Below are 71,749 nucleotides of genomic sequence, written 5' to 3'. Positions count from 1 at the left end.
CAAATGAACTCTAAGTTTTATCATGAGATACCAAAGAAAAAGGGGGGCCGAACATCCTTCTTAGGGCATAAGGTTTGGGGTGGGTTTCTATCATCTTGGCGTGTGCAAAGGAGGAGATCTATCTCCTCTCGGGTGAGAGACCTAGAATCGTTCTAGGATTTCTGGATGAGAAAAAAATCAAAGAGAAGAAAGTCTTCATCTAATTTTTCTCTACCATCCAGCATCCTCTTCTGATCTATCTTCGACATCAAAAAGATCCGAGGTGATCGAAAAAGGAGATCAAATCAGATCCACCATCAGAAGCCGATTATGCGAGCAGCACTCCCACGGAGGACTGATCAATCTAAAGACTTCATATGGACCATCCATAGAGATCGGATGCTTGTGTGGCTGCGAGCGATCAGAGAAGATTTTTAAATCCACATTCTCGATTGTGGAGTTCGACTCCCACACTCAGGTATTGGGTTCGAAATCCTCATTGTGGTAGATTAGATATATCACAGTGTGCTATTTTTGTTCACATGCTTATTATTTTAAATTTAGATTTTTGTGTATGTAAAAAAAATTCATGTCAAAAATCCGTTTGTAGGAGTTTTAAGATCAGATCTTATACATATATTTGTAGGTTAAATAGTTTGATTTAATATTCTTCCACTACAAAATTTTTGAAATGCATGCATGAAACTCCTGCACATCCCAATACAAACTATGAAGCCCGCCTCATAATTTTCTCTCTAGTGCCCATCTCATATGATTTTTGTTCTATACTTTGCTCATGTGATCTTTGAAAGTAGATAAAATGGCACACAAGACCATAAGCAAAAATGTTCTTGTTAATTCTTATCTTCCTATTCCTGCTCCAATACAGCAGTAATCATGAGGAGATAGACATATCATCTACATTCACACCCAAAAGGCATGAGGGAAAGGGGTGGCAAAATGATTGGGTGAGGTGGAGTTCAATGAAATATTATGTCTTGATATGGTCTTCTTTGCAACTATCACTATCTTTAAAGGGACTTATTTGTTGTGAACTAGTTTGGTCCAACAATTAACTAGTTCGATGAAATGAGAGAAATGGAGCTGGCCAAATATCGGAACACTTTGATTAAATACTAAGATTATGTAGTGTTTTGTTTGTAATTATCACTTGTATAGAGTTGGATTGCTTCTAGTGAGGATATTTTCAATTTAAGCCTCATCAGATGAGAAAATATAAATAAGAATCCAATATTAAGTTTGAACTGATCTCAGTAGAGCATGGATCTTCTATCGTGCGCTCGTGGTACTACAGAGTGTGGTGCACCCATGGATGCCATTTGTCACAGGATGGACAACTGTGCATTAACGTGCACTGTGCGATGTATGCCGTGTGCGTTATTTGATGACCATCCATCCTGCGATGGAAGGCATCCATGGATGCACCACATCCTGCGGTGTCGCGTGCATCAGAGGAGATCCATGCTCATGTGTTGTCCAACTAGACAACCTAAGAGAGGAGAATGAATTGGGATTTTTAAAAATTTAAATAACTATGTGCTGTTTTGAAAAATAATGAAGTGAGTGAGCAGAGATATTGCAATACAATGAGCTAAAATGAGATATAAAAAGAAAGCAATAAAGAAAGCAAGAAAATCACAAACACAACCAAATTTTATAGTGGTTCGGTGCACCCCGGGATCTATGTCTACTCTTCATGTTTTTCTTGAGAGTTTTCACTATAATCTTTTTAAGATTACAATCGAATAGTTTTGTCGGATTCACTATCTAAAATTTAGTTAGTTTTATACGGGTTCACTAACCAAAACCTAACTCTCAAGCCAATCCTTGGCTTATAATTCAATTTAAGGCTTAGATGAGTCTTCCCCTAGCTTCAATCCCCAATTTGAAGCTAGTTATAGCTGAAAGATTTTATGAAAATAGTAAATAATAAAAAGCTCCTTTAATGAGCTGATAAGAGATGATAAAGTTTGAGGAATCTCTTTTCAGGAAGCTTGTTCAGATGTAGGGCTGGTCTTCTTGCTGGAAAGGCACTGATGATTTGATGCTTCAGATGGTTGAGGAATGAATGCATACACTCAATGCTTTTGGTTTTTTCTCTTGGTTTCTTGCTTATCCTTTGATTCTCTTAAGTTCTCTATATTACACAATGAGTTTGGTGAGAATTTAATACTTTTTGTAAGGCTAAAAGGTCATTTCTAACCATTAGAATCCAAAAGATAGCCGCTGAAACCAAATCTGCACTAGTTCTAAAAAATCTACAGAATTAGCCATTGAGCTTCAAGTTGATTTGGATAGAATTCGAGCCGACTCGAATACCATTCAAATATGCTCGGCTAATTGTGAATCCACTCGAGTCAATTTTTCTAAAAACATGATATTCTATTTTTTTTTAAGAACATCGACTCAAATAATTAGAGTTGACTCGGGCTGTCTCCGAGTCTGCATGAATTCTGTGAGTCCACTTAAATTTTTAGTGCTAAAACTGGCTTTCTGTCCTTTTCCTATGGAGTTAACTTAGATGGAATTCGAGTCAACTCGAGTGCATGCCGACTTAAACTTCAGCATACCAGATTGTTCTTCTTTTTTCTGTTCTTCCAGTCGAGTCCACTCGAATGGCAGTCGAGTCCACTCGAATGGAATTCGAGTCGATTCAAATGTTTATCAGCTGAAATATTCTGAATAATTTTCAACATGAGTGATTTTTTGATTTCAACTTTTAAGAGCCTCTTTTATCTTGATTTTTATGATCTTTCAACAGCACATAGGATTCCAAAAACTTCTTGTTTAAGTTTCATTTAAGCAGTTAGAGCTATTTTTTTAATATTTTAGAATTCTCCAAAGATATTAACTTTATAAAATTATTAGTTCTATTATATATTCAGACATTTTGTTATCCATCAAAATCAATCTCTAGGGTCAACATCATGCAAATGAGAGTCTTCTCTCTTTTTTTTTCTTCTCATTTATGATCTTGCTTCCTCCTTTTTCTCTCCTATTTTTTTTGCTTACGTTGGATACTGGTCATTTGCAAAATTATTTCATCCAACTTCTCCATGGCAAATTTTCTCTCTTCCCCGTTTTTCTCTTATCTTCTGTTCTATTTAGGAGCTTGTCGCTTTTGAAAACAATTCTACCCAATTCTTCACTAATTCATTGCTTAATCTTTTATGAAAAAATCATGAACTCTTCTTATGACTTTGAGGCTAGAAGGACAACTAGACCCCAATCCCTTTTGTTTGAAAAGTGGGTCATGCAAGTGTAAGATCCAATCTGCAGGTTGGATCTTGGGTGAGACCTCCCCAACCTTCCACAACCCTTCATGGCAGGAGCAGGGCTGGCAATACATCCGAGCAGCTTATCTTCAGCTCAAGAACGGGTTAAATATAAAAATCAAGTTGAGCTAACTTGGTTCTCTAAGTTGAAATTAATTTTAACCAAAACCTGAGATTAAAAAAATAAAAAAACAAAAAACTCCATCAAACCCAGGTCGGCAAAGTGAGCTATCGAGGTGGAAGAAGGGGGAGCAGTTTGAATTAATTAGGGGATCCGGAATCCCGTAATTAGCTCAAAGAATCATACAATACTGCAATTAGCTGAAACCCACTGGGCTTCTCACACGCAGCACTGCCAATGTTTATCCTAATCCTTCACCATCTTCTTACTAAGAAAAAATCTGTTTCTGTTTTGATGCTGAGGTAGTTTCCCTTGGTCTCCCAAGCCATGAAGTTTTAGTGTTATGCTGCAAAGGTTAGAGTTAGTAAATAAGGGAGTTTGATCACATTATAATTTAAAACATATTTTGTTGGTGATCTAGAATCGGAATGACCATATTCACGGATGTCTTTGGTTCATGATTGGAAGTAGGTTTGTAATGGAACTTGAATACTGGGGGACAGTGGGGATTGGCTTTTGAGAATTCGAGTATTCTTATTTTTCTTCTTTCAATCAAATAATTGAGATGGGAGTCACCTATTTGAATTTTTATTTTAAAATCTAATTCTATCCAACCTAGCATTCCTTTAGTTTTATTGTTTAAACGTCTGGTATTGCTATATATCCAATTTGGGTATGGATGAGATGCAATGCAAACACGGTGGGGCCGAACATGTGCATCATACATTCCACATGCTCATTGGAATGATTTACCACCAACCCGACAATAAAATATCTGCCGGCTGTCTTGTTCCCTTCCAGAGGCCACCATAAGCTGGGACTGCGTACTGCTTGGTCCTACAGTGTAAAAACAAGTTGCCTTGCACCATTTTAAAATTTCAGGTGGAAAGAGATAAGGTTCCAGTTAAAAAGAAAAAAAATTCCCAACATTTTGATGTTCTGCTCCATCCAAGTTGGACTCCATCTTGTAATTTCTGTTGCAGTCCTGCAGGTATTGATTTAGGACGGGTCATGCATTCTGGTCTTGATTAAGCTGAGTCGCATTTTCTTCATTTTCTTTTGATTAGTAACTCAAGGCAACTCTTCTTTTGTTATGCTATAATGACTTCAAATTTTGAAATCTTCAAATTTTTTTCTTGAGCCAATTTATTTTTTTTATAAATAAAAAAAATAATTAGTAAACACGATAAAGTATCTATCTATATGATAATCGTAAAATGATAAACAAATATTAAAAGTGACATTTCATATTGATACTTAAGATTATAAAATAATCTTTCAACACGCCACCTGTCAAGTTTGAAAGTCTCCACAATATTTATTTATTTATTTATTTATTTTATTTCCACACTATGTTAATTTTTCTTTCTTTCTTCGAACCCCTCCATAGTCGCCTCATTTCTTTCCTTAATTTCTTCTTTTTTTCTCTATTTTTCCATCTTCATGAGTCCTAATTGACAGAGAGGCTTCGAGCGATTGGACCGCTGTGCCACCTGAAAGACCAATGTCACCACTCTATGGATCCTCCTTGCCGACGAGTCCACCGAATGAAACCCCAATATGAAAGATGCGGATGGCTGGACGGCTCTATACTTCATGGTCGGATGATACTTTGAGCGATCGAAGCGGACGTGCCATCCGAAAGGCTGCCACCACCACCTTATGGACCCTTCTTACTGACAAGTCTACCAAATGGGACCCCGATGGTCAAACGGCACTACACTTTGTGGCTAGGCTGAGTTTGAAGGCGTGTATCCAGGTGTTGGCGGTGGTCGGAGCGGACATAGGGTTGGTGGATAGGGCACGATCACAGGCGCAGATGTGGCGGAGGTGGAACGTTGATTTTCCATCACACGGTCCCATTGATTTTCCATGTACGAATTATAAAGCGAATGAAAAAAATATATATATTTTTGAACCCGACAGAAGAGGACTCCCGATAGAGTCCATCTTCCACTTTGAATCCGAGCAGAATTGGGATTTTAGAGCTCGCCGGAGCCCTAGATCCCATCTATAAGAAGCCCTTTTCCTCCCTTAGATCTCCACCTAGGGTTCATTGAGAAACCACCATGAATTAGAGGATTCTTCTGGAGTTCTTCCATGGGTTGCTGTCAGGAAGAGCTCGCCAGAATTGCAACTTGAGGACTCGTCGGGCTAGGTAAGAGGTTCCAGCCTATTCTCCTCTCTCTTTTTTTGCTTTTCTAGATTTCTCTCGAATAGGACTGTTCCTATTTTTTTTGGTTTTCCCCAAACACCACCGGCAATAATCACCGTTTGGGCCATCACCGGGAGCCATGGCTTTGCCGCCGCTAGAAGCCGCCATGGGTGGCCGGCCTTGATCTTCCACGACCGTGCATGTGAGAGGAAGAAGAGGGGGAATAAACCCCCTGTTTTAGGAAGAGAAGAAGAGAAGGAGAGAGGCTTCTTCTCTTTCTTCTCTAGGTTATAATTAATTAATTATTTAATTAGTTAAACTTGAGAGAGATTAGAGGGGTTTCTTAGGTTCTAATTGGGTTTTGTTTTCAAGCATATGAGATTTTGTGCAAGTTGTGGCAGTGTGAGTTGGTCTCGAGAGGTTTTGAGAGCAGTAGATCCGTTGCAAGATTTCTTTAATTCGAAGTTAGCAGCTAAGTAAATGCTTTTTATTGTTTGAATTCCCTATGGTCACACCAAGATTTATTGCATTACCGATGTCTAACTCAATTGATGAGTTTTTATTCGTTAGGATTTTGAATGTTTCGCAAGATCTAAATTTTTTTTAGATGCTGGTCGATCTTTCTTTCTAGCTTTTTTTTTTTTTTTATTTTTTTTCCCATGGCAATGCTTGCAGCCTCTCATACTAAAAATCAAGGTACACTTTTAGATGTCAGTGAAATTTTCAAAAAATATTGCTTAGGTTTTATGTTTTCTTTGGTTTTTGTATTGAAATTTCTCTAATTCTTGAATTTTTTTTATGTCAAATTTGCTTCAATAATCTTTCTATTAGAAAAAACTTACACAAAAATTAGAAAGAGTAAAATCTCTAGATCTACATCCAATAGAGCCATGATAATCTGATTCTTGGCTTGATTTGTTTTAAATATATTTGAAACATACCCACATTTTTCTTTTCTAATATTCAAGGACTGAGATCTGTAGGAACCAGTGTATATAAATATAAAATCATGCATTGGTCGTTTTACTGTATGATTTTGATGAGTCTTTATTTTAGAAGTGTTTGGAACTATCAATCACAGGCAAGTAACTAGTTCTCAATAAATTCTTTAAAATCATAATTTTTTTTTAGAAAAAATATCTTTTACTGCATGCATTCAGTTCTAAAAATAAGTTATTAAATAAATATGTTACACGAACAATTTAGATAGTCTATGACATTGATTTGCTGATTAAACTTTGACATCTTTTGACCTGTGAATAATTAATCCTTGCCATTATTGTGTTGGAATCCGTGCCAATTGTCTAACTAATTTGTATTAGTTAGATTAAATGTCATACTGATTAGGAAGTAATCGTTATCAATTATATCACAAAAAAAAGATTGCTGTTGATGGTAGTTAACTTTGATATTTATTATTTTATTTCATATTTTAGTAATTATAAAAAATAGATTCAAATCTCTTCATGTGAGGGAGTGGTGTATAATATTTGGACTCGCTTCTTGAGTAGGAGTATATATTGCAAGATGCTAAGATTGGATTAGTTGGATATGGTAGGTTTAGTAGTCTATAATCAATATAGAAGAATGATTGATGCTTTAGAGAAATATGGGATTCTGATTGTATTTCATAGGTAATTTCTGCTGATGCTTTGAAGTCATCTTCCAATAAGTTCAGTTGAGTGGTCTCAATAGCCATGTTGTATATGCATATATATATATATATTTTTTTTTTTGAAATATATAAAGTTTACTACTTCAAAAGCTATCATGGATCAAAATCTGTTTCATTTTTTTCTTAATATCTTTTTTTTTTAATAGACTTACTAACTTTCTATTTTCTAATTTCTTTCTCCTTTTGTTTAAAGAAAAGAGTCCTAATTTCTTTCTCCTATTATTTCTAAGTTTTATGCTATGAATTTATATGTTAGAATTGTCAAGATGAAATTTAGGAAAGCAGAGCTTTTCTCTTTATGTCAAACAACTTATATTTTATTTTTCATACTTATAAAATGTATTCTACAAACTTACCTTATAGCATCGTTGATTTTTGAATTTATTAATATTAATAGCATAAAAAAATAATAATATTATTATTATTATCAATTAAACCCCTCCCCCCCCCCCCCCCACCCCCAATGCAGGGGTTGAGTGCTAGTGTTAGTGTAGATAAGGATAAGATATAATTGAAATTTAGTTGTCTCCAAGATTTTCAGTATTTTACTTCTTTCAATATGTTGTTGTGCCACTTCTTTGGCCTCTCAATCTCCCATTTCATCACCTGCTACTTGCTTGAAACAACTCATTGTGGACCGGTATTGCTTTGAATGCTTTTACTCATGCACCGTGGATTTCTTCAAATTCTTTTGACCCATGAACCATGGGCAGTTATTTTGACTTAATTTCTTTAGCTAAATTTTGTGATGCTCAATCTCGTTCAGTAAGAGGAATCGAATTTACTGGCTCGTACCCGCAGCATTTTGGACGTCTGTAAAACTAGTTACCACCATTCTTCTTCTATCTACTTCTTGCTCGATGAAAGTACCTAATGTTGTTTTTATTGCACCTGGCTTCTGATTAACCACACTGGATTGCAGTCATACAGGTTTCTTTTTCCTTTCTCTTCACCATTCAGATGTTTAGGAACGTGTTGCAAGCCAAGTCATGAATACAAGAACCAATCTGGGAGTTTATTACTAGACATCAACCTTTCTTCCCCATGTCATGGCAATGGGAATCTGGTCTCCTGGATGCAATAGAATCCAGGATTTTATTTTAACCATTATCGCAGCAAGAAATTATGACGTGCACCATTAAAGATAACATTTTATTTTAAAATTGCTAAACTATGACGGAATAAAAGATGTTTTGAATTCTATCTATGCCTTCCTTCCACCATTTGTAGCGAGGAATACCGCTAAGTTATTCTTATCCTGAACCAATCACCTGCCTTCTAATAATAACCCAACGGTTAGTCAGATTTCGACATATATGAAGGAAGTTCTTAAAACACAGCTTCATCGTCAGCAACCCCTTCTGATATAACTAATTTGAGAACCTGTAATTCACTCTGTTTGCACTCTTTTGTGTATTATATGGGACGAGAACTTGGCAACATCTCAATCGCTCAAAATATACTATAACTAATGTATTATAACTATATATATTAATAATAATAAACCCCTTGGGTTAGGCCTTCCCTGACTCATTTCCATCGGAAAAAAAAAAAAGACAGACACAAACTAGGACAGAAAGTGAACTCAACACAAACATTTTTTGCAGTGCTCAGAATATAAGCAAGAGATATCCAAAGTAAAACAGCTCCAAGTTTGGCATGGTATAAATTAAATCCGCTTGCACCTTTAACATCTTGTCACAAACACTTAGGTAGTATTTGACAGCAATTTTGATATTTCTGAAATAAAAATATCAATTCTCCAAAATACCTATTCACCGTCCCTATTTTAATTTTGTGTTTGATTGAAAATTTATGGGATTCACCGAAATTATATATTGTTATTCTCTAAACTAGAATAAGATGAAATTATTTCTCATTATTTTTTTGAAATAAGCTATTCCATGGTGAAACGTAGAATGGTTTAAATCAGATGAAAGAAAATAAGATGTAATTAATGTATTTTTGATCGGAATTATAAAACCCCTGAGTTCCGCTACCATTCTATAGTGTGTTTGGGGTACCTTACTCCCAGCAACCAAACGCTACCCTAATAGAACCTATCCCCATCTCTTTGCTACGCACGCGCCAATATCCGCTTCACCTGACAAACCTTAACCGGCCGGGAACGGGCGTTCCCCCGGTGCTTCCAATGTCACAACATCGCCTAGGCTGAAACCGTACATTTTCTCCAAAGTCCAGGCGTAAATTGCAAAGCCATCTCAGCCTCCCCCTTCCCCTCTTAGCTGCAAGCAGCCATTTCCTTTCCTTCACCTTCCCTCCAACCCCTCCATCTACCATACCAAGTTCAACACTTATCCCACGCACCTCATCATGCCCGGCCCTGATCTCAAGCGCATCCTTGCCAGGGCCACCTCTGATGATGATGTTGCACTCTCTGAGACATATGTTTGGGACCTTGCCAGCCTCTTCTCCTACTCCCCCTCCGCCTCCCAAGCTTTTGCTCTCAGCTTCACCCGCCGGTTCGGCCGGACCAAGTCCTGGCGCGTCGCCGTCAAATGCCTCCACCTCCTCCACCGCCTCCTCCGCACTCTCCCCTCCGACCACCCTTTCCACTCCCACCTCCTCAGGTCCCATGCAAATGCCATCATTTCCCTCAATCCATGCCATTTCCGCTGCACTTCGGACGAGTTGACCATCTTTGTCCGATCTTACGCTCTCTTCCTTGACGAGGCTTTATTCTGCCTCCAGGTGACTAAAGACCCTTCTCTACCTCCTCCCGAGACCTTTGCAAAGAAGGTGGAGGAGGTCGACCAGGCCGTGGAGCTCGTCTCTCAGCTCCAGGGCTTGTTAGACCGGGCGATGGACTGCCGGCCTTTAGCCACGGCCGGGCGTAGCTCCATCGTCCGGTCTGCCATGAAGCATATCATACGTGATAGCTTCATGTGGTACGCGACACTCTGGCCTAGGCTCATGCTTGTATTGGACAACCTCTTCCAAATGCCTCACCGGCTTTGCATCGCCGGGCTCGACATCTATACGAGCGCCGCCGAGCAAGCCGGCCGCCTCGAGGAGTACTACGATTGGTGCAAGAGGATGAGCCTGTGTGGGCCGTATGAGTACCCTTTGGTGGAGAAGATTCCTCAGATTCAGGTCCGGGCAATGGAATCTTTGGTCGAGAACATGTGGCAGCTGACGGATTCTTCATCGTCGTCATCCCCGGTGACCTTCTCGTCATCTCCGTCAACTCTAACGGTGTCGGAGAGCGGCAGTAGCAATTGTGTAGAAACTCTGAAGAACGCTGCGATTAACGTGGAGTGGGAGAAGTTTGAAGAGGAGGAGAAGCCATTAATTCAATTTGGACAGGAGTGTGCCGACTGGGAGGATCTATTAGAGGCTTCAGTGGATTGCTCTTGGACCTGGGCACCTCTGATCTTTGATGAACCAAAGGAGAGATCTCAAAATAATGGGGACAATGGACTTAGAAAGCATGAGGCGAACTTGCAGGAATACAATCCTTTCTTAGATCATGCGCACCCCCATGCAATGTAATTCCTTTACTACTTTTTATTTCTTTACTATCAAGTCTATAGTCCAATGGTGATATGAAAATGTGGTAGAGAGAGAGAGAGAGGGTGGTTATTTCTTTCCATCTCCATGAACCTTCTGCTGAACTTGCTCCATCTTATGAGAAATCGTTGTTATAGATTAAGACATTGGAGTCTCCACCAGAATAACAGGATCTGATGAGATGTGTCTGAAACAATTTTGGCTGTTGCAACACTGTTGACATTGTTTTGATATCTCTGATGTATTGCATTACACTCTGCATACAGAAATGCTTTAATAACTCAGATATGTGATTCAGAAAATTACTCAGCTGGTTTGTTGTATTATTATTTCTCCCTTTGAATAAACATTGTGAATTGTGCCACTTGAAAAATAAGCAAAGTAATTGGTGCAAGACAGCTGAGTGACATTTTTGATGATTTTACCGAGTATTGCTCTTATTCATATAGGGACATAAGATCGATAATTTTAATATAGAACAACCAATATGAGTATTATATGAACAAAGCTGTAATCTGATCTGTGCAGAGCTGCCATCCCCAGAACGGAAATCTCAAAGGTTGCCTTTTATTCTGGGATGAAAAAAAAAAAGCAGAACAGGGACGGATATGTAGCAGTTATTTTGAAATAATTATTACTCAAGTTGTTCCTCTTGTTATTAGGCCAAAGTTTCTTGTTCCTCTGATTTTTCACAATAAGGCCATTTGAGTCCTCTCAGAATAATTGATTCTGGAATAAGCAGGACCGGCCAGAATAATTTTATTCTATCCTCATTCCTACTTCTTTTAAACCCATTTGAAAGGCTTATTACAGGATTTATTCCTTATTTTTTCCTGAATTAAAATGTAGCCAGAATGTTTTAAAATGTAGGGGATGGTGGAACTGCCCCAAGATTTCATTAGAAAATAAAGAGAAGAAAAATGCTGCCTCCCCAGTGGATGGAGAAAAGCAAACAGAAGTTATAAAACACTAGGGAAGAGGGAGACGGATACAAAGACTTATTCCAAACATCTCATATTTTTTTTTAGCCGACTTCTTTTGATTAAAAAGAAATCTCAAATTTGATCATGAAATAGATCTTGATGCAATGAACATTCTGCATCTCACTCTTTTGATCTTTATTTCCACTACACAAAATGCCTATCATTTATCCAACGTATACGTGTGCACGCGCGTACATATTGAAACATTTAAAGTATTGAAATCATTATAATAAATGTGTGCACGTATAATATTTAAACCAAATATAGGCTCACCCACATCTATGCAATGCTTTTATAGGAATCTCGTGTGTCATGGATGTCATGATAACAATCACGTATGAAGCACATTGCTAGGTTTTTGGTATGATGATAGTGAACGAGGACCCATGACACTTTTTTTTTTTTTTTTTTTTGGGATGATGAGGACTCAGAGTATCTACTGCAGTCATTTTATACAACGCAAATCACTAACCTAAAATGACCATATCTATAGTTCTAATGTTCTATGCGTCCAGCAAACTACGGACGGTACAGAACTATATGCACTGTTCATGATGATTCATTTATGCATAGGATCAAAGTGTGATACAATTTTTTTTTTTTTTCATCGGCTCCATACGGAAATCAATCATTATGGATGATGCATGCGGTTCTGCAGGGCACGAAGGGTTTCGCTAGGGCTTATTGCCCCGTGGGTCAGGCCGGTCCAGTTTTTGGCCCGTTAGGCTAATCCGGGATTAATTAAAGGCTTGCTTATCCCACCGCCATTGTTAGTATCGGGCCGGCTGGGTCTCATCATCTCGTAGACAAATGGAACCAGCGGGAATTTAGCCCATTCCCGTTTCCCTTCTCCCAGCTTCTCACTCTCGTCTTGCGCCCCCTCGTCCCCATCCCTTCGCCCTCCGCTTCAAAACCCTAATCTCCATGAAACCCTACATCTCCGTATCTTCAACCTTCTGAAGCCCTCGGTCTCCCTCCCCTCATCGGCCCCTTCTCCCTCGCGCCTTCGATGTCGGTCCAATCCCCTGAATTCAAGTATATCACCGAGGAATGCCTCCAGGAATGGAAGGCCTCCAACGCCGCCTTCAAGATCCCTGATCCGGTCCCCATAACGCGGTTCCTCTACGAGCTTTGCTGGGCCATGGTGCGTTATTGTCTTCTAGGGTTTTGGGGTGCGTTCCCGTGTTTTCTTGATGGTAAGGGTGCGGTCTTGACGGCGTCTGGTCGCAGGTTCGTGGGGACTTGCCGTTCCAGAAGTGCAGGGTGGCGCTGGACTCGGTGGTGTTCGTGGAGGAGCAGCAGAGGGAGGATATGGCGACCATCCTCGCCGATATCATCGCCCACATGGGGCAAGATGTGAGTTTTAGTTCTTTATGTATCCTTAACACTGGAATTTTATTGGAATGGTTGATAGCTGTTGACTTGGATGCTTGCGTATATGTTTGAGAATTCTTTCAAAGTTTGCTTGATCTTGAAATCCTGGATACTTTTGGAAAGTGAATAATGTGGCTGTATTCTGGACTTGGACTCCTCATTTTCAAAATGAGGTCAATTAGATTGGAATTAAAGTAAATCTTTCATGAACCATGTGCATCCTGTTATATTGTTTATGGTCGAGCTTAATTAATTTTTCAGGTTGCATGAAACATTGTTAAATTATCAACAAGCTGGTTTGCTAATTGGTTCTGAATGCAAGACTAAACCTGAAATCTGAGTATCTTATCACAGTCAAGTTTGGGTTGGATGCATTCAACTGCGAGACCAATGTGAATGCCTGTTGGAATGTGTATGATCATTGAGAGTAGGACAATTCATTTTGTAGAAGTGGATTTGTAAAAAAAAACATGTTGAGCTCTGAGTATTGATAAATTTTTCTTGATTGTTATATATAGTAGGTTGCCTAACATATGTGACTACCTATATTGACACTTCTCAAAATCCTGTAGGGTAATCCTTATGGAGGAAGCTGTGTTAATGTGTTTTATTGTATGTTACTGAATGCTGTAGGTTCAATTACTGCTTTGCTTCATTTTAACATTTGTAAGTTCATATCAAAAAAGGGTCCTACTATGAAAGGCAGAATGCTAGTTGGTGCGTGGGGACACTCGCTTTACCCCATGTACTTTTATGGCCATAAAAACATGGAACAATCCTTTGAAGTATCCCTATGCCCAAAAAGAGTAAAAACAAAGGGTGGAGGAATGCATGCTTAGTTATACACTATCTTGTGATAATTTATAAACCAAGTATTTGCATAGATACATCTTTATGTAAATCTAGCCTTGGCCCACTGATAAACACTGTAGTCTAATCTAGTAGTCGGTTAGTCTTAGGAATCCTAAAGCAAATCTGCTCCATTACACCTATTAACCAACTAACCTCATTATCTTGGATGGAAAAGAGAGTCCCTCACTCTCTCTCTCACTCTATCTCCCCCCCCCTTCCTGCCTTCCCTTCTTATCCTCTCAAAAATAAATATCAGTTGTTGTTTAGCAAGTATCACATAATATATATACAAGTTACATAGTATCTTGTTGATTTGAAGGTTTATTAAATTTGGATCAATCAGTGTCCAAGACAGATCCTATTGTAGAGTGCAGCTTACATTTTTGTCCAATATATGACCAAAAAGCTGGATAGGCCTTGCTTTCATATTCTGACTTGTTTGTTTTTGTTGATAATTTGGCCAAGCTTTAACATTCTTGGTATGATTTTCTTCATAATTTCTTAGTGCTAGGGGCCTGGGCGTTTGGTTGCATTGCCCATTTAGTGCTCATTCCATATAATTTGTATTTTAGTCTAAGGGGGTGCTCATGTTAGGTTTTTTAGGCAATACTCTTAAATGGAAGGTAGATATTTCAGTGCAATTGGATTGTATACTTTGTAGTTGAATGTGAAAAAGGGTTATGGTTAGATTTGTTAGTGTAGCAAAAATTTAAATTTACCAGGATTGTGTTAGGATGTGATTTAGGTAACTCCTTACATACGGTTGGGGGAAGATCTAGAAGTTGGGATCATAAACTAATTTTGAATAGAAAAAATTGTGGTTATTTGACATCCATCTCTTCTTTCCTTTATTCTGCTTCTCTCATTTATGTGGTTCCTTTCTCTGCTTAAACTAAAATATCATAACCTTGTCCCTGGGGCTTCGTCATCTTAATTTTAGGGCTAATCCTTTATCAGTGATTAGTTGCATTGTTTTCATGGCTAAATGCTGGTTATCCACATGGGAGAAATAGAAGATAACAGTTTGGTGGTGCTTGGAACTTGGCTATACAAAAAAGACTAGTTTGCTCTAAGGCCGTGTTGAAACATATTTCATATTTCTGTTCAGTTATACTGATTGGTTCATGCCTTTAAGAAAAAAGTTGCTGCTAACCTGATTCTGCTGGCTGTTGAGAAGAGGTTGGTGTCTCTGCACTCTTCCAGATGACATGAAGATGATATGTGTGGCATCTGAAGGACCATAATTTGCAAATCTGGCTGATTATGAACCAACGCAGCAAGTGAAAAAAAATTAAACGCTCATTTGTTGAAAATTAGCCAGCTGATGGTTTGAATTGATAAAAGATTTGAGGATTGGTCCAACGTTCTTTCTAGAAGATTCAAATATTGTGGATTGATAGTTTGTTAGATGCATTGCCAATTGACACACCAATCCAACCACTCAGGAATAAATCATCAAGATCCATTATATCTGTTTTGATGGTTTACTGCGATAACTATAGCCAATGATCAAGGTCAAGAATATCCAATATTATGAACTATTTTGTTGGGGTGCTGTCATACTGTAGATCATCGAAGTCATGTGGGTTCAAGATCCAACAATCTGACTGTGAGGAGCCTTATTTGTTTTACCATCAAATTGTGGAAGTGCAAAAGTTCAATGTAGATCTTTTCTCTATGATCTAGCAATAAGGTTCACAAAAATTGAAGTGATGAAAAAACTGCATTTTAGTTTTTTTCAAAATAAGGGCTGAAAATTAGGGATTTTTTTAAAGAAATCTAAGTTTGTTTTAGAATTTCTTAAAATTCATGACTTCAATCTTAGTCAGGAAATACTTTTGACTAGAGAACTCTATATTTCAATTTATTTTTTGGTTTGCAGACATTATTGCATTTATTTCAGGGTCATGGATATAACTTGGATTTGGAAAGTTTTGAACATATTATTGTGTCTTGGCGTCAATTTTATGAGGCAAGGGAGTTAAGTGCTGTAATCTTAATGATGAATCCTGAATTTGAAAAAAAAAAAATCCCATGATTATTGCACTCATTTCTTCATCCCATTCTTAATTTTTGTCCTTTGTCTGGTGATTGTATGCTCCCCTCTTCCTTCATTTTGTTTGTTTTCTCCATCCTTTTTCTCTTTTCTGTCTCATCAATCCAAAATCCTATAACACAGTCCTTGGTCTTACATCCTCTTTTGTTTGGTATGTGGCTACAAATAAGATACCTAGAAAGCCTTTTTTGATATTGTTTTTATGCTATGCGACGCATAGAAAGAGATGATATGTCACTGTTACGCCTTTTGTTATCCGTGTGGTATATCCCCTTTTGTGATTATATATTTGTTATTTAGTGCAGATGAAGAGATGACTATGTGACTATAACATCTCAATTGCTATCGTTTTTCCCTTTCTTGGAAGCCAACCTTTTGAATCTTGTCTGAATGTTGCCTATGTGTGCTTTGAAATTTGACTTATATTTTAAGGATTATGATGTTCACTTATACTATTAGGTTTGTTAAGGATCCACTGAAATGTCTGCTTTTGGAAATCTGACTAAAGATGCTAAGATGATATATTGCTCAATTTTTTAGGATTGTCACGTTTGCTTATATTTTTTAGATTTATCGAGGATCCACTGAAATAATCGTTTTTTCGGGCTGGGTAGGGAAGTGCAGGGGGAGGACAGTGGGTAGAGATTTCATGTATATAGGAGAGTTTTCTTTTAACACCGAGAGTTGCGTTAGAGTGGGTCATCTGAAGGATTATGTCCATGGATTTCTTTCAGTGAACTTTTTTTTTTTGCGTAGCCAATGTCCAGCAAGCATCATGCTATTGATAACTGACTTGAAAACAGACCCATCTTGTGGTGTCAAGGCCTGTATTTGATGTTGAGTGCTGTCTTTATTTTTGAGATTGTAACTATTCAAAGGCACTTAATATATTGGTTTTTATTTTTCCAAATATATTTTTTTTCTGTTGTATGCTATTTCCAATCCTTTTTCTTTGCTACTTTTATTTACAATATAGGATGTTCTTCTCTTCTGGATAACAGAGCTTACATGATAAATAATGTTTGACAAAGCAGCTTAATTATCTCATTTTGCAGCCTACGATGCCTGGAGATTGTCGTGCTCGTCTTATCAAAATTGTAAGCAATTGACATCCAAATTGTTTGACCTCAGTTTGCATAATTTCATGTTAAATCTAGGATTTTATTGCTTAGACATGTACATCTGATTGATACTTTTGTCTTTATCCATGGTAACAACCTTGAGATATAAGAAACCCTGAATCATGTATTGACTTCTTTTCATGTTAATGGATTTTTGTCGAGTTTTGTCTGTTGATCATAAATCTGTTTAGGATCAAGTGGTAATTACTTTATTGTGCATTGGCATTATATATTGCCATTTATTTATCCCTAAGTATCGCGTTGAATGTTTTTTTTTTTAATCTTTGGTTGACTCACTAGGCTGTTTAAGTTATTTTGAGTAATGCTAGTAAGATATATTCTTTGGGAACTCTATTGTCTTATGGCTTTTGAATATGGTTTATTATAAGCATTGTAAAAAGCTGAAAGGCTGGGGCTATTCCGCACACATCTACCCTGTAAACCTGGAGCCTAGGCTCCTAGGCAGACTGAGCCACTGCTTGTGGAACAAGGAATTTGTGTATACAGTGGCTGAAGCAAGGCCCATGTTATTATGGCATGAATGTATTTTTTTCTTTCATAAAAGAAGTGTCACTAACTAGTTAGTCTAGTTGTCAAAATATTTTGGTGCATGTATAGGTATTTATTTTACCTATCACTCTTTGTATGGAAGTGTCTTTTGCTGGGTTTTAGGAGGTTGAAGTGTCATACAGTTAGGAAAATAGGAACCCCTTGCACCGATGCTGGGTGTTTAGATGGGGTTAGCTCCTTTCAATGCGCATGGAAACAAGCAACTTTTCTTGAGGAGATGACGTTCTTTTTTAACCATCACTATAACTACGTAGCCTTACTATTTGGGATTGGCCTTGTGGATTCTCATTCTCCAAGTATTCTAATTTAGGACCATCTCTTATGTTATTCCAAGATTCTTCATATCCTTCCTCACAACCTCCATCCATGTTACTTTAGGTCTTTCTCTCCTTTTCTTACCATCTTTAACACAAATCAAAGTATCTCATTGGAGCCTCAGTTTTTTGTTGTACGTGTCCATACTATCTGAATTGATTTTCCATTATTCTTAATTTGTGCAACCCCTACAGCACCTTTAATATATTGGTTTCTTATTTTATATATTTTTTTGGTTTTACCACACATGCATTTATTGCCCAATACGCCAAGTAATACAACATGATATGCCTTATTGTTACTCTATAAAATATTCCCTTAGGTCTCCAAGATATGCACCTATTGTAAAATATTCTAGATGCATCTCTCCACTTCATCCAATCACCTCTAATTCTGTTACATATATCTTCATTTCTCTCTCCATTATTTTGTATGATAAATCTCATGTGATGAAACCGGTCAATGAGGTATCTTTTGATCATCAATATTAATTGCCATCACATATTCATTCTCACTAAACTTACATGCCATGTACTCTATCTTTGTTCTACTAATGTTTTTAAACTCGTATCTTCTGAAGTTTTCCTTCACAAGTCTGGTTTAGTATTTAATCTAGTTCTCTTTTCATCAATCAACACTATATCGTTTGCACCATTGTAAATTTTCTTGAATATTAGCAGTAGGTTCATTGATAATTAGTGCAAAAAGATATAGGCCTAGTGCTAATCCTTCATGTAAGCCTATATTAACTATAAATACACTTCTTGTAAGTTGTATCATTGGGACTTTTTACACTTATCAATACCTTATTGTACTTCGTTTCAGTTATTTCAATATACTGTTTATGCACGTCTTTTCATTTTGAAGCCCACAAAACTACTTGTCTTGGTACTCTATCATAAATTTTTTCTAGAGACAATATGTAGACTTTTTTCTTTTTCTCTATATTTTTCTATCTATTGTCCAGGTAAAATGATAATCTCCATTACTGATCTTCAGGTACAAATGCAAATTGGTTATTTGAAACAGTTGCTATTATTGTTAATCCCTGCATAGTTAATCTGTAAGAATTAAGCACCATAGTGGTTTGAGGTTTCACATACTGTCACAAGTATTGTGCTGAGCTTGTACGTGAACTAAGTGTAGGTTGACACAGCACCTATTTTTAAAATACTTGATATTATAAAAAGGATATTAATATTTTATTTTTATTTTGGCACAGCATGTAATATTTATTAGCAGTGCATAACATGGCACACCTATCAGCACATAAGTGGAAACCATAATTCCAAAGAACTCTTAGAAAAGATTGTGCCTAAATTAATCTTTTCTATATTGTGCACAAATGCCAAAACTTATTAATGATGACCCAGTGCTACTTCCATTTATCATTGGGTTTGTAATTTGCTAACATCAAATTTATGGATCAACTTGCTGCTAATAACAATGTTGGCCAATAAGAAATGTCTACAACAATTGTAGACTCCCTTTATAAAATCTGAAATTTTGTCCTTTTTATAATGTCTTTGAATGCTTTTAACATTTTTCTCTGTCATTTGTTTTTTAAAGAATTGATGACATCTTTTTGTGCAGGCAAAATGGCTTGTCGAGTCATCATTTGTTCCATCTAGGATTCTGCAAGAGCGCTGCGAGGTGGGACCTGTTATTTGCTTAAATTAAGTTGTCATTTTTTTTTTCTTTTGCACTGATGCATTTCTTGTCCATGTCTAAAGTGGCACTTCTCTACTTTCTCATTTGTAGGAAGAATTTCTGTGGGATTCTGAATTGATTAAAATAAAGGCTCAAGATTTGAAGGCCAAAGAGGTGTGCGGGTTTGGATCAATTTGAGCTATAATTTATTTTCATACCCTATAAAATTTTTAAAAATTGAGCTCTGGAGCATTATTTAGTTTTATTATCGATATTTCATGCATATCCCATCCTCCGTCCTTTCACCCATAAAAAGTTTGTAAAGAGAAGTGTCATCAAGATTCCAGCAATAGTTTCCATAAGTGACTGCTGAGCATGTGCAGTGCCACTGTTGACCTATGACCTGGGTTTTGAGAAACTTGTCTTAACCTTTATACACAATTATTATTGTATGAATTGTTCCTATTTATAAATTTGAACTGGTTGGATGAGATCATGTAGCGGCGGAGGGTTTCATAATAAAAATGCTCTTTTGTTTGGTTCAAGGATGAGCTGTCCATGTTGGTTTGTATTGGTTGATATGTGTCAAACTAACATCAAAAGACACCTGTCACTCCTTGGCACTTGTTCCTAGGTGAATCACTTCAAACCTGTGTTTTAAAATACGGTGCATGTGTGGCTTCACATGGAGGTGCAGTCCTCTGATCACACCAGTATGAGGTCTGAAATGGTGATCTACATAGCATTTTTGGCTGCATATGCAGCATGCCTAGTATTGTGCAGCTGCATATGTCACTCACTCTTCTGTTGGTTCATGCATGTGCAGTTGGATCGATCTTACAGGTAAGTTGGATGTGGGTTTTGGGCGGGCTGGTCAGGTATCGTTGATAATGCATTAATTTTGTCACAACTATTGCTCTGACATATTATATACCAAGGAGCAAGCACTAATTCTTAGTTATTATTTTATTAAAAAAATTGTGTTATTTATCAAAAGAATATTATTAGGGTTATATTTCTTCAACATATTAAATAATATGTTATCAGAATTTAACGATAATAATATGTTTATAACAATACAGAAGGTCAAAGATTAAGTTGATATGATCAGACTTGGAAGAACAGAAATAGAAACGAGAAAATTATTAGTAGTTTATATGTCTCACCAACAGAGGAACATAGGATGGTGGATAACTGATTAGATGGCATGGTCTTTTGAGTTGAAGACAGTGTGGCTATGTTGTTTGATGCTATATGGACAAGTGGTTACCACAGCAGAGCTGATATTTCTGTTGCTAATTAATTGAGAGCATGTGTTATGTGTGGTCTACTGAAGGCATGTATGCTTAGACTTGTCATATAAATGGCATAATCTGTATATCAAAGTTGTATCTGCTCCACACTAAGTTTTTTCTTTTAGAATTGTCATCGAGACACATGAATGGTTAGTACATACATTAAATAAGTGAATCTGGGCTACAACTAACCTACCTTACTGCATTAAGCTAATGGATGTATCAGTTACCCCCTGTTTAATAACATATATGTATATAGTAATAATCTAGAATTTTTGTGTTTTCTTTAAATCTGTTTTTCAATGTTGAAAGTTTTCATTCAAGCTGCTTTTTGCATTGTCACCCCCTCCCCTTTCTAAATCTGGTTGCTCAATCTTTTTCTCTGGTGTATAATTATGTCATTCATTGGTTGCAGGTTAGAGTAAACACCCGCCTTCTTTATCAGCAAACAAAATTCAATCTTCTACGAGAGGAGAGTGAGGGCTATGCCAAATTGGTGGGTTGTTTTTTATTCCATTTTCTTTTATTTCATTGAGTCTTTATGATGAGAGGAACCAAGCATGATAAATATCCTTCACTCGTTGTAATGGGCTTGTACTGTGACTGAGATTATGATGTTTTTGTCATGATGTTCTTTTTCAAGTTGATGCTTAATAATCCAATTGTGGTGTGTTTTTCATCGTATGACAAAGTTCCTTGTATTGATATATGGTTGTGAAAAACCCAAATTTGCAAATGATGTTGGTAAAGTAGTACTCTAGGTGGTTCTGCAGTGATTTAGGATGGCAAAGTGTAAATGTTCTATAGAATTTTCTCTTAAGATGCCAAGGAATCCATTGGACCCATGATTGTGCGGAAGCACTGTTTACATTATCCATCTAGCTTTAATTTTCTTATGTATCTCCTCATTTGTCTCTCCATTTGTTTGTTAACAATTTTTGACAATAATAACTTCGAAAAAATTTTCTAGATATCTTTTTTGAAGGACAATTTTATATTCAATGAGAATATTATGCACCAAATATATGCCTTCATGTTAAATGATTTATATTATACTTGACAAAGACAAATTCATTAAGAATCATATAGATGAAATGCATGTGTTCATTGCAAACTTTAAATCCCAAATTTTGCTCGTATGTTTTTGTAAGTTGTTTTCACATGCGTAGCACATTTCCTCCTTTCATAATATGCCTTGGTATGATAATATACATGTCTTTCTATGAGATATATTTGTAAAGACAAAAGAAGAACCAATATTAGTAAATAACATATTTCCATTATATGATTGCCATGATAATGCACACATCTTCCTAAAAGTTCAGTTTTTATAAAGATACAAAAACAAGTTATATCTATATAGATAAACCCAATCTGCTTTCAAATTTTTGTTTGCTACTTGGTTTGTATCTTTTAATTGGTTCATTGCAAGGTGCTCACCGACTTCTTTTCCTTATTTATGGTCTTTGTAGGTGACACTTCTTTGTCAGGGTGGCTTAGATTCAATGACTGAGAAGACATCAACAGTGACAATTAGCAGAATTAAGGTTCTGATATGTCTTTTTTTCATGCATGCAAAACTGTTATCATGGGAACATTCTTCTTTTGCTTAATGGTCTTTAATATATGATCTTTTGCAGTCATTAATTGGGCACTTTGATCTGGACCCAAATCGTGTTTTTGATATTGTAAGTTGTCATGCGCTTATGTTGCTACATTGTCCTTAAATGTTTCTTAACTTTGGCTCTTTTGAAAGGCTAATTTATGTTACAACAAACCATCTTTGCAAGAATGTGCTTCTTACCATCATTTCTAGAAGAAAGATGTAGTAACCAAATTTATTATTGTGATACAACTGATAGGAGATGCTTGCCTATATGTGATGTGCCAGGTGTTGGAGTGTTTTGAACTTTATCCTGAGGATAGTATCTTTTATAACCTCATTCCTATATTTCCAAAGGTTTGGTCTGACAGTATTTGATTATTCTGAGATTTATTTTTTTGATTTTGCTCTCAAGTATTGCTTGATTTTGTTATACTGTGCTTGTTTATTTTTGACAGTCACATGCTGCTCAGATTTTGGGGTTCAAGTTCCAGTATTATCAACATATGGAAGTCAACACCCCTGTTCCACTGAGTCTTTATCGGCTTGCAGCTTTGCTGGTGAAAGCAAACTTTATTGATCTTGATAATATGTAGGTTATGTTTACTTACCTTACTCAGTAATTTCCATTCCTTAAGAATTTTCTTGCTTGTTACTTGAATTTTTTTCTTTTAATTTCCTTATTCATAGTTGTCTTTAGGTAAATGTTGCTTATTCAGGCTGCATTAAAGTGTCACAATTCTTGAACAAAAATGTATTCAGCACTTCCAATGACTATTATTAAATTGAGAAGGATAAATTCTGCGTTTAATGTTGTATTATCTTGTCAAAAGACCAAAAGCTTATTCTATGAAAAATTGAAAGCTGACTCTATCTTTCTCTTCTTCTTTGTTTTTCTATGATTTTTTTTTTTTTTCAAATCTAACAGTGTTTTTTGTTTTTCATCACACATGGTGCTCATAAAAATAGATAATCCTGCTGCAAGTGGGTTCATTGAGTCTTGAGGATGGCCTGATCTGCTGCATCCTTATTTGGAGAATGCTAGTTGGTGTGGTATTGGCTGGTTGTTCTCTCATTTGGGTTTAGAAAGCTTTGAAGATTTGTTCATCGGGGCAGGGCATTGGATTACAAACTTATCTGATATATATTAATCTGGTTTTTTTCAGACAGTGAGCCGATGGAATTAAGGCAGTTTACTTTTATATAGCTGGCTTGCTTTGGAATTTTTATGCCTTTTTGAAAATTTCTGAAAGTATCCACTTTGAATTTCCATTCGAAAGAGTTCCAGACAGTTGCTTTCATGTTCTGGTTCCAGTGGTGAATGTTGGTGTCTTCCCCATGTGGTCGTTTTTGTGGTGGAATGTGATGGATATATTGACTGATGACGGTTTTGGTTACAACATTTACCTTGGTCTTGTGCTTACAGTGGTGCATATTTATGGCCTTCCTTCAAGTAGTTTTGTGGTGGAAATTGAAGGTTATGTTGACCACGAGAGATATTGTTATAGTGATGCTTATATTAGTTTTTTCTGTATGGTTGCCTTTCTTGTGGCAACACAGAGAATTAATGGCTGCTCAGAGTGCAGACAGATGTGAACATACTTAAGGATACTTAGAGCTGAATAAGTTCGTGCCCGTCAGATTCCATCTTGGACGGTGTAGATTGATGGCAATTGGAGATGTTTTTTGGGTTGGTGATGGTAGCTTGTTATTACCATTCAAAATGAGTGACACTTTGACATATTACTGAGGGTTATAAAAATACCTGCAATACCAGATGGACAATCATGGAGCGTGAATAGCTGGTACAGGCAGATTACGTTTTCTAGTTAGATGAAGCCCTTCCTATACACTAATTGATCTATAGACTTGATGATTCCTGAAGATAACTTTATGTGCATGAAATACCTTTTGGATCTTGAGTATTATGAGAAAGATGTAGAATCTCAAGTGAAGACCATTGATGAGATGTACTTTTGTGTAAGATGGGAACACAAAATCAGCATCCTGATATTGGTACGAAGTAGCTTGTAGTTGTCTGGAATTCATTAGTGACACTCTGTTGTAGTTAGTGACACCGTCTCTTGAAAAGAAAATGGTGAATGATCAAACAAGCATCTGATCAACTTGTTAGTGAGGGCTGCTGAGCGGTGAACATCTTCATGAATCTACTGTTCTCTCCATTGTTTTGTGTACCTTGCACCATTGAAGGAGCAGCCATGGTAAACCTTGTCTGATTAAATTTACATTCAATGATGAGGCATCAAAGGCGAGTTTATGCATGCTAGTATCATTTTATTGGATCGATTTCATATCCATTGGTTTTGGTGCTATGTAAAGTTAATCATTTTTATTTTTTTGTTATTCTTTTATAAAGTTTGTTCTGGATGAAGATGGGCAGGTCAAGTCATTACTAAATATTAATGTCTCATTCCGCTATCTTATTTACCTTTTTTCCCCCAGTCTGAATCAGAACTGCGATATTGAACCTTAACACACTAGTTTTGCTTTCTGCCCTCCTAGTAACTTGTTCACTCTATTCAAATTCTATTCCCATATTCTTTTTTAAGATAAAAAAATTAGGTGTAGCTATCATCGTTTTTTAAGATAAAAAAATGTGTAGCTGTCATCATTAAAAGTTGGGTTAACAACAAAATTATCTGGTTATTTGTACTTCACTGTAGGTACATTATGCAATATGAAGTTCAACTGTGCTGCTTATGTTAGATCTCTGCAATTGCAACTATATTAGCATCCACATTATAATGGCAGATGTTTTGGTTGTTTGTTCAGAATTTTAGGATATGCTAATGAATAATTATGTTGTCATATGAAATAGGTGCATTCTTGTTAGTTATTTTATTAGTTCTTTTTTTATTGGTTGGATCAGAATTTCAGGTCTTAATGGCTTGTTATTCTCCATATTATGCGCTTGAGGATTTAAGAAGTTGCTGATTTATTTTACTCTTTTGGAGTTTGATGCACTATCCAGCTTATTACATGATGAACAATAAGTTCCTTGTCCTTGCTACATCCATGCTTTTGTGTAGATGCTACAATATTATTGATTTTAGTTAATTGGATCATTTAGCCAAATAAAAAGAGAGTTAATTTCATGCATCCTTGCATCACACCTACATGCTTTGTAGGACAAGTAGGTCTTCTATTTTACTTGAACATATTTCTTACTTTGACTCAAGTGTCTGTTCTATTTTGAATTACAAAGTCAGCACCATCAAAAGATCAATGGATCTTCTTGATTCTGATCTCTGTCATTTCCAAGAATCAAGTTATTATTATGAGTTTGCTTTCTGTGACGTTTGAAAATGCGCCCTGATCATGGGAATTAATTATATGCATCTCCTTGTAGGGGGGCTTTTTTTTAACTGCATTGCCACTTTCTGATGTTTCCCTTCTACTCTTTGCACCCCCGCCCTCCTCTTTCCTTATTGTCCATCTGTTCGCTTGTTACTTAATATGATGTTGGTAAAAGCTATTTTGCTTTTGAGGACATCCAACTATTAGAAATAATGCCTTGAGTAGGTGCATCAGGCCTGAAGTGATTGTCACTGGGGAATAAGTTGACTTGAAAGATGCCAATAGCTTCTGGTTAAACTGATACTGCTCTAGAGGTCCATAGCATTGATAGGTATAAGCAATGCTTAGAATTTTTTGTTGATTCACTTGACATCAAGGTATTAACAATGTAGGGCTTCTCTACAGTTTGCTTTCTTAATGAGTTTACTTGATATCATAAAGTTCAAGGTAAGACAATTAGCAATACATTGCTTGGTTTAAAGGCAACATCTTTGTGCAAGTAATGTGCTCACTTGGGATGTTGGAGTTTGTACACGAGGAAGAGAGGACAATTGAGAAAGCATGAACAAGAAAAGGTGAGAGGCAGGAGGTCTATGCTGAAATGGAAATCCTGTTTAGTTGTTTAATATCCTTTGTCCTCCATCAAAAAGTCCTATACTCTTGAGTGCAAATATGGGGAAGCGGATACTTTAGAAACATTTTTAGCAAGGAAGCATTTCAGAAGTTGGTCCAAGTTCAAGATTCCTAGAAGATTCCGAAGCAGGGGGGGTTACCCTACATAGAATAATTTACTTACTAAGTTATATCCTATAATATGGTTCGCTGAACCATCCTAAACCGAGCGGTTTGGGATGTACTGAACCATACCGGTGCGGTTCGGATGTTCGATTCGGAACACCAACGAAAACAGAGCAAGGGAGAAGGAAAGAGAGGAAGAGAGAAAGAGAGAAAGAGAGAGAGGATGGAAGTAGAGGGAAAGGTCGGCGGTGGTCTGTCGAGGCTGTCGGAGGGCCATTGAGGCCTCTGGGGCTCCGCAATCTTCCGTGAGGTGCAAGAAGAGAGAGAAATAGAGCAGAGAAGGGAGAGAAGAGGAGTGTGGGGAAGGTGGTGGGAGGCTTGTGGGTGGCCGCTGGATGGCCCAAATGCACCCCACGATTGTGGCGGATGTGAAACGGGCGATGCCCTGATTTCGTCATATCAAATCTATTATTGACTTCACCATTTATCATATTTTTAAAAAAACATGATGAAATAGGGGCATTGCCCGTTTTAAACCTATGGCGACCGTGGGGCACATTTGGACCGTTTGGTGGCCACGACGGCCATCCGGTAACCTTCCGACGGCCTTCCAGCCGTCTTCCGCTCACTCCTCTTCTCTTCCTTCCCCTCTCTCTTTGCTCTCATTTCCTCTTGCGGAGGATTATGGAGCTTGGGAGGCCTCCACGGCCCTCCGGTGGCCATCGTCGGTGTCTCTGTCGGGCTTCCTTTTCTTCCCTCCCTCCTCTCTCTCTTTTCCTCCCTGGTTCATTCTTCATTTCTATGTCGGTTCAGGTCTGGTACGGGGCGTACTGACTGGTAACACTGGCCGGTTGGCACGGGGCTCGGTTTTGAGTCGGTGATTTTTGTCCTATATATTTCGCAAATTAAGGGTTAACCTGAACTACAAATGGTGCTAAGGTGCCCCCTTTATCTCTTCATCATAGATTGGCTAAAGAATGATTATATATATATATATATATATTTTCCTCCCATATTTTACTGCAAATCTTGTTAGAACTTTGCATCTTGGGAAGAATGCGCTGGTATCGCAATTCTAGATGCATTTAATGCCCAATTCTTTATTCAACAATTCCCATGTCGGTTTAGGTAATAGCTAAAATGGAGTGGAGCTCATAAGAATTACATTCTGATTGAAAATTTGATTTTAAACATAAGCAACTTCAATTTTCATTTGATATAAATGGTTCAAGTTAAAATATTTTTTAAATATGTAAAGAAGTTTAAGTGTATTTCAAATTGATCAACGTTATTTTTATGAGAACAACCAGGTGAAGGCAATCAGAGTTGTCTGAGGCTTGTAATTTCTACTTCTTTTTGCCTGTTGACTCAAGATTTTCATGTTATGAAATATCGATCCATTCACATAGAATAAAAAAATGCTGTGTGAATCTTAAATTACAATATTTTTTGGAGAGATTTATTTACGTATAACAATCGTGTTCTAGTTTTACAAGTTGATCTGATCATCCAGCTATAAGAGAATCTACTTTTCCTAATGGTTTGAAGTCAAAATAAGAGCTTATTTTGACATTTTATAAACCTGGTGGATTAGGTCCAAGCTTTGCAAATTTCCTAATGATATGATTGTTGACAAATTAAAATATGAGGTTGGCAAAGATACATGTTGATAGAATTGATTTATCATGTTATCTTTTAATTCTTATGATTTTAATTTAGCTGCATGTTTATGTGTAAAGCATTTTCCATGAAGACTAGATAGAAATCCTGATTGTTGATTCTTGCTTCATGGACTCAACAGAGTTTGAAGTGCCATGATGTGGGGCAGTACGGTCATGCATTAGATGGTGCATCCCACAAGATGCCCTGTTATTGACTTAGTTTGTTGAAACTTGATATGGTGCTATGGCATGATATGTACCACAGCACATCTTGGGGTGCCTTGGTGGGGGCAGCTCATATATATTATGGTACAGTCAGTTATTAGATCTGTAAGCATCAGAACATATCCCCTAGTCCATGCCAGAACATAGATGGCTGTTTTGGCCACTGTAAATTGGATATTTCACATTTTTGTCCTATAGTAGGTATTTATGTAGAAGTTTTATAACATAGTAGGCTAAGTGAAATGTTTGCTTGCTATAAAATAATTGAGGTGATTTTCTTGTTTATAATTGTTGTGCGGCTATTAAATGACATGACTCTAGGAGGTTCCAAGTTGAAGTTGAAAGATGTTCTTTATTGCCCAGTGAAGCAAATCTCTGCTGTTGAATAACCTTAACCATGATACTGAAATAATATTGCATTTGAAACTAATTCATGATGTGATTGCTGAGTGATTTCAATGACACACATTAATATAATGTTGGACAGTGAAAACAGCCTGTGTGCAGGAAAATAAACCTTGTAAAGATGGAGATGTTGTGATTTATATAGTAAAATTGCAACAAATGAATTGTGTTAAAAGTTGAATTCCCTAATAGAGGATAAATGGAGTGAGGATTTGCCTAAAATGGCTTGGACATGTGAAAAGCAAGTTAAACTTGGCTCCAGAACTACTGAGTAGCGATATTATGTATATTTTTAAAGTTGAAACCAAGTCGATCCATTTAACCAGATGACTTGGACCTAACTTGGATGATAATTGAAGCTTAGGGAAAAAAATGAATAAAGAAGGGATAATTTAAGATTTGGGATTGTTAAGGATGAAGCATTGTCGAATAGCGGTGGGACTGCTATGGTGGTGGACCAAGGTGTTTGTATATGGAGATAGGTGGGCTCGAGGTGGGATCATTGTGTTATAGATATAGGTCAAGCTAGTGAGAATGATGTTCGGGTGGATGGAGATGATTGAGTTGGAGGTAGAGTTTGTGCTAGGGTTGGTTAGGGATGACAAAATCAATGTCAAAGATTAGGTCAGAGTCGGGATCAAGCCTGGGTGACTAGCTAGAGACATGAATCAAGAATGGAGATCGAGTCAAGTCAAAGATCAGGGTGGAATATTATGAGAGTGGAGGTTGAGGTGGCCCTTGAATGATTGGTGGTTGATTTGTTGTTTGAAGTCCCTCACATGGCAGGGGTGGAATAGAGAAGGGTAGGATGAATGAGGGAGAGGAGAGGATTTGTGTTTTTTTTTTATTGTGGGGCGGGGTTTGTGAATAGGGGAGGGGAAAGGAGTGGGGAGGGAGGAGAGGGAGAGGAGGATGGCTATTTCTTTAGGGGATGTTTGGTATGGGGTGATCGACCCAGGATCAAGGATGATATGGGTGGAGGTGATGAGATCATCGTGTTTGGTTGCACCATGGTGATCCTATGTGGCGGTGATTTCAAATTATCTCTACTTCTCAAATCATCGCCCAACGTGGTGATAGGAAATCCGCTCTTGAGGACGGATATCCAACATCATTCCATTACGGTGATCTTATATTAAAATATGTCAACCAAAATACCATCATGATTGAGATTTTTAGAAAGAGAGAAGCTTTTTTTTTTTGCTGCGATATTTTTTCCACGTGCATGGGGTGGGTAGTTGAGGCTTCTTCTCGACAAAAAAAAATGAACGCAAAATCCTTCCTTCTCTCATCATGCTGATGAGAAAAAGGAAAAATTTATTTGGTTTTGTTCTAAAATTTTCTCTATCCCAATTCTCAATCCCAACTCCCAACCAAGTTGTCAGGGGTATTTTTGGTATTATATGGTCCGTGATGTTAAATTCCTGTACTATACCAAACAAGTAGTTTGTACATATCCGGATATCTTTAATCACTGCACTATGGCAAATCAAACATGGTGATCTTAGATCACTATAGATTAGACCACTTCAAGATTTAGATCACCAGTGATCTTAGTTCATCGTGGTGATCTAAGTTGGGTCACCAAACGCCCCCTTAGGTGTTTGGGAGGTGTCGATTTAGGCTAGGGGAAGATTTATCGTTTGTATTAGCTTTAACCACTCTTTGGCACGTTTGATGCATGTGATTTGGTTTAAAAAAGGGTGCACACAATGGATGGCCATGATCCTGTTATTTCACTTTTCAAGATTGGATAAGCATACAACTTTTAGCTGTCTCAAAGTTTGAATTTAATACTAGAGATAATATATATTTTATTATGTATATATTCAACATTTTATCATATTAAGTTACAAGGTTTTGTTCAGTCATAACTACAACTCAAAGCCATCCTAACCTGCTTGAGCCTCAACCAAAGGTTAATGGGACTTGAACCCAGCCCATGGACCAAACCTGATGGCTTCATTGGGTTGAATCAGTTTGATGGGTTCAGGGTCAAAGTGCCAACTCTGATTTCATATGTTGGTTTTGTTATTTTAGTTGTTATAGTAGCTGCAGTTCTGTTAATTTGCATTTTCATTTTCTGTTTTTTCTATTATTTTCGAGGTGTTCCTGGTTTTTTCCAAAATTTTTTCAATTTGCATTCTGCCATAGCTTCTTTTTTTATTTGACTTTTAATGTGGATTTATTTACAGATATGCACACTTACTTCCAAAGGATGATGAGGCATTTGAGCACTATGATGCATTTATTTCAAAACGGTTTGATGAGGTCTGATTCTATGCCAATATATATTCTAGGCTCTTTGCTTAGTTGATATAATATAAAAGCACTTTTCATGAGAGATGTAGGTTTTTTTTCTCCTTTTTTTTTTTTTTTTCCTGTACACATTTTCTTTATGTTAATTTCTAGAGTAAACAAAAGGTGTTGTGTTAAATTCATAAGTTCTTTCCTTTTGATGTTCAGCATGCTGTTTTTAACATCAATATAGTGCCAAAGGTTATCATTAATTGTCCAACTGGTATTTTTGAAATATAATTTGTTGTGATCCTGAAAGCTGTTCTTGATACTAGGTCAACAAAATTGGCAAAATAAATCTTGCTGCTACAGGAAAAGACCTTATGGATGATGAGAAGCAAGATGTGACTATTGATCTGTTTACTGCTTTGGACATGGATAGTGATGCAGTTACAGAACGAGCGCCTGAGGTTGAAAATAATCAGAAACTTGGTTTGCTTATTGGGTTCCTTTCTGTTGATGACTGGTAAGTTGGGTACTACAGCACAACATATGATGTTTGGCTATGCTAAAGTGTATGTTCATTATGACTTCTAATTCTATTCTGTTGCATGTATGAGTATTACATACGGTTACAAGAGTTCTAGACAATCTATTTCTTGTTACATGTATGCCTTCTGGCGTAAGCAACAGAGAGAGAGAGAGAGAGAGTCAAGCTAGAATGCACTCAGGTGCATTTAACCCTAAATGCTTCCTGATGAAAATCAATGTTATACCTTGCAAAGTAAAAGTCTCCCCATTGATCATGATTTATATGGTGTATAAAATTTCTAGAGAAAAATCATTTGAATGATTTGGACATCTCTTGTCTATTCATCAAGCAAGCATAAAATGAACTGTAGTGATGCAGCAAGGAACAAAAGTATATCATAGACCACATAACTTGTGGGTCCTAACTCCTAACTATTGATTTTGATCTTTTTTTTTTTTTTTAATTTATACATATTAAATTTCAACTGATTTGGATACATCCAGACTAGAGATCAACCCAAAGCATAATATCATATTGTTAAGATTGTCCATTTTCATCAATTTGATGCATGGATGACCCCAAAAAATGTGTGATCTTGTTTCTTACCAACTAGAAGTTGCAAATCATAATCAGTGGAGTGCATTTTCATTTGAGAAGTCCATCATTGATTTTCATTGGAGGCATTTGGGTCCAAATGCACTTGAGTGCATTCTAGCCTCACCATACCAAATTGTTTGTGGTAGAGTAACAAAGTGTCCACTGGAACTTTAGAAGTTGCACCTGCTAGCAAATGACATATTTACCCTCCATGTGTTGCTTTAGATAGCTTACCTTTACATGCATGGGGGTATTTTTGTTATTTGGTCGATGCAATCAATGAACTGAAAGGTGAAGTAATCATTGCAGCAACGATTGCATGAAAAAGATGCGATGGGATGGGCCAAATGATGAAAGTAGCCCTACACATGTAAGTCTATCTAGGGCAATGCTCGGTAAATTTGTCATTTGCTAGGAGGAGCAACTTGTGAAGTTGCTCCGATGGGAGAATTATTAGTTTACAATCTACACATATATGTGAATATATGTTGCAATGCGATTTTCTGGGGAGGTGGTGTTGATATGAATTAACAAGTAAAGGCAACTAGGAGAAAGTAGTTTAAGATTATTTGGTCTGGAGATCTAAAATAACTATAATCAGGCTTGACTGCATCACAGTGAACATAATTATGACTATTCTTTTGTTGGCAACTGAACAAATTAATTTTTTTTGGTTACTACTAAATTTTAGGATCCTTTCTCACAACCTTCATTTATGACTCTTCATTTGCTTAATATGAAATCTTGGATAGGCAATTCATATTGTCACATGCCATTCATAAGCTGGAATTAATTTTTTTTGTTACTACTAAATTTTAAAATCCTTGCTCACAACCTCCATTTATAACTCTTCTTGTGCTTAATATGAAATCTAGGATAGGCAATTCATATTGTCACATGCCATTCATAGGCTGGAATTCTGTGCCCCTTCCCAATCTCCCCTCCCTTCCTAGAGCTTGCATTGATGGTATTGATTTTGTTCTTCTTCTACTATTTCCTTCTCTCTTTTGTTAGTATTTCTAGAGCTGGGAATGGGTTGTGAGCATGTGAGGGGTGTTCAGGTGTGGTATCCTGGTCTATACATTATGTTATTCACTCTTTTCTTTGCAGGTGTTGAGTTTTGATGTATTGGTTTTATTGATTATTCGATTTCAACTAAATTACGCATTGTAAAATATCTTATTGCTGTCTGGGTTAAAAAAGATCCTCAATCCAAGGTCTTCCATCATCTTGGAAACTTTAAGCTGGCAGATCCTTCAGAAAAGTTTTTCTTCATCTTTAGCCTTTTTTTAGTAGTAAGTATCCCATCTGGATGCTCAGAAAGAAATTTCAATGCACTTAAGCTTGCTCCCAAATCTGCAGTAATTTCACCAGATCAGTATGCACAGAGCAACAGAAGATTATACAGAAGGCTGGGTGATATTTGTTTTATCAAAATTCAGTTTTCAGAGAAACTTCTCTGTATCAATTCATACAGGAGTATGACTCTGAGGGTGTTTGTGCCAATCTGCTCATGATTATCTTTTTTGGATTTTCATTTTTCTGTGTACCCAATAATCTGGTTAAATTATGGTACACTTTTATGCTTGGTAATTTTATCTGTAGGAAATTTTGTTTATTGCTTCCTTTGTGACGGCATCAATTCTTTTGGTTTCCATGAAGAAAAACTTGGCAAATTATCATATCGGTTGAGTTTGACTTGGTGTCCTGAAAGAACTTTCATCTCTAAATCCTCAAATCATGGAATCAGAGATGCATAGCAATTTATTGCTAATTTTTTATGTTTATCTGTAAATTCAAAAAAAAAAAAAACAAAGTAAATGTGTTAATTCTCTGCATTTTAGTGGATTTGTTTTGATAACACCAGCCCCTTTACTCGCTTTCCATGTAATGTATTTAGTCTAGCATTAACAGAAATTTCCAATTTATGTTCTACTGGTCTATAGAGCATATGTAGATATGGTTAAGAAATAAGGTATGTTGCTTTCTCTTACTTAATATGGACATGATTTTCTTTGATGCTTGTTATTTTTAGTGAAGTTTTAGTTACTTTATTATGTAAGTGAAGAATCATCAGTAGAAAGTGCGATTATCTTTTTCCTCCTAAATCAAATAACTTTATGTTGCTTGGCTCCTACAATAATGATTCACTTTGGTAACTTGAAAGTAATTGAATCTCATATTGCTTTTCCTATATCTTTTCTAATGCTTCTGCAATAACTTGTGTATATGACACTGAAGAATAAATTGTATTAGATAAGTTCCTGTATGCTTTAATTTCTTATATTTTCTGTTTGTCGCTTCTGGCTTATTTTTATTATTACGACAGCGGTCTTTGTTGGCACAAGCTTCATGTTTTTCTCATTTAATAAGTATGTTGAAACTTACAATTTCCTCAGTGGCTGAACATAAAAATATACTATGATTTCCAGGTACCATGCCCAGGTACTCTTTGATCGTTTGTCCCATCTAAACCCTGTGGAGCATACTCGAATTTGCAACGGCCTATTTAGGTTGGTCTAATTTTCTTATTTTCAATTCTTTGACTAGATGTTTAAACTGTGTTCTTGTTTAATTGCATTGTCCTGAGTTCTGAAATTGTACAATTATCATTATCTGTCTGTTGGTTTGAGCATTATGCGCTTCCAATGCTAAAAATAAGATTTCACTTCTATAATAGTTGAGTGTATGTGCATATTCAATGAATATGACTGTTAATTTTTATTGATGCATTAATTAGAAACCTTGTTTCTTTGTTGATTCATGCAAGTTGGTCCATATGCTAGAAGACTTGGATTTCGTTGATGCTCCAGACAGAAATTTAGAAACTTTGTTATATCAGACGTAGATTTGAGAACTATAATTGGTCATGAATTTAGGAAGCCCATGTTGACTTGTGCTAACTATATTCACATGTTCCGATCTTATGAGTGATGTAAAGGGACATCAGTTTGTCAGATTGGTTGTGTTAATTATTATACATTGGTATTGGAAGAAGTGGTATGTTAAATTGTACCTCTTTCTTTGTTCATAGGGTCATCGAGCAGACAATGTCTGAGGCCTATGCTGTTGTTTATCAAAAACATCTTGAAATCATTGGTACTGCTGGTCCTGATGTCATGGAATCAACAGCTGGATCTTCCATCCAGAATTCTTCTATCGATCTCCCTCGAGAATTTTTTCAGATGCTTTCTGCTGCTGGACCATATCTTCATCGTGATACCATACTGCTTCAAAAGGTATCATAAGTTCTTTTCAACTAATCAGTAGTCTTCTGTACACTGTGAATAGTTCTGCAAGTCTGCAACGCAATTTACTTGCCTCATCTATCCTGTAAAATCTTCCCTGCATTCTTGGAAGATATTGATAAGCCACTATCTGCACTAGCCATGTCCATAGAATGCACCTTGTTTGTGCAAGTCGAAGTTTCTAACCAGTAACATATGTGTTTATCCTGATGCTTGTCATTGTTCTTCATTAAACATTTGATTGGTGTGGTTTTGCTGCCATCACTTCTCTAACTGATATTTAAATATGCAGGTATGCAGAGTGTTGAGAGCATACTACCTGTCCGCCCAAGAGTTAGCTGGCCCTCGAGCTAAAGAAGCTAAGCTTAGGGTTGAAGAAGCACTTGGAAAATGTGTGCTTCCATCATTGCAATTAATTCCTGCAAATCCTGCAGTTGGGCAGGTGGTATGGGATGTCCTTTCTCTGCTCCCCTATGAGGTTCGTACTGCATCGGTGCTCTTTCTTCTTTGTGCTTGACTGCTTGTGGTTCATTTAATATGGCATTCAAGCTATGGGATAATCTCATGTAGGACCGATACCGCCTGTATGGTGAGTGGGAAAAGGATGATGAAAGAATCCCCATGGTTGTGGCTGCAAGGCAGATTGCAAAGGTTCCTTTATAATTCCTTGTGTAATTTTATGTATATCATACATTTCTGCTTACACACCTGTATGCTTATATTCAGTTGGACACTAGAAGAATATTAAAAAGGCTTGCGAAGGAAAATTTGAAGCAGCTGGGTCGCATGGTTGCCAAACTTGCTCATGCTAATCCTATGACTGTACTTCGCACGATTGTTCACCAGGTTTTATGGTTTCCAAAGGATAATTATATTCGTAAGATTGGTTTTTGTTACTATTATTTGAGGGACCTAAATAAATTTGATGCCCACCTTTGATTTGCAGATTGAGGCATACAGGGATATGATAATACCAGTTGTAGATGCTTTCAAGTACTTGAGACAGGTTCTTCCCCTTCCATACTGATTATAATATTTTGTTAATGTTGGTTTCTAAGTACTTAATGCTACCTCATGCAAGTTCTCTTCGGGAGAGCTAAGCTCAACCCTGTTGTGGATGGGCATGTTAGCTTAGAGAAATAAGAGACTGTTTGTAATTAATTTGTTTGTTTTTTGTTTTGGGGGGTAATCCATCATTTATGAGTTTGTTGATCTATTTTGGTTCACATTTTTTCCCCCTGAAGCTTTTTTCTTTACTGACTTATCTCGTAAGATAAATAGATTACAATTATAAGCAATTTAGTTATGCCAGGTTGCCAATTATCTGAGATTCTCTGGGAGCAACATTTTAGTGATACCCTGTTTTTGCCTTATATCTCTATGCACTCATTGTCATGTATTGTTGAGGATTATTTTCCAAAAAAGAATATATGCAATTTAATTGTTATTAGGAATATCATTTCAAAAATAATGTGCAACAAGAACCATGATGATGCTAGGCTATGGGGAAATGTACCCTTGTAGAAGGAGCTAGTTTAAAACCTTTCATATGCCTGTCATGATGGATGAAACTTGTTGAAGATTCAAATTCCTGAGATTTTTTAATTGCAATGAAAATGATTCCTATAGTAGTTAGAATCAAGTTGACGACTCTCAATGCTATACATTTGTCGAGCTTGGCCTTTGCATTCATCAGTGCTAATGTATATTTTGTTGTACTCCTTAAATAGGACAAGGGCCTCTGTGCATTGATTGATAAGATCTCCTAGAGTGATCTATATTGACAAAATGAAATTAAGGAAAGGGTTTTTAGGTTAGCCGTAATTCATGCTAATGGTTAATATGCTATGGCAATGGACCGGGCAGTTTGGTACAGTAACATATGACCATGGTTGGATTGTTATTGTTATGGGTATATCTTTAGGGTGATTAGTTGGAGGCAATTTTCTTATAGATGCTATGGTAATGGTTGTTGGATAAATGGTCAGTGGTCACATGGCATCATGGTTGGATTTGCAGCATCCTTTGCTAACTTAGCATTTATCAAGAATAGCCTTGCCTGGCATTCTAGGTTGAGATTCTGTTTACTCGTTTGTTTGTTTGTTTTTTTTTGCTTTTTTGTTTTTATTTTTATTATTATTTTTTTTATCGGCGTTTGTTTGGTTGATAGATACAAGCACAAATTTAATGCTTGCTCAGTTCAGTTGTTGCTTTCTTTCTTGAAGGTGCAAGATCTGGATGAACTTGTGGGATGTTTTGGGGAATTTGATGTTTGAGGTGGAGTTATTGGGGTTGGGTTTCTTTTTCTTTTTCACTTTTTGTGAACCCTTATTTTCTGAGCATTTCTATGTAGGATCATGTTTGATGTTATTTCATGCTTGTCCATATCTTTTAGAAGGGGATGTTTGATGAAGAAAAGTTATAAATAAGAGAACAAGAAGATAAAAGGAATTAAGGGGTTGGCGAGGAAAGGGTGGAAAGAATAAGCAAGACTGAAGAAATAGAGTCAGCTGACAATACAAATAGAACAGTCTCCGTGTCCTTGATTCATATTAGGGTCTCCATCATATCCATTTTCGAGCTGGTCTCTCATGACCTGACTAAATGTTCATCAGTGTTTTACCAAATCATCATCCTCAATCCCTATTTTGCTTTTACTACCTCTCTCTTTTTAACCTAAACAAGTTAAAGAGTTTGCCTAGCTTGTCATTGCATCCTATGACAAAGGATGACAGGGATGTTCAAGGTCATTTTCCATTGAATAGGCCTTAAAAGAAGATATGTGATGACCATTCATGATCTGGTGTTGTAGAACAATACATTTGTCTTTTATCGAACGCATAGATGCTGTACTTAGCCTAACCAATGGTTGAGTATTACGTATAAAGTCCATGAGCTGTTGATGGCTTGATGCAATGATCTTAAGGTTGGATACAAGAAATGCTGATGTTGGTCTCATGATCAGATTCTAGAGTTCTAGATGTAAGATTGTTATATGATGAACATCAAGATCTTGGAACAAGATGACTGTAAAGTAGTAGGTGAAAGTCTAAATGTAAACTTTCTAACTGTGAAAGAAGTGATCCCTTTTTTGTTGTTTGCTTTCAATTTTTTTGACTTACAGGAGTCTTACACGCCAAGTAAGAGATTACTTGTGGATGATTAAGTTGTTCTATTTTTTTTCGTTTTCAGATTTTTGAAGGCTAATTTAGTTAACTTTTATCAGTTTTCCTCTGCATGTGTTCTTGCTCTGCCTACTGCTCCTGATATGCAATCTGTCAATTCCCCCATTGGATCTCATTCCCTTGCCCAATTTTTGCATGGCTAAGTTTGTAAAGTACAAGGATTTATTTTGTTCTGTTAAGGCAGAAACTTAGCAAGTTTGCTATGATAAAATATACCATCTACTGGCACTTGAACTGAATGGATTAATTATATGTTCTAGTGCTTTAATTATACTATGATGTTTTGATTTTCCTTTTGGTGCGGAGATTTATTAGTGTTTGTTTTCCTTGCATCCACAAGTTGTTTTGGTAATATTTTTGTTGGATAGTAGTTCAGTCATGGTATGATTTTGCTGTTCTTTTTTTATTGTTACCGTTTTCTTTCTCTTGATTTTACACATATAGTTTCTTGTCCATAACACTTCTAAAATTATTGTTTGTAGCTGGAGTATGATGTGTTAGAATATGTTGTAATCGAACGTCTAGCACAAGGAGGACGTGAGAAGCTCAAAGATGATGGCCTGAATTTATCAGATTGGCTTCAGTCTCTTGCATCCTTTTGGGGCCATCTGTATGTATTTTTGCAACTTTGAAGTTTGTTTTGCTGATTCCTAACCATGTTTGTATGTTTTATTCGATAATTCTTCTTTGAATGATGTCTTATTTGCTCAAACCATGAGACATTTTGATTTAAATAGTTAAATGAGATGCTTCTATTAATAACTAAGTGAAAAATATAAGCAGTGCTTCTATGAACTATTTGTGATTATCATATGGTCAGATTATTTTCAGGCTGTCGTTAGTATATTCAGAATTGCAGATTAATCCAACAGTTTTTTCTATTAATTATTGGCAATTTTGTGATTCTGATTATTGGTTGATTTTTGTGAATGAAAATTTATTTACCTTTGCAATTGCATTTGATTGCTGTCATTTTTGAAGTTGCAAGAAATACCCATCGATGGAGCTGAGGGGCCTTTTTCAGTATCTTGTTAATCAATTGAAGAAGGGCTCAGGCATTGAGCTTGTTCTTTTGCAGGTATATTGTATGTTATCAAGGTTTTTCGGTATTTCCGTCTATTTCCCAAATTGTATATTGAACATTATGAAGTCTAAGTTGTCAAGTGATACAGGAGCTTATTCAACAAATGGCAAATGTTCAGTACACTGAGAACATGACTGAGGAACAACTTGATGCTACGGCAGGAAGTGAAACATTGAGATACCAAGCTACTCTCTTTGGAATGACTAGGAACAATAAGGTGCAAACAAGGAAACTTTTCTTTGATTGTTCTATGACCTTTAAGATCCAAAATCACAATGTGAATGGAACATAAGTTTTTTTTGTTAACTTTTTAAGCACTTGTTCTCTTCTGTCTTAATTGTAGTATCTGGACTGTAGTATCTGTGATCTGGCGTGCATTATCTTTCATAAGAGCATGTGAACCTGACAATGCAGTCCATGTTTTTGTATATTTGTTGATATGCTCAATCTGCACTTCACTTATTTAGCCTACGCTGAGTTTGAAGTGATTGTTTCTTTAAATGATGAGTTAGAATTTGTTTAGTTATGAATGTCGCATGCACAGAGTTTCAACAGGAACTGAATATATGTTGTGATTACCATTGTTAATTGTATCAAATAAGGATGATTTATCACAATGTTATGTCCATGGCGTGAACTTAAGTTGTCCTGTGGGTTGACCTCTTTGCCCTTGTTGAAATTTGATGGAATGCTGGTGATATTGGTAGCATGACTGGTTAGCTAGTATTAATTTCTTTCAGCTGATCAAATTTGTATCAGGAAAGTCAGAAATGGTGCACAATCATGTTTAGGGATTGAATTGCAGTGATTTTGACATTTGGAACCTTGATTTTAAATTATTCATGCTGCTTTAGTTCCATGAATCATTTTCTATGTTTTAATATCAAAGGAAATGGTGAATTGCTATTGTACTTTTTAATCACTGAACAGTGATGGCATTGATGCAGACATATTATTTCCTTTTGAAGTTACGTAGTGATGGATGGAGTAAGCCATCATGCTGCTTATTTGCACAAAATAGATCTTATAAGAATGACTTATTGGTTTGCTTTTGCAGGCATTGAGCAAGTCTACCAACAGACTCAGGGACTCTTTACTTCCAAAGGAAGAGCCTAAGCTTGCTATTCCTCTTTTATTACTTATAGCTCAACATCGCTCCATGTAAGATGTCATGTTGCTCTGCTTTTAATCAAATTTCAGATATAATTGGTGTTTTCCTTACAGATAGGGCATAGCAATCTCCCACCCCCCTCCCCTCCACTCTTTCTGTCTTCATGTGTTTTGTGTTTTATTTTCTTTTTCTCGGGGGGGTGGGGGAGGGAGGTTGTCACTGCTAATGCATAAGAGATTCTTCTGTGGCACATATTAGTTGATTCAGTTACAATTCAATTATATAATGCTGCCAGGGTCATCATAAATGCCGAAGCACCACACATCAAAATGGTTAGCGAGCAGTTTGACAGGTGCCATGGCACGCTTCTTCAATATGTTGAGTTTCTCTTGAGTGCTGTAGCTCCGTCTACAACTTATGCTCAGCTGATTCCTTCTCTAGATGATCTTGTTCACAAGTACCATCTTGATCCAGAGGTAATACGTTAAGTAAATCAAGTCTGCTTTCACTAGTTTGCTTCATTTTTAGCAATTTGATTTCTAACTAAGTGCATTAAATCGCTAATGGTTTGTAAGAACTATTTTTATAAGCAAGTTTGACTAACGTAGCCTTTTTATATGGCTGGCGTGTGCTATTGAATTTGTGAAGCAGACAGTTGCATGTCAGAGATAGGATAATTTCATCTTGTTCATGATACATGAATCTGCTTTTTGCACCTATGTTTTAATTAGGTCTAACTGTAATGCAGGTGGCATTTCTGGTATATCGCCCTGTGATGAGGCTCTTCAAAGGCGTAAGTGGAGCTGAAATATGCTGGCCTCTTGATATAACTGAAGATTCAAATATTCAAAGTGCAAATAATGAAGCAGAACCCACAACTTTATCTAGTGATGTTGTTCTGGATCTTGGTTCACCATGGAAGCCTGTCAAGTAAGCTTTAGTGTGCTTTAAATTTAATGTCTTTATTTTCTTACTTTGTTTCCATCAAATGGCCTACCATATATATTGCATCTTTTCCTGTTAAAGAAGTTAGCCACATGAATGTCAATTTCTTGTCTTCGTGGTTTTTCTCCTTCATTTCTTTTGCTGACTGACTGGTTATAGTCTGCTTGATGTTTGCTCCTATTGTGTGTGGTAATCAGATTGCCATCTTTTCATCTTTATTTTCTTATTATACAGGTGGTCAGACCTTCTTGACACAGTCTGGTCAATGCTGCCTCCGAAAGCTTGGAATAGCCTCTCTCCTGATCTGTATGCTACATTTTGGGGGCTTACACTCTACGATCTTTATGTTCCTAGACACCGTTATGAATCAGAGATTGCCAAGCAGCATGCTGCTATTAAAGGCTTAGAAGAACTTTCTGACAACTCCAGTATAGCTATCACAAAGCGCAAAAAAGACAAGGAAAGGATCCAAGAGTTACTTGATAGATTGATTAGTGAATTTCAGGAGCATGAACAGCATGTTGCATCTGTGCATCAAAGGCTCAGTCATGAGAAGGATAAGTGGCTGAGTTCCTGCCCAGACACTCTAAAAATAAACATGGAGTTTCTTCAACGGTGTATCTTCCCACGCTGCATCTTCAGCATGCAGGATGCTGTGTATTGCGCTATGTTTGTGCATACACTACATTCGCTTGGCACACCATTTTTTAACACGGTCAACCATATCGATGTTCTTATCTGTAAAACCCTACAGCCGATGATTTGTTGCTGCACCGAATTTGAAGCCGGCAGACTTGGAAGGTTTTTATATGAGACACTAAAGATGGCTTACCATTGGAAGGTATTATTAGAGATATTGATTGTGCTACAGTTATCTGCTGTTTGCTTGGAGATAATGTTAGAAATATACTTGAGCAGATATCACTTGAGCAGTCATTTGTTTTAGAGGTTCTGAGGTTTTTGTTTCCGTTTACAGAGTGATGAGACCATATATGAACGTGAATGTGGAAACATGCCAGGGTTTGCTGTTTATTACAGATATCCGAACAGTCAGCGAGTAACTTATAGCCAATTTATTAGAGTATGCCCTTCTTGCCATGATGACTGTTATACAATTACTTTCAGGAAGACTGCTTATCTAGTTTCTGTTAGAATATCTGCACTGGCAATTTCAACTGATATTATTCACTGTTTGGTGGCTAGAATCACTACTTCTTATAGATTTTTGATTAAAGAATTCTTCTTCTAGGGTCTAGTGTTTGATATATTCTGATTTAAGTTGGAAATATGTGTGGGATGATGTTCAATAATCCACTTATCCAGATGCAAAGTTTGAATAAAAAGCAATGCCCTATTTTAACCAAGTGTAACAATACTGCGAAGACATATTTTTCATAGTTTGCTTGTCAACACAGTAGATATTATCTATGAAGAAGATATGCAGGTGTAAAATTTACAGCTTTTCTATATGTTTCATTATGTTTGGAAAATAGCTGCATGATTTCTTTGAAACATTAGTTAGCAACTTATCATATTTAAATAGATTGCCCTTTCCTTCTCCCGCTGAACAGAAAATCCTAGTGACTGCTTGAGAGGCTTCTTGTATATAATGTCCACTAGGAAAGCATCTTTAGATCTAATTGACAAAGCAGCCAGTTTGTGTTAGCAATATTTGTGATGATGGTAAATGTCCACCTTGTAAGCTTGTGCCTGACTTCTAGCCTTTACTTTTGTGTTTAACCTATACATAGATCCATCTAATTGATCCTTGGGTGTATATATCATCTTGAACTCAACACTTGCTTCCCATGCATTGAAGATTTTTTACTCCCCTGTGTTATTGTGATGGAGGACTCTGCCCACTGACCTGTAAAAGAACTTCATAAATGGACTTGGAATTATACATTGTGTATGGAGCCTAAGTAAATTAAATGGAGCGTAACTGAACAAAAGTTCATGACATGAAACAAGTTGAGACATGGGATGGTACGTACCATGTCACAAGATGAACATAAACATATGTAGCTGTAATGAATATGAATCATGCTGTTTTTCTTGCACAAAAGGCAATATGGTCTTTTGTTTATTTTGAAAATGATAGTTGTATTCAGCCTAAACTTATCAAAAATCTGAAATCTGGTCTTAGAATGCCTGTTATCATAAATAGCTTATCAACTGAACTTCGGTTTTGACATTTTTAAATTTTCATTGACCTTCATATGTTTTCTCTAGGTACACTGGAAATGGAGTGGAAGAATAACCAGATTGCTTGTACAGTGCTTGGAATCTACTGAATACATGGAAATACGAAATGCTCTGATTGTGTTGACAAAAATATCTAGTGTTTTCCCTGTTACTCGAAAGAGTGGAATTAATCTTGAAAAGCGGGTAAAATGAAATATTCTTTCTTTGTAACGAGTTCATGCTGTAAGCTTTTGTAGGTTGTATTATGTTGTTTTCTTTATCTTTTTGCAGGTAGCTAAAATTAAAGGGGATGAGAGGGAAGATTTGAAAGTCTTGGCTACTGGTGTAGCTGCCGCTTTGGCTGCTCGCAAGGTTAGTTTGGAGCTGAAGAAATCAATTTACCATGTCATGACATGTATAATATTTTATTGCAGATCGCTGCAAGGTTTTAACACTTTTTAATCTCACAATGTTCTCTACCTAATACCTGCAGAGCTCATGGGTTTCTGAAGAAGAGTTTGGTATGGGTCATATTGATCTAAAGCCTGCAGCATCACCAGCAAAATCACTTGCTGGTAACCAGGGCAATGCATCAAATGGTTCTGCTCTTAGTATTTCTCATAATGAGATGACTGGGATGAGGAATGCCACTACAGGGAATCAGCTAGCAGATCCTTTGAATACAGCTAAAGACCAGGTGGCACGTGCAAAATCTACAGATGGCAGGTTAGATCGATCGGAAAGTGGCATGCTTTTGAAATCTGATTCAGCACAACAGAAACCAAGGAGTGGCTCTTCCACAAATGGGCCTGATAGTCAAACACTCTCTTCTTCTTTGCCGCCTAAGCCTTCTGCAATTGTGAAAAATCCAGATGAACTTGCAAAAGTTTCACCAGAGGAAACGGCTGCAAAAGTTACTTCAAAGGGTGCTGTGGAATCTGAGGTATCTAATTACTATGTTCGATCTGAGGATAAAAATTTATTATATAGTACTTTTTTCTGACTACATAGCCACCTTGTGAACTAAAGAATTGTGTAGTTGCTGTTCTTTAGATGGCTGTACATGAATCTGTTTCTAGTAGTGTCTTCTGAAGGTGGAAACTTTATGCTGTGATCACTGGTTGTAACTAAAAAATTTAACCTGTTGTTTTTAATATAATTTTAGAGATTTTCTGAAGTTACATTTTTCATAAGCTTGAATTAGAAAGAACCGAGCTGGGTAGCTTCATTTTAATTATATGGAAAGATTTTTAACTTATACTCTTTTTTTCTTTCCTCTCTGGTTAGGATTTGTTGACTCAGTGTGTGGTTTTTGGGTGGATTTGTTCTATGTTTTTGCCATGGTTTCGGGGTTCTTAATGCTTATCCTGCATCAAGACTGTTTGGTGGTGCTTGGTGGGCAAATATGAAGTAGCAAAACACAACTTTGGGTCACGGAAAAATTCAAGGGATTATGTATGATTAACCATGAGTAGATGATTTTGGAAAAGGGTATTAGATGCTTTATTTGCACTTCTGCCTCAAGTGTAGCCCATGTTTTTGGATGTAAGAATATTACATTTTAACAAGGTCTTGTTTGGGTATTGTGATGATCATTAGAAAACGAGGGAACAAAATTATCCATGGCTGGAGGCGATAATTAGTATGGCATAATTTAAACAGGGTGACGTAGGAACAGGGATCTGAATGTCTTATTATGTTACTAGGATCAAGGTGTTGGTAAGATGCATGAAGTACTCTATTTTTCTAATGATGCCCTCTATTCTATTAGAGGTGGTTCTAAAGTGAAGTTTGGGGAAACATGATGTGGGGACTAGGGAGGTGCTTGCTAGTGTTTGAATATGCTTGGGTACTCCACTCATTTCCCTACTTTGTTTCCATAGAATATAGTAGGAGGGATTAGCGTGATTAACATGGGGTTTGTGCAATGCTTTGAGTTGGTGGTTTTCCCATGTTAAATTTCCTATTTTGCCCCTAGCTTTGTTAGTGGCATGTTGGATGAGGAAGTGGCACATTGTACTCATTTTTTGCCCCATGTTATTTCGAACATTTTTTCCAATCTGTCAACATGGTCAGGGTTCCATGTTACACTGTGCCCAATGTTTTAGCGCCCTTCACACGAGTCAAAGTTCGCTCCCCTGCTTTCTATATGGACGATAAGAAGGTATAGGTTTGGTATAGGGATTCAGGTTCCAGCAGGACGTTCCGGGGTGTCCCGTGGGACACCGGGACGGGTACCATCCCATGTGTTGGGATAGGCTGTCCCGTTAGCATCCCAGCATCCCGATCGGGATGCCTTGGGACATCCTTTGTCCCAAATGTCGGGACGGGGTGGGACGGCAACGCATCCCGTTCCACGAGAAACCCGGGACAGTCCCGTCCCACGGGATTTAAATCATTGGTTTCATATTTCCTGGCATGTACTTGATCAGCTTTCTTATTCTGCCTATTAATAATATTTTCTTCATCTTTTAGATGGTCGTGTACTTGTAGGAGACTGGGTTTATTTTCAACATGTAAGCAATGTTCTTTTATTTGCTTTGATAGTTCATCATTGACAAGATATATTCCTTTGTTTATGGTTCCTTAATCCTTTAAGCATTGAGATCATCGACCATTTGTTGACCAATAGTCCCTTTCCCCGGGAGGTTTCCTGGATGTTGTTTCATCTTTTCCGTTATACAGCACAGGCAACCTAAGGGCTAGCTTAGAGCATATGCTACTCCCTATGCAGCCAGGCAATTGGTCTGGCAGTTGACATAGAATACAATCATCCCTTTCTCATTCTATAATTATTCTGAGTACTGGCATTTGAACTTGCATCAATGTCAAGTGATAGCAAGTGTATAGATACTTCCTAACAGTTAAATGCACTTTCAACTTGGTATTTTCTAGTTTGTGGAATTTATACTAGCTTGAAACATAATAGAGCTAATAAAATACATAGTTGTTTTAGCTGGAATGCAGAGATTGCTGAGCTTGGTCATTTAACCAACTAGAGCATGGAGCATGGCTTTAAGGGTTCGAGTGGAAGACGTTCTACAATCACTTGTTATTTATTTATTTATTTTTCTTTAATATTATGGGGGATCTACAGAAAAAAAAAAAAAACTATTTTATTTTCATTTGCTTCCTTGGCCATTTAACTTACTAGAGCCTAGAGCAGGGTGTCAAGTGAAAGACTTTCAAGGGTTGATTGCTTCCTTGGTCATTTAACTCACTACAACCTGGAGAAGGACATCTAGTGAAAGATATTCTAGGGTTGCTTGATTTCTTTAATAGGTTCACTTTTCCAGTTGGAGTTTGAACATTACTGGACCATTCCTGCCCTCAAATGAATGCAGGCATTTAGCTAATTAAGTGTCTACAATATTGGTGGTGAACAAATGCAAAATACTTGTTGATGCATATGTAGAAATACTTATAGCAGTCATCAAGGGTGGGGTATACTGGGTCCTGTGAAGGCTAAAATGATATGTTTCTGCAGAAAGTATAGGTGACCTGGTTATGCAAAAGTGAAAATAGTGCCTTTTTCCTTATAACTTCCATTTCATTTGGGGGTTGAATCTAATATATCTCACTTCACTTTAGCATCATTCTGTCCTTGATATGCAAGTCTTTTCTCCTTGCTTAAACCCTGAAGAAACCACATCCCATTTCATGCATGTATGACTTTGTGTGTAAGCATGCATGTCTGTGTGGATACATCTATATGCATCTGGATTATACAAATAACTGGTTCAGCTTGTTGGTAAATGTAATTGAGGCATCTCCTGACTGCACAGGCAACCCAGAAGTTTAAATAATTAGTGACATTATTGAGGGCTATAGAGATTGGCTAGGCCTTGTGAGGTCCATCTATTGCCCGGGTGCCCAGGTGGTTGACCATCACCAAAGCGGCTAAAATGAGCTTGACAAGTCTAAATATTTGTTTTTTAAACTTTTTCTGATTTATGTATGTACTGTTGGTTAATTATATATATTGCTTGAACTTCTAGATATTAATTAAACGACAATTGAAGAAAAAATGTATTTTGCTGAGATAATTTGCAGAATGTGTGAGGTGACTGAAATGTGATCATCTACCCTTATGCTTTTAGAGCATTGCTATATTGTTTGTTGTACATGCATAACATCAGGATCTAGTGTCACTTCACCATGGTTTTGCTCTTGACAGACAAGACCCCAGCAAAAACGTGCAGCGCAGAATTCTCTTGGTAGGCTACCAAGACAGGAGGCGGTCAAAGAAGATGCTAAATCTGGAAAATCAATCAGCAGAGCAGCCAATCAACAATCTTCTGCCACTGCTGACAAGGATCTTTCAGCTCATCAATCAGAGAGTAGGCAGCTTGGTAGTGCTATTAATTCTTCCTCCACCTCCAATGGTAACTTAATTTCAGCCTCAGGAAAAGTAGCAATTTCCTCCTCAAAAATGAATGATGTGCATGCTAGTTTATCAAAGATGGACAGTGGAAGTATCAAATCCTTGGATGACAATACAGAAGTTTCTGATGCTTTCCCTAAGCAGCAAAAGAGAACTGTTCCAACAGAAGAACAAGATAGATTGAATAAACGTAGGAGAGGAGAGACTGAAGGAAAGGACGGTGAGGCTATGGAAGTTCGGATGTCTGATAAAGAGAGAACTTTTGACCCCAGATCAGTGGATAAATCTTACTTTTCAGATCATGACAGGCCTACAATCGACGAACAAAATCTGAGCAGGCCTATGGATAAGCTTTCTGATAAATCCAAAGAAAAAACTATTGAAAGATATGACAAGGACCACAGGGAAAAATTGGATCGGCCTGAAAAGAGCCGTGGTGAGGACATTCTTGAGAAATCAAGAGATAGATCGATTGAAAGACACGGAAGAGAACATTCTGTTGAAAGAGTGCAGGAGAGAGTAGCAGATAGGACCATAGATAGGTCAGTTGATAAATCTAGAGATGACAGAAGCAAAGATGACAGGAATAAACCACGACACAATGAAGTTGCTGTAGATAAGGTGCATCCTGATGAGCGTTTTCATGGGCAAGGTTTGCCACCACCACCTCCACTGCCTCCAAGTTTTGTTCCCCAGTCTGTTGGTGGTAGCCGAAGAGATGAAGAGCCTGATAGAAGGGTCAATAATGCTAGGCACGTACAGAGGCTGTCTCCTAGGCATGATGAAAAAGAGCGGAGGCGCTCGGAGGAGAATGTTTTAGCGTCACAGGATGATGCAAAACGTAGAAGAGATGATGATTTCCGAGAAAGAAAGCGGGAGGAACGAGATGTTGTGTCAAATAAGGTACATTAATAACTCCATCCACTCAAAGTTATTTTTGTGTCATTGTTCTTCTTTATTGTCCATTGTACCTGAACAATTGCTTGTATAGCAGTCATTGTATTTGATTATCTGGATTCATGTGATCAGAATATCTTTGATATGATGTTTCGTCTCTTGACATGATATGCAAACTTGACATGATATTATGTATTTGACTTCAATTTGAGTTTTTACTGTGAACATGAACATGCAACCAGTGACAATTGCACTTGGTCCTAATGTAATTTAGTGTTGATCCTACTTGGTTTGTGATTTATTTTGGTAGTCAATCCTCCTGTACCGGTCGACCCCTGCAACTAATATTTTATACATGATCAAAGATTTCTCTGAAACAATTCTCTACAAAGTACAAGTCAGAAAGAATAAAATAGCATGATGGGAACCTCTTATTGGCCTTAGATTAGTTACATATGTTTACATTTCCTACTGACTTTTATGAAATGGTTGTATTAGGATATGCCAACCAAACTTTCCATTTGAGAGAAACAAACAGAGAACAACCACATGATCAGAAAGGTATCAGAAAGTTAAGAGAAATTTTAAGTGCAGGTTACTGTCCACACAACACCAATCAAGGCAGGTACTGCCAACATAGGAATATGGATGTTAGTGACCAACATGTCTTATCCAATATTTTTGGCCACATGTGGCTCGTTTCTAGAAATTATTCTTGGTATCATTTGTCACCTGAGTCATTACATTTATATTGAGATATTTTTCCAATCGTCTCCTTCCATATCTAGGATTTTAAACACGTAAAAATATTTTCTAATCATTTTGTCAAGCTCCTGATACTGTAAATTTATGCCCGTAAGAGTTGTGGAAATTTTTGACACCTTGAAAACTTTTCTTTACTTTTCAATACAGCATCCTGTGGTCATTCAAAAACTAATATATATGGTCAGATGCTTGTTCTTTCGTTGATTTATTTCTTTCTGGACGACATAGACTGGACTCACCATCATGGATTTGGCTAGTAAAGGTACATGTTACATATCATTGCCAGTAAGTAATATACACTGTAATGTGAATTCACTAACTAGATATCTGATGAAGAAAACTGAAGTTGAAGAAAGGTGGTTGGTTAACTAATTTTAAATATAATTATTCTTTAGACAATGATTACATAAATGTTTTCTTGCATTCTAATATTACAAGTTTGTGTGATACATGCGGTTCATCTTTGGCCTTAGGCTGCAGCATGCTTTCTTTAGTCATTGAACAGTGACTTGATATGCTTATACTTTTATGAATTTCTTGTAAGAGTAAGATTTAGAGTCTTAGGTGGATGCTTATCGCTAGCTTTTTGGGATCTTCAATGAGGATATGAGGTATTTGTGGTGTTGGAGAATGGAAATGGAGGCTTGATATGTGTTATTTAAGAGTGAGGTAGAAATGAGCATTTTCCTTTTATGTATGACAGATTTAGAGTCAAAGGAAGATCATGTTAGCTCAAAAATGGATGATTATGTAAATATTCTTAAAACAAATAAGCAGATAAGGACAATGGTGAATTGTCGTGGTAACAAGGTTATTTTTGCAATTTAAATTTATATTCTGGTTTTCTCTCTTAAGATTTTGAAAATTTGGTTTTTTGAAGGATTTGATAATTTTTGGGAGTAGATCCTAACTTGTGTTGGTTAAATCAGGAGGGGATGCAGAAGTAGATGCAGATGCAGTGTGGGGAAGTGGCGCCTTCAAATAATTTTTAAATCTAGTAACTGTCTAAAAAGTGGCTGTGGGGGTGGAATGATTTTGGAGATATTCCAAAGTGAGTGTGGCATATTGGTAAAAAGATTCCAGCTATTATATGCTTAGGGCCTTTTTGGCAGTGCTCTTGTTTTCTATTTTTGTTTCCAGGAACCCAAGAAGAAAAATGTACTTAGATTGGGCAACTTGTATGGCTGTTTCTTTTTTCAGATTGTTTAAGTGGAAATGCTCGGGGACTTTGGAAGCTAAAATGCTTCAAAACAAGCAAGAATAGATGGAAGGAATAGTGTTAGTTCGGGGCGAGTGCACTCTCCCATGTCAATCTCACATGGGATTACACTAATTTATAGAGAAACAAAACACAAAACCAGAAATGATGCCAAATAGTCCCGAAACTTTTAGCATGGAGGTAAATGCTTTAAAAACTCTAGTTGTTTTACAAGCTATAAGAGGATTAGATTGATCAATTTGTGTCGGAGATGAGCACGTCTTTTTTTTTTTCTCCTGATGGGATTTGGGCCAGCCCACTCCAAAGCCACTCTTGTGTTTTTATGAATATTGCCTAGTTTGTAATCTTATGATTTTGTTGGTTGTACTGGCACAACCCACGAATCCCATAGGATTTTCAGCCCAACCGTCCAAACAGGCCCCAAGTATGATGTTGCTCAAGGAGTTGGAATTTAGGATTTGATTGGCTGCCAGGAAAATGAAATAAAAGTAAAGCAAAGCACTGGAAGAAAATAAAAGTACAGGTTGAATTTTCTTGTGTTTGGTTGAACTGAAAAATTGTGGAGAATGTTATTAGGATAAGGATGACTTATCCTAGTCCATGTGAGTTTTTGTTATTTTCTCATTATTATTACATATTTGAGGAGAAATTTGAGCCTCTTAGACAAAATTTTAGCTCTCTATATTCTTCTTTTCTCTTGCCAATTGATACCAAAGAAGATTTAGGCCTGCATGTCTTTTCTCTTAGTTCTCAAACAAATATATCTCTAAGGATTATAGACATGCAATTATTTCATTGTGATCCCTTTGTTGTTTTTAGTCTCTGTAAGTATGTTTTCATCTGTGAGCCAGTCAATTGCCAGTGCTCATTATTTTTGCTCCTAATGATATTTCTTTGCTGCCTCCAACCAGCTCCATAGCCCTGATCTTTTTTATTTTTTTAATTTTTTTTTTATTTTTTTTGTGAAAGGATTGGACAAAGTCCAATCCAGTTCATTGAGAGAATATAATCCTGAATCTGATTTCTCCATCTTGCCTTCCTGTAGAACAAAGTTGAAAGTTTTATAGGTCAAGGTTGTTGCAAGGAATCATATATGAAATTTATGAGTCAGCATGCAATGCAGTCATTTAATTTGTATACTAATTGTTTCTATACATATAGCAGGGGAAAGAGCAGTTTCTCTATCCAGGGATATATTTACATTTTCTTAATGCTTCTGTAGGCAGAAGAAAGGGACCGAGATAAGGGGAACATACTGAAGGATGATGTGGACTCTACTGCAGCCTCCAAGCGGCGAAAACTTAAAAGAGACCATACATCCTCTTCTGAAGCTGGTGGGGAGTATTCACCGGTCATTCCACCACCTCCCCCACTGCTTGCAACGGGAATGTCTCAATCATTCGATTCAAGGGAAAGGGGAGACAGGAAAGGGATGGGGCAGCATCGGGCTGTTTATGCGGATGAAGTTCCAAGAATGCATGGCAAGGAAGCTGCAAGCAAGATCAATCGTCGGGAGACTGATCAGTATCCTTGACTATTGAATTAGTATTTTAATCTTTTACAGACTTATTTTGCACCACCATCTTTAGTGTGACAGCCTTGTGTTGTCAGGTCATCGAATCTCTTTCGTTTTACAGAAGCATTTGAATATTTTGCAGAAAATGTTTTAGTTATTCTATTCATATGAGGTAACTTTTCATCTGTATCACAATGAAAAATTATGTTTTCACCATATAAACCTATTTTAGTTACAAGGGCAGAAGCAGGATTCATTCCTTTTTCAGTGTTGGAGGTCTGAGTGACGATATTTTTGAACTCAATCTTCAATTCACCATTTTCTTTCGTGCTCTTATTTGGTACTGCTTATAAAGTTGTGCTAAGTGGAAGTGCAGTTGCTTTTGAGATTTCCCTTTTTAAGGAATCAGAGAACGAGATTTGCCAACGTGTGATATCCATCATATACACTAATACACTATATACAACAGGATCATGTGCCGTCCATCGCATATTTCTTTCTCAAAGCAGCATACAAGCATGCACATTATCACAGTCTGAGTGCAATCGTGAATATGGTTTTCCTTGACCACCATTCTAGCCATAACCTGTAATCCTTTTTCAGTTTTTTTTTTTTTTAAAAAAAAACTGAAACATTATGAATTTCATGTGTTGCATGTGACTTTGATAAAGCGATCATACTGTTTCGTTGCTTGAACATGACTCTTAAACAAGTTCAGTTGATTGAATTTCGAGTTATTAGACCCTGGTTAAAGTTGAGAGGGTAGGATATAAACTCAATTTTGTCCTTGAGTAATTTAGACAAATCTGGCAAATCTTGGTTGGGTTAACATGCAAAAAGAAAAAAAATTCTTGGGTTGACAAAACAGAGTTGATTGCCATATGATATTTGCATCTCAGTTGGATCGATTTCTATCTTTTCCATATACTTTTGCAATTTTGAAGATCTATCTGTGCAACTTCATTTTATCTGTATGTGAGTGAACATATGGATTATTCTGGATTGAATGTCCTTGACCTGTCAAACTTTAGGTTGCATGAAAGAGAATGGGAGGAGGACAAGCGAAGGACTGATGCCAAGAAAAAGCATCGCAAGTAGACATCAGCATGGAGAGTATTGCAAGACTTTTTTTTGGTTGGCCAGAGTTATTGTGCACCCATATCAACTGCAACTATGACGGGCTAGGGCAGGGAAGCGCATCTGTCATTTAGGTTTCTACTACAATTTTTGGTAGTAGCGTGCAGACTGATGTGTCTGATGCAGATGCATGATATCAGTTTGGGTAGGCAAAGTTGGTCCATTGTGGTGGTCTTTATTGATCATGGATACTGGCTAAGCCTGGAGTGTCTCTAATGGAGATATCCGGTTTTGGTGTATCAGATCTTGACATATTGTATGCGTGCATGGCTCTGTAAAGCTTTGTGCATTGGAACATGCAGATTGAACTAGAAAAATGGGACACAAATCCTTGTGGCACTCAGGTGCGCACATCTATGTGATAGAGATTTTGAAATACAGAAGGAAACCCACTTGGACTTAGTGTAATTATAAAATGGCTTCCTTGCATAATGTAACACATTTATTGTCCCAGTATTTATTACTCGTTCACAGCTCCTAAAGTTGCATTTGTCATCCTTCAATGTGTCAAATTGATACCTGGAGTTGTGGTTGTATACTACCTGTTGACTGTTTCAAAGCAAAATCTGTAAGCATTCAGAATGATTATTTCCGGGGGAACCCGGGTATTTTTCTGTTGTACGTTTGTTTTCTAACTCCACATGCTTGTCAATTACTAAAGCCTTGCTTGTTTCCTGGTGAGCTGTGTTTTGTTTTGGTGGTAATGTGATGATCCAATAACGACTAAAGCATTGGACAACAGAGTCTCTTTGATTTTCACGAGCACGGATGTTAAACAACAGTACTTACAGCTTGATTACCTGATGGTTAACCAATTGGAGGAATTCCGGTATGGACTGAATGTTCATTTAAAATTTCTCGAGTCCAAAACACGGTGCGGTCTTATACAAACACTGCTAGAGATGCAGGACATGATTGGCTGCCAATTGTATATGGTTTGTATTGTATATCATACTAGATCTTTGGCATTTACGATGCGTGGGAATGCAAGTATAGATGGCCTTGATCCCTCCATTGGACTAGCAGACGTCAATCTCTATGCCCGAAAATATAGTGTTAAAAAAGAAAAAAAATGAATTGGCTCTTTACTTAATTAATTTTTTAATGATGGGGTTGTGCTATTGGATTTGTGCCGTGCCCCTAGCAGAGTAGCGTATGAAAAGAGTTTTGAGTAACGCAAGATCCAACCATCTTAACAGTCTGTGGCCATTTTGGAACAAGAAAAATGAAATTGGTGACCATAAAAGATTGAAATTGGTGACTATAAAATTTGAGCGTGGATGTTAATTCTTATAATTTTGAGGGAGTTCCCGATACAATAAGACCGACCTGGAACAGCAATATCATGGATATTATGCCCTACGGTCAAAATAGCTGCAACAAGTTTAAGAGAAGTCCGCATAGAAATTTGTACGCATGCTCGCACGTCCGAGCGGAAGCGGTAATATCACCGCTAGCTCCTTGTTCTTTTCTTGCTTCTTTCGTCTGCGTCTTTGAAGCTTCGCGAGAGAGAGGAAGAGAGAAGAGGGGGAATTAGAATTACTCGATCGGAGAAGAATGGGGCTGCAGTGGATGATCCTGTCGTGGGTGGTGGCGGCAGAGGCGGCGGCGGCGGTTCTGGTGACCCTCCCGGCCCCGAGGCTCATCAAGTCTCGGATCGTCGCCCTCGCCTCCCTCGCCCTCCAGCCCCTTGGCGGCGTCATCCCCTTCGCCGCCTTCCAGCTCTTGGGTCCTTCCCGCTCCCTATCCTTCCCCAAGTCGTCGATCATCTCTTTCCGATTGGACGATAGCTTGATCTGATCTCTGTTTCCTTCTGTGTTTGTAGATCTTCACTGGAAAAGCGAGCACCGACTGATCTGCGCCGGCGACGTCTGCACCACGGACGAGAGGATCCGATACGAGAAGTCTGTAAGCCTCTCGCTCGTTGCTTGACTTATTTTTAGCAATTAATTATGAGGTGGGTTTTCTCAAGAACGGCGTTCGGTTGCCCTTTGGCTGTTCAATTAGCATTTCAATTTAGGAAACGATTTTGTGCCTTTATTGAGGAATTTTGGCCACGCTAAACGTCGGATGTCCTCTTTGTAGGGTTGGATGATGGAAAAACATTTTTTTGGCAATATTTCCTTCTTTCGGTGTGACAAATAACGATTGTGTGGCTGATTGTTGGAAACTTTCCAGCAGTGTGGATTTTCCTTATGATCTAGGTAGATTTGATTTTGTTTCTTCGTCAGTTTATCCGTCTCAAGATAGATGTCTAGTCGGCCTGGTTTCAGTTGGATCTTTATTGCGAGACTTTCTGACTCAATTATGTGTTCACCAGAACCATTTAGTTCGAGGTTCCTTTGCCATGATGATTAGGTAGGGCGTTTGGTGTGGGGTGGTTATCCCAAAATCAACGGTGATATGGGTGAAGGTGATGAGATCACCATGGTTGGTTGCACGATATTGATCCTATGTGACAGTGATCCAAAATTATCTCTACTCATCAAATCTCTGCCCAACCTAATGATGGGATGTGTCCTTGAGGTCGAGAATTCAAAATCACTCTAAGATCGTGATCATGGGCTGAAATTTGAAGACAAAAATATCCCTTAATCCAGTGGAAATAAATAATATAATGTTAATATATAATATCAATATTATATGTGATATTATATTATATTGATATTATATATATTGTATTGATGATATATATTATATTATAATATATTGTTAATCATATTATCGTCATATTATGATTTGATGATAGTTTTAAATTCTAGTAGAAATATATTAGTATACTTTACATTTATATAATAAAATTATTTAATGTATTACTTCTATTTGCCTTATTTTCCTAATCAAAATAAATATTAGCATTAAAAATATTGTATTATAAGTATAAATTAAAAATATGATAACAATAAATATATCTTTATAGAATTAATAATTTAAGGACTAATAAACATATTTTATGGAATATATTAATAAATATATTAATATTTTATTATAATATTTTATATGATTAATAAGTATATTTTTATGGAATATATGGGGGGTAGTTTTGGTACATATTTTATGTGCTTGTGAAACTAAGATCTGGGCAGCCCTAGTTTGGAGAGGTGTTTGGATTTGCGGAAGTGGTTTGGAGGGAAAAGAAAATACTAAGATGGTATGGAAGGAATTTTGACTTCTAACGAAGGATTTGGACAGGTGTCTTATGATTTTGGCTTTATCCCTTGATAAAAACTATTGGCAAAGAGGGGTTTATTATTTAGGTAATCATTTGCTCAGCTATGGTGCTTATGCATTAAGATTGGAACCAGATACAATGAAGTATAGAAACCTAGGTATAGAGTGCTTATAGCCTTGACTACGGCCTAGGTTCATGTGATTATAAAATATTGACCATGTTTTGTTCTAAACTGTTCTGGTCCACCATTTTTGTTTTTCTAATTACCCATTACCCTTATAAAGAGCAAGGCTGAATACATGACTGGCTAGAGTTTGATAGTTCTTATATTGTTCTTAGTATGTCAAATAACATATGTTTTTCTCTTACCTACAGCCTACACCATGGTGAAGGTGTGTGTATGGAATTCATTTTAGGCTAAAAAACTGGTAAGAGACTATTATTACTTAAATACGGTAAATTATGGGTAGGAGAGTCTTAGATGCATAAGCAATACAAATAATTATCAAAAATTACTTAGCAATGTAAAAGAGACCAGCATCATAAGTGAATTGGCTCTTGTTGTTGCCCAGCATATTAATATGCTGCAAATCATGATATGTACCACCAGATCATTTGCCAACTTTGTCAATATGTTATATAATATGCTTCAGTATAGGTTAATACTGTAATATTTGGGTTGTGTGTCAAGGTTCATCGTGGTCTGGGACATGTAAGAAACTTAAGATACCTTAATGCAAGCTTGAGAAGTGATTTGAAAACCCTTACTTTTTGTGGAGGAGGTATCTCCTTGAAAAGAGTGAATAAGATTTAAAAAAAAATGATAAAGCTTAAAATTCTTAGAATAAGGACCTTTCTAATTGAACAAACAGTGTCCACAATCTTGGCAGAGGCAATAGTTTTCAACTTTTTGAAGTTGTGGAGTATTATACAACTAATATGATGCCAAAGTGCTCTGCAGATTTTCAAAGCTCAAAGGAATGTTATTCTGTGTGTTTCGGCATGTCTCCTTTATTGGTACTGTATCATGTGATCTTTCTCTATTTAGCATGCAAACTTTGTGTTTGTTTTTTCTCAAGAACATTTTCTTTATTTGATCAAACAGGTGTATCTACCGTGTTTGCAAATACCATAAGGAGATAAAGGAACTGGAAGAAGTTGAGAAGCGTCTCAAAGAGCAGTAGCTTTTATAATCAGATCAATAACTGTTAATCTATCTAGAGGTAACTGCATTCCCTTTCTGAGTATTATTGTGTATAAGCTTAGGACACGGGTTTATTGTATGGTTAACATTAGTGCATTTACCCTAGATGAACTATTCTTCAATGTTGATATTATTTATTTCTTAACAAGATAGTTAGGCAAGTTTCATGCAAGGCTATTGATCATCGACGCTGGTAGATCATCGACGCTGGTACTGTTTCTGGTTGTTTGTTTGTTTACATGAGTAATGATCTTTTACATCACCAACTTTTGAATGGAGCAGTTTCCAGATTGTGAGTATCATGTTAATAATAGTGTTGGCATTTTGTTGATAGTGGAATACTTGCAAAATAATTACTCAAGTTACTTATTTCTAAGTGGCATATTTTAGTACTCCTGGCATTTATGTGCAGATATGATCCAAGCAATGATTCAAATATACTGCTTAAATTGTGCTCTGAAAATGGGAAGAGTAGCATATATTTTTTGATACTGATGTACCTTCAATTAATATCTTTTTGTATGAAGCATATTTCATCATATATTTCTCAGAGTTCATTTTTCTCTGTGGTTTACACATAATTAAGGATAGTTATTACTTCTGTTATATCCATGCATACTTAAATACATGTGTGCATGTATGTATTTTGTGTATTCTGTAGTTCTGTTAAATGTCTCTGATATCTGGATGTTATTCTATTCAGTCCAAGTTGTCTTACGAGGCTGTATGGCTATTTGTCTCTACTTTGAATATTCCAAGCCGAAACTTCATAGAAAATTTCTTTTTGCACGCAGCTGGAGGACTTATATGAAGTTTTATCACTTTACGTAGGCCATTTTTGTTGTCGTCAAAATAGTTCGAATTTAAATTGTCCAATGGTGTATATCTTTCAACTTATTCTTCAAGTAGACCTTCTTGAAGAAGTAGGACTGGATAACCTCGTACTAATGAGATCATATAGAGGTTCTATTTGAAGTGTGATTCTACCTTCTCTAGCTCCAGCCCTCAGGTTGTGGTAATCTTTACAGAATAACAAACATTGGATCTCGAGGACTTACTCATTCCTAGCCCATCTGAGAATTATGTACATATTGTAAAGATTATAAAGAAGCATTTCTAACTTATCATATAGTACCTATGTTGAGCTCTTCTCTCGTAGGCAACCAGATCATGCTTGTATTGATGTTTATATTGATGGTTTTGTAAACTTGAATGGAAAAATTATGTATTAGTCACCAAAATTTCATTTGATTCCAATGTTCCATCTACTAAGCCATGGGTTAGATTTTTATTAATTTTCTTGTATTTTTGGTTGTTTTAGGGGTTACTTTTGGAGGTGGAATTTGGGTATGTTTTGATAAAGATTCAAGACTCTTGAGATGTTAGGTAGAGGGTTGGAACCGGGCACACTATGTTCGGGTTTGTGTTCAGTAAGTTCTGTGCGGGTAAGTGTGTTTGGGATTTTGGAGATATCTGTCTCTCCCACTCTTGCTGCTTTTATTCTTCAACTTCTTTTATCATATCACTTTTCTAACAGTGAATTTTTCTTCTTTTACTTCTTGAGCTATCCTCCTTCCCTCAACTCCGTCTCCATCATATGCGATTTGGGGAGGGAAAACAATTATAATAAACTTTAGCTGCAATGGTTGTTTCTCATGATGGGTCGAATGGGATGGGAAGGTGAAGAGACAGGAGGCTGGAGCTGAGGTGTGTAGAGGGGCAAAGCTGGTGGAATTCTCGGGGTGGATTAATAAGCAGATGGTAGATTACGGAGAGAGGTGAAGAGAGGCTGTTTGTTGATACATGTGGTTTTTCCTCCCTTTTTTTTTTCCTTTTTGATTTCCTTTTTCTTTTCCAGGAATGGGAGGTGTCTGGTTATAAAGTAAAATGTGTGGCTTTTTACTTCAATAATCTACTGTATGATGAAGATCAAATTTTACCAAATCAGTGACCTTGCTTTTGATGGAACCTGAGGACTTGCAGATTTAATTATTCCAAAATTTCCTCTTCTTTTCTGAATGCTCTGTGTGCATAATCGTATGGTACAGAACGATTTTGAGAGACAATATTGATTTGGCTTTGGAATATAATGTGCACTATAATATCCTGGTCTTGTTGTTTTTACCTGTATATCCTACTTTAGGCACGACTAGCTGTCCTTGTTATGTTTGGATTAATGTCAACAAGTGAATATTCTTGCACCAAATGGAACATGGATAGATGAATTGCGTGCAAGAAAATCTTCTCTTCTTGTTTAGTCCATCTGCCCACCTTTTTGGAAGTTAAGCCTTGAACTATTTAAGTATATATTCCATCGAATCGAGATTATTTCAAATTATAAATGAACTTTCCAGTGGCTGAATGGTTCAAAGCTATACTAAAATAAATGTATTGTTTAGGATTTTCTTTCCACAAATTATGTAGTCTACAGATGTTTGGTTCTTCGCAGATGTTCACTAATTATTCATGACACCGAAATTCTCATGAATTATAGGTTAATGATGGTAATAATTTCTGTTATTGGTGATCTCATGTCTTAGCCTCTGCAGGTATTATTGCTAAAGTTCATCTTTACGCTAGTTCTGTGGACTTTCTGAACACCTAATTTCTTTTTTAATTTTCAGCAAACGTTCTTCATTGTTACCTGTAATTTAGCCTTGACCAAGCCAAATTATTTTGAGTTCCACACATGTGACTGCTTGTACAATTTACGAATTTCATAGATTCTTTCCTGGAATGTTAAAGATATATTTTTCTACAGAAAAACATGTGAATCAAGAATTTTTATTCATGTGAATTTAATTTTTTTTCTTGATTTGTGAGTGCTTGTACAATAAGCGAACTTTATAAATTATTGCCTGGCATGTTGAAGATATATAGCTCTCTACAGAAGGACATATGCATCGAGAATTTTAATTTACATGAACTTTCCCTGACCTATTTCTAATTCAAAACTAGACATTTTGTTGCCCTTTGTTTATAGAAAAAATAATGTCTATATACTATTGCTAAATTTTTATGCTAAATTTGAATTTATGTGGTGCAGCCTTTGTTTTTGGTTCAATATATTTGCCTGGCCATTTTGTAGGAGGCAGTGTACTGATTCTTGTATCCTTGTCTATTTTGTTGCACAGGTGAAACTGGCAGGGCTCTCATTGAGATTCTGTTAACAATCATCCATATGGTAGATGTTAACAATCAGTTAGAAGATTTGAGCATCACGATTAAATGAATTTTCCAGATAGTAAGAGCTAATGAAGATGTGTTCACTTGCTATTTTCTGAAGTCGAAGTAGTTAGTCTTTCTTAGAATATAGACCCTATCCCTGATTGTGTAGTGCTTCCTTAGCATATTATACAAAATTGGTCAATATTCAACAGCATGGTTTGAACTTTGAAGAGTGGATCTTGCTTCGTCATGCCCTGGACTGGGTTAACATAGATGAGATCAATTCTACGCTTGGAGTCTTCTAAACTTATTTTGTGAGAATGGATAGCTGCGGTATATGTTTGATTTTATTCATTCTTTTGTGATGGATGATAGCAGATAGGGGTCCCATGCCAAATGACACCTCAAAAATTCTAATTTCATGGGGCTTTCAACAGGAACGCATGTTAATTGTGCTTGCCTTTCACATTATCTCATTGTGAGCGTTGCTTTTGTTGGCAAGAGACGGCATATTACTGATGATAACATGCCGAACTTTCAAAACGTTAGTCCATCAGATCAGGTCCTGTAAGCAAGCATCTAGAAGCCAATCCTTGGCTACTCTTGCATTGCTAATCATGTTTGTTTGCTTAAAGAAAAGTCTTAAATCAATTCTTTTATTGGTGATAGCTGGAGGATGGCAAGAGTTATAATTGGGCCTTATTTGAGTGAATCAAGAGTTATAGTTGTACTGAATTTTGCCCAAACAAACAAAATGGGAAGAAGAACTATCCTTTTCATGATTCAAGTATAATTTGGTTGGATGTATGGTCTAGAGCTTAAGCTAACTCGAGTTGGCTTATCGTAAGTTCAAGCCTAACTTCCATAGTTGAGTGCAATTTAGTTATCTCTGAGCTGGAATTGATCTAATTAGGAACACTTTCTTTAAATGAAGCTGTTTTCAATAATTAAAATCTAGTAGCTTTTTGCATATATACGGCTTATCACATATTTTCCCTTCAAAAATATCTATTTATATATATCTTTTCAAATCTTCCAATTTTTTCCGGGGTACGCCTCTCAATATAATTTTATCTAGCAGAGCTAGTACATAATTTTTTAAGTACAAAATGACTTTATCATCTTTGTACATTTATATCCTTAAAAAAATAATACAAAAACATAGCTCTTTATAACATAAATTAAATATGAAGCATTTCAAGAATAATGAAAGGGTAATGGCATCCTTTTAAACTTAAAATGGTTATTTTTAATATTGTTAGTCAAAAGTTTAGTAGGAGGGGTATCTTCGCAAAAACATGACAATCTAAAGGGTATATATATGTAAATAATGATTTTCAGAAAGTAAATATATAATAAGCTGTTTTTATAAGGATATATGTATATGCAAAAAGTCTAATTTAATATTGCTGGTGTAAATGTTGTTGATTGGTACATTTTGGCTGTTAAATTAATGGTGAATTTGCCAAATATTCTAGATCAAAGTAAAATATATATTTAAAACACTGGAAAAACTCTAGAAACCCAAACAATTCTTAAGCTCGGCTTTAAGCCCCTTAACCTCCAGCTAGTCTTGTTTACTAGTTGATTAAACATTTGTCAAGCCATGCATCAACCCAAGCATGATCATGACTGCATTGCTCATTTGAAATCATAACGCAGGTAGAGGACGTTAAATTATATGGACGTTTCACGAATGCAGCTTTCAAGACTCGTGCTATATGCAGCCTTCAAGCTTGGTCGGTGTCAAAAGATTGACCGAGTAAAAGATTTGCATGATTAATGTAAAAAAAAATGTTTGACAAAGGGATAGTTTTTAAGGTACGTATACTTTCCCGCCGATATTGGAAGAAATTTGTACATGAGGCCAGCTAGGTGGCTGCCATGTTGTGGTTGAATAAAAGGTGCCCGTCATATCATCCAGAAAATTTTGCTACCATTTCCACTGCTTCATTCTAATGCACCTCTTGGTGTCTATTCCAGGGTTCCAGCATGTATTTGTCATTTGTGATCTCTCTTTCTTTACACATGCATACATACACATTCATATGTGTATCTATGTGCATGCATGCGTGCTTGTGACGTTTTTCTTCTCAATTACTTTAAATTCCGTGCATCTCTGTACCTGCTATTTGAGGTGATATATGAATATCCCATCACTTTGAAGTTGCTTACGAGGCTTAATTCTTTGGGGAAAAAAAGAAATGTGGAATGTTTGGATGCATGAGAAAACAATAAGGTTGGGTCAATTTCTATCAATACGAACAGAATAGAATCCACGGATATGAATAGGATAGAATTTATCGAGGAAACATATATGAATATAAGGAAAAGCCGCGCGAGACGGGGTTCGTACAGTAGAGACCGTGTTGATGGTTGGCGTGGAAAAGCGACCGGGCGTTCCCTTCCATCCCCACCGCATCGCACCAAGTCTCGGCACGAAATCTGGAGCCCAGTCACCATCTCCTGGATATTGTAACCTGAGTAAAAGGATGGGAATCCAAGTTGGCAACCATTTCTAAGGTACATTAATTAATTGTTGTTTCTAGCTCGTACCTACTTCCAAGTTTCACACACTTCCTGGCAAGCAACTTGGGTGATAGAAAACTTCAAAAGTAAGGGAAATGTAGAAAAGAGAAAAAAAAAAAGGAAGAAGCTATAACTATCAAGTCTTGCCCAAAGAATTTAAGGTTGTGGCTGTTTAAATACAATGGCAGAAGCAATTATGGAGATATAACTAGATTAGTAATAATTAGTGAAAGTCATGAAATAATGACTTCTCACAAATAACTTGGTGATATTGCCTAAGAAGGGGTGGATGTTGGTTGATTTGAAGGACCATTTGATGGATATGACATTGCATGTTATTTAAGAATTTACTGATGATATTAAGGATGCCAGCTAGTGCAGTTGGTGAAATATTAGAAGTTGGATGCTGATAACCTACATACAAAATCCTACCATCATCTCCATGTCAATCGAGCAAATTTTAATATATGATTCTCCATACGCATATTTCCTTAAACTGAGAATAAGCATTGAAACAAAAATAAAATAAATGCATATTTATGACTCTCTATTCCGATATTCTCCCACACTCTACAATGTGGGCAACTGGCCTTGGTAGGGACCAGGGTTGATAGTTTCAGCTTCGAACACCTATGCTAATGGAGACCAAACATACTACTTGTGAACTAATGCTTTCAACAATCTAAGGCCAATTCCATGTTCCTTAAATTGAGAACAGACATCGAAACGAAAAATAGAATGAACGCGGTGTTTGGATCTCATCCCCTCAAGATCTGAAGTGCAAGGAAAGGCCGGTTAACCATGATCACAATACATACAATTTGTAGCATTGGAAGTATAACAACGATAAGCAAGCAACCAAAACTATAAAAAGATGACAAAGAATCCTCCTTTTGTGGCATGGAACGAATCATTTTTTGAATTCTAATATTTTGTACATAGAATTCTATCACACACTCAAAACTGAATCTCCCTTGATATCTAACATACTCCTATGAACCATCAGACCATCATCATTCAAGAGGGCCTCTTCAGCCCCCTAAAATCCATGGTATCAATGCACTCAGCCCTACTCGTATAACCATTCAATAATTTGAGGAGATCAGTGGCCTTCTCCTTGGTTGAGCCACCACATCCTACCTGCAAGAGAAGTAAGAGCTTCTGAAAGGCCCCTACTTGTAGAGCCTCCACCAAACACCCACCTCTCCTTTCTCCCTCCTCCTCTTCTTCCTTGTAGTTCTTGCAGAGCTTCCACAGGGCTGAGACCACGAACTCGGTCGCCATGTCGGAGACCCGAAACATCTTCTTAACCAACACCGGCATCGTCAGGGCATGCTCGTAGGCCTTCTCCCTACCCTCCTCGCAGCTCAAGAGACCACTGAGCACGGCCAATGCCTTCTCACACATGCTTTTTTCGGTGTCGACAAGGATATCTAGGAGCACAGGGACCAAACCCAAGTCCACGAACCTCGACGCCGTCCTCTCGTCGGAGTTCACCATGTAGAAGGTGGCCACCAGGGAGGCCTTTGTGGCCTGAGGAAAGATGGGCTCTTTGATCAGCTGGACCATTGCTTCAATTAGCCCCTCGGTCTTGGCCATGACCTCCACCCACTCTCTGTTGGCTGAAACAAGCTCCTTCACCACCAAGACTGCACTAAGCCTTCCGGCCAAGTCGCCACCTTTCAAGATCGACACCATCGAATTTAGAGACTCCGGCGACCCGATATGCCAAGCGGCTTCCTCATCTAGTGGAAGCATGAAGGCCAATGCTGATAAGATATCTTCCAGAACTCCGGCCGTCGAATTCTCCGAGGGACCACTAGCAAAAGCGCTGAATGAGGCAGCCAAGGCACGACAAGCACCTTTAGACATGAAGCATCTCCGGTTCCTCTCACTCTCCTTGGCAAAGGCTTTGACCTTCACCACCAATTCACGGCACTTCGTCGTCTCCCCTTTCCGGCTGGCCGTGGCGATCCCCGATAGGATCTCCGAGGCCTGGGCTGCGGTCACAGGGATCTTGGGTGTGGGTATCCTTTCAATCCCATAGGAATGGTTTGCCACACACCAATCCTGTATCATCTTCCGAATCGAATGGTTCGGTATGAGGTCCTCGACGTTGAGCTCCTGATTCGTAACCGGGCATGTCATGTTTTCCATGTCGAGCCATGTCTCGATGCTCTGACGGTCGTAGGTGATCCCCGTCGCCACCGTCACCGGGTCCTTCATGAGGTCGAGAGAAATCGGGCATCGGAAGTGGGTCGGGATCGACAACTCAGCAATGTCCGGCCTCCTCTTAGCTAAATTAGTCTTTAGGTCAGCCTTCTTTGTCCTCCATTTAGAAGCCATGAACAAAATCTTGTGATGGAGCAATGGAGTTGCAGGCAATTGGTAGATAGAGAAACTAAGAAAGAAGAGAAGGTTAGATTAATTCAACTTGGGCTTTGAGGTTTTAGAATTGTGAATTGGAACGAGGGGAAGGCAAGTGGGAACCTATCTATATATAATTTTGTCCAAAGAATGGAGAGATGAGGAGGGAATGGTTCAAAGAGGGAGGGGTTGTACAGGTTTCGGCTCCTGATTTGAATGTTGACCGTTGAAAGTTTGAATGTGTAAACCGCGGGGGGGAAACGGTAACAGGCTTTTGGGTTTCTTAAATTATTGAAGGAAAGGTGGGGCAAATAAAATTGGGATGTCTGACCCGGTTGACCAGCGGCTCGTCAACGAATCGGTGGACCGGTTCAATTGTGTCGTCATTTGGCTCTGTATGCTTTGAGGTTCTCACTTCTTACCTTTTCCAAGTCCTACTTACGACCAGCTTAGCCTCTTCTCATGGTCGACCAAGGGATTTTTTTTTTTTTTAGTGTCCTTTCCATCAGACCAACTTAGATGCATTCTCCCTTGTGGAATGTGTTCTTCAGCTTTATCTAGAAAAATAGGTTAGAAAAGGAAAGCATTCCAAAACCAATTAATATTCATTTTTAGAAGATCCCTGCTTGCAATATTGGACCAAATATTGGCTCATCTTCTAGTAAAACCAGTGAACAAAACCGAACATGAACATCTAGAAAGAATTTGATAGGTTGTGGGCTCATCTCTTGTAAGCCTGGCATATATATTTTGGATACATTAATAAAACTAACAGGTCTTCATCAGTTTGGCCAACAGGCATGCTGGAAACTAGACGAGGATATGCTTTCTCGTTTCTTCACCATGTTTCCTACACCTTGTACGTTCCTCCAAAATTTTCTTTTGGACGAGCATAACGTGAGCTTTGTTAAACAACTTAAAATTGGACTAGACTTTCTAGACTATGTCCACATGCATGCTTGGAGTAGAGCAGGATGATTAATTCGACCAATCTTTTCAGAGGATGGATTAAGAAAACTACGGTGCCAGCTTAGGTAGGTTTGAAGCAACCCAGTAGCTGTGCCCAAGAATTCTTTCCAAAGTTTGCCTTCATCAAAGTTTAGGACTGCCCCTTGTTTCACCACCTTATTGCCCACACACCCTTTTTCTAATATAAATAAATACGTGAACTATTTGTAGGATTTTTAGGACAGGTCTTCGTCTCAGATGGCGGTTGTGGAACTACCACAACATAATGTTATAGTAGTCTTAATACACTAAATAGGTGCAAATACTTCTGCACTATGGCCATATTTGGCATTTAAAAAATCATTATATGACTTCTAGTGAGTATAAAAACTTTACATTTCTAATTTCACTGTTGCATTGTTTAGCCATTATGGTGGCTCTTAGGCCTCACATCGTGTATGTGAGAAGAAGAGGAAGAAAGTGTGGCCAATTAAAAAGTAAAAAAATATCTTATATTTGATTGGAGTCTTCAAAAAAAAAATATCCAAAAATAGCTTTCACATGGGAGTAAGATTTTTGTATTTCATGAGAAAGAAAAACTCGTATGGAATATAGAAAAGTAATTTTCTTATTAGCCAGAAATTGAAATTTTTTTTTTAAGTGCAATTAAACTTTTAGATAGAATGGAATAAGATTTTTTTTTATATATATATTGAGGACATAACAAGTATTTTACATAATTTTTTTAAAAAAATAAATACTTAATCAAATATAAGCCACTCTGAAATATAATATTTTTTTTCATAATCAATCAAATATATAAAAATCTTTTTTGCAGGCATCATATATCTAAATATTAGCTTTTTAATAAAAATATTTTAAGAAATAAAATTTTTTTCAACAAACCAAACAAGTCCTTGTTGCCCAAAGTGATATGATATTTAACCCAGCTATTTTTCTACAACCATTTTTGGCTTTGAAATGGTCCATAACGTTGTCTTAATGGCCTATAAAAGTTTCTAGCTGGACTATTTTTCTACAACTAAAAATATTACTAGAAACATCCCTTGAACTTGCAGCAAAATTCAGTTACATGTCATGTGCTAATTGATGCAAATGCCAAATAGATACAATTATATCCATTTCATTCTAAGATTTAGCCACTATAGATTCATACACATGTCAAGTATTAGATCTAGCATTTCTTTCGATGGAGCATGGTCATCAGATCTCTCATCAAACAAAAACCATCATCCAATTGTGGGCTTAGGTTGTATCATTCACCTTCTTTCATAACGCCAACGGTTGGATCGCACAATAGATGCTTCAATATTTGTGCAGAGATGGAGAAAAAGATTGGAATACTTCAAGATCTGTGCAAGAGATGATCCAATGGTTGAACTTATAAAAGAAAATCAATGGTGTAAAAGATACAACCCAAAACCCATTGACAGAAACAAATATAAGGCCCCAAAAAACCAGACCGGCCAGCCTCTTGATTCATTGACCGGCCTAAGTTATTTCGGAAACCTCTGTCGATTGCTATGACCACAGGGTCAACAACGGTGACACCACATCTAAAGACCCAAAACAAAGAAAATTTTGGTCGTAGTCTTTTTTCTCTTGCTCCTACTAATAAAAATAAATTATTAAATTAAATGCCGGTCTCTTTTACAGGTAAAAGTAGGTATGCAATAATATGTCGGTTATGGTCACCTGAGGTGGGAAAACCTACCTTTGAATTGATCTTTTCGGTGCTATAAAATATTGACTATTAACCTTCCTTCTTACCTATGACTATTGGCAGCTGTTGTCGGTGGAGTTGCCTTGGGTCTGGTCCAGTTCAAAAACCGGTCCGAACCAATTTGTGAGGGTTGCCGATTTGGACCAACTCAATTCGGGTAGGATCAGGTTGGATCTGACTTACAATTCTGAGGCCCCTTTCTTTTTGTTTGTTAGAACCGGCTGGGTTTGAATAGATGAGCCATGGTTGCATCTAGATCCGGTTCTTGTTGAACCGGGTTCACCCGGTTCGGGTTTTGCGGTGAGTCGTTAGTTAGGTACCCGAGCTGGTTCAGCGTTGGAATTTTTCTCACGCGGTTTTGGGTAAAATTAGAGGAAGTCTAGGTATCTGCTGTGCTTGCACAACAATTTATGATCTCCACGTAAGACTTCATCAAAGTATCAACTTTTCTTTCTCTCGGTCAAGGGTCGGTCATCATCAAAGATTTTTCATACAAAAAAGTAGAATAATATATTTATCTCGAGTGAGAATAAATGATTTATCAAGTAACATTTATACAAGTCATCGGTATATTATGTTCTAAGTAGGACTCCAAATTAAATATGGCCCAAGAACCAAATAAATAATTATGTAAGATAATAAATGATTAAATAAAATAGTGCCCTTAAAAACCTCTTGTTTCAATTACTACTACTGAACTTGATGATCAGCTTCATAGCCGAGACATGTTAATCATTTTTTTAGAAATGGAGAGAGAGGTCTATGGACATAGACATGCTTCATGTAAGAGTTAGTGATATCCAAGGCCAAAATATGGTCTAACTCTTTACAAACATGATTACCCCGACTCATTGGTTCGTAGCTTGCCAGTATATAGTTTCGAATCTAACAATCACTCATTTTGCCTTATAAAATGTGGACAGACTTGATATCCTCAAAGACAATCCCACATGTAGATGGTCAAGGTCTAAAGCATTTCTACCAAAACCAATAGAAGACCAGCATACGAGTCCTCAAGGAAATAATTCTTGTTGTGCTATGATATATTGCAACAAGCTGAGACAATCATCTCTCCTTATAGATAAATATGTAGAGAGAGAAGACTAGACCATCACTTCACTGACGCTCACAAGACATACTGCCCCCATGTATACGTAACAAGTCGACCATTCTAACGATCAATCTCGCATTTTTAAGTTCGAAATCGCACTTGCTTTTTGTGTGAAGCATGGCTTTCTTAATTGAATCCATCAAGTCTTACTTGTGACTTTATCCTCACCTTTCTAAATTCTGGTTGTTTAATTTGGGATTTTAACTTGGGCATGGCTTGTGCTAAGCACGTAAAGGCTTCGCCCAGAATATTTAAGATTGGGCTGCTCATGCCCAGCGTTAGTGACAGGAAATGGTTAAACATGGAATTTAGCCCAATGAAAGCCCGTCACATTGAACGTGGAGTCATGCAGGAATTGAGTCCACTACCGTCAGGCCGGGCGAGGCTTGTGCCTTCGGTTTAAACTGGTGATCCAAAATCAGGCTCGGGTCTGGCCAGGGCCAATACGAGTCCAACATTCTTTTGCAACAAATCTTAATGTAGAAAATCTGAGCTAAAATATTTTGCTCCTACTGCAGAGCATGATCAAAAGAATTCTCTTGCAAATTAAATGGGTATCCACATTTTTGATGTGATGGGACTATAATTTCCTCCTTTCTTGTTGGAAAGAAATCGAGAAATCATCAAAATTGATAGATTTTCCTACTTTGTCATCTTAATTGCATGTCTTTTTTGGTCTAACAAAAGTATATACCGAATGAATTCAATGCAATTCTTATTTAGGCACCTAACATGCCACCTCTAAGACCATCGCAAGACACCCTGACCACTCGTGTATGACATCGTTTGGCGAAAGTTTGCCTTAAGTTGACCGAGATAAGGATAGATGGAGATATATCCGAGGGCCATTAAGATTGGTAGACCAATTTCAATTACGTGCATGAGAAGGCTTGACCATGCTTACCAAGGCTTATTTGAACTTGCCAAATTTAATTTATTTTCTATCATCATCAATTCTTTTAAATGACTTCTAAATCTTAACCTTCCATGCTTGTTTCTAATCGGACATAATGTGATGGAATAATAATTCTCATGACTATGGTAAAAGACATTGCATTACATCCTTGGACTTGGAAGGCATATTTGTTGTGAGTAATAAGTTAGGTTTAGAAACAGTATTGTTCTGTTATAATGGACCACAACCAAGATCATTATTGACCACTACAATGGTCACAACAACTGTTATTTTCTCTATGATAAAATTTGGAATCATGTAATATTAAAATGATAACTGTTACAATGACTACTGTAATTAGAAGATAATGGACATTTCCATTTCACTTTTTACTTGAGATTTTTCTTTTCAACTATTACAAATATTTTTGGAGGAAAATTTTGAAAAATATTATTTTATGAAAGATGCGATGCAAATAACGAACAACGAGCATTACCCGTGTTATAATGTGCCATGATAACACTAAACATGATCAGGAAGCCCCAAGATGGTAATTGTGATTGTTGTAACATTTTTTTTTTTCCTTTTGAGAAAATACCTACCATTATGTTATAATGAGTGTTATTGTAAATCATCATAAGGTCTA

The 71,749-nt window shown here is 37.0% G+C and overlaps 4 protein-coding genes across 7 annotated transcripts; 3 read left to right on the top strand and 1 right to left on the bottom strand.

The window, feature by feature from the left end:
- The first annotated feature begins 9,488 nt into the window (after positions 1–9,488).
- Positions 9,489–10,960, top strand: LOC105056413 (putative clathrin assembly protein At1g14910). Its single transcript, XM_010938601.4, has one exon. It carries the CDS (start codon positions 9,561–9,563, stop codon positions 10,737–10,739), a length of 1,179 nt encoding a protein of 392 aa, XP_010936903.1. The 5' UTR covers positions 9,489–9,560; the 3' UTR covers positions 10,740–10,960.
- Positions 10,961–12,601: 1,641 nt separating this feature from the next.
- On the top strand, positions 12,602–54,573 carry LOC105056402 (THO complex subunit 2). 2 transcript variants are annotated; one of them, XM_010938593.4, is made up of 32 exons: positions 12,602–12,884; positions 12,971–13,096; positions 17,078–17,119; positions 19,622–19,681; positions 19,790–19,852; positions 21,389–21,469; positions 22,446–22,520; positions 22,614–22,661; positions 22,865–22,933; positions 23,035–23,168; positions 31,119–31,194; positions 31,497–31,687; positions 34,723–34,803; positions 35,325–35,529; positions 35,831–36,016; positions 36,109–36,189; positions 36,265–36,384; positions 36,485–36,544; positions 39,206–39,333; positions 39,705–39,801; positions 39,896–40,024; positions 40,865–40,968; positions 41,214–41,394; positions 41,667–41,848; positions 42,098–42,704; positions 42,840–42,944; positions 44,096–44,251; positions 44,339–44,419; positions 44,541–44,990; positions 48,225–49,334; positions 52,535–52,836; positions 53,860–54,573. In XM_010938593.4, exons 1-32 carry the CDS (start codon positions 12,750–12,752, stop codon positions 53,924–53,926), a joined length of 5,532 nt encoding a protein of 1,843 aa, XP_010936895.1. In that variant the 5' UTR covers positions 12,602–12,749; the 3' UTR covers positions 53,927–54,573. The 2 variants fall into 2 exon arrangements, with proteins under 2 accessions (XP_010936895.1, XP_073103404.1); XM_073247303.1 differs by lacking the exons at positions 12,602–12,884; positions 12,971–13,096; positions 17,078–17,119; ... (5 more) ...; positions 22,865–22,933; positions 23,035–23,168 and adding an exon at positions 24,780–24,798 and having other exon boundaries at positions 53,860–54,202.
- An 864-nt stretch (positions 54,574–55,437) lies between these two features.
- LOC105056401 (uncharacterized) lies at positions 55,438–61,859 on the top strand. Of its 3 annotated transcripts, XR_002165950.3 has the most exons (6): positions 55,441–55,694; positions 55,791–55,873; positions 58,099–58,154; positions 58,243–58,360; positions 59,663–59,786; positions 61,476–61,557. XR_002165950.3 is itself a non-coding variant. In XM_010938590.4 (5 exons), exons 1-4 carry the CDS (start codon positions 55,523–55,525, stop codon positions 58,319–58,321), a joined length of 390 nt encoding a protein of 129 aa, XP_010936892.1. In that variant the 5' UTR covers positions 55,441–55,522; the 3' UTR covers positions 58,322–58,360; positions 61,476–61,859. The 3 variants fall into 3 exon arrangements, 1 of the variants encoding a protein (XP_010936892.1); XR_833839.4 differs by lacking the exon at positions 59,663–59,786 and having other exon boundaries at positions 55,438–55,694; positions 58,089–58,154; XM_010938590.4 differs by lacking the exon at positions 59,663–59,786 and having other exon boundaries at positions 61,476–61,859.
- Positions 61,860–64,749: 2,890 nt separating this feature from the next.
- LOC105056399 (U-box domain-containing protein 21) lies at positions 64,750–66,517 on the bottom strand. The gene has a single exon (XM_010938589.3). It carries the CDS (start codon positions 66,382–66,384, stop codon positions 65,056–65,058), a length of 1,329 nt encoding a protein of 442 aa, XP_010936891.1. The 5' UTR covers positions 66,385–66,517; the 3' UTR covers positions 64,750–65,055.
- Between the last annotated feature and the right edge of the window lie 5,232 nt (positions 66,518–71,749).

Source organism: Elaeis guineensis, chromosome 13, assembly GCF_000442705.2.
Source record: "Elaeis guineensis isolate ETL-2024a chromosome 13, EG11, whole genome shotgun sequence".
NCBI lineage: Eukaryota > Viridiplantae > Streptophyta > Magnoliopsida > Arecales > Arecaceae > Elaeis > Elaeis guineensis.
The sequence above is the reverse complement of the archived record's forward strand: the minus strand, read 5'-3'. Positions and strand labels throughout refer to the sequence as shown.

Excerpts from the sequence above, each read along its gene's own strand:
- LOC105056401 (XM_010938590.4), top strand. The coding sequence starts at position 55,523 with ATGGGGCTGCAGTGGATGATCCTGTCGTGGGTGGTGGCGGCAGAGGCG. Across the intron at positions 55,874-58,098 it reads GGATCCGATACGAGAAGTCT|ATTTTCAAAGCTCAAAGGAA; the intron begins GTAAGCCTCTCG and ends AGTGCTCTGCAG. Across the intron at positions 58,155-58,242 it reads TCGGCATGTCTCCTTTATTG|GTGTATCTACCGTGTTTGCA; the intron begins GTACTGTATCAT and ends TTGATCAAACAG.
- LOC105056399 (XM_010938589.3), bottom strand. The coding sequence starts at position 66,384 with ATGGCTTCTAAATGGAGGACAAAGAAGGCTGACCTAAAGACTAATTTA.
- LOC105056413 (XM_010938601.4), top strand. The coding sequence starts at position 9,561 with ATGCCCGGCCCTGATCTCAAGCGCATCCTTGCCAGGGCCACCTCTGAT.
- LOC105056402 (XM_010938593.4), top strand. The coding sequence starts at position 12,750 with ATGTCGGTCCAATCCCCTGAATTCAAGTATATCACCGAGGAATGCCTC. Across the intron at positions 19,682-19,789 it reads TTCTGCAAGAGCGCTGCGAG|GAAGAATTTCTGTGGGATTC; the intron begins GTGGGACCTGTT and ends TCTCATTTGTAG. Across the intron at positions 22,934-23,034 it reads TCATTCCTATATTTCCAAAG|TCACATGCTGCTCAGATTTT; the intron begins GTTTGGTCTGAC and ends TATTTTTGACAG.